Raw genomic sequence first — 72,089 nt, forward strand, 5'->3', positions numbered from 1 at the left:
TAAAACTTAAGCCCTAGGTAAATCTCCTAACAGCAGTATATTCTCAACCCTATGGTCAAGTGCAAGTAATGTAAATCAGTTGTAATATGTACCAGTAATTAAATAGAGCAATCTAATTAGAAACACAAGTACCAGAAAGCAGTAAAGTAAGAGTGACACGCAAAAATGTTATCGAGGTTTGGCCAATTGCCTACATCCCCGCCTTGGCTAACAAGCACAAGGATTACCACTATAATTGCTCACTTAAACGGGTGGAGCGGCACCTAAACAAACTAGGTCAATTAGCACAGGGCTGACCTCAACCTTTACAACTAATCCTTACTGGACTGGATTACCGCCCCCTCAGGCCACGCCTGGAAACACTCAAATTTTACAATCAAAAAATATTGGTACAGTGATTATGTTTTAATGTAAAGTAGATATGTACCCAGTTACTCGCAATCACATACACCACCAAATGATTTAATATGTAAGCTCAACGTGGTTTATTATATCAAATCTCAAATATATTTGCAATCGATGTAATCAGTGCATGAGAGTGCAAGCAATATACTCTTTGTATCACAAGATGTTCAATCAACGTGCTCAAACAAAGATATCAATCAAATCTTAAATATTTCAACAAACAGGTTATCTCAATCGTATAAAGCTCAAGTAATGTATATGCTTGGTTTGCAAAAGAAGTTTGATCTTTGTATTCAACAAATGATATATAGATCAATGAATATTGCAACAAAGATTTTTATCACATAAACAAATATCTTTTCAATCGTATGTCAAGATAAATCACACAAGATTTTTGAAAATGTTTTGAAAAAATTTTACAATCCAAAAATAAATACAAACTTCACAAGATATTGCAATGAATATGCAATACTCAGAAGTTTAATAGAAGTCTTCTTAGGAAAGACTTATTAACAAAGTCCCCTAAGAATACTTAGGTTTGGATCTCAAGAAAATATTTGTATCAATCAATCACAAACCAAATGAGAGCAAACAATCACTCAAAACAAACTTACGAAAGATTTTGGCAATAGTAGAAGGTAAGTATGAGTGAATGGAGCTTAGAAATGAATAGTAGGAATTTTGAAATTTGAGAGAGAATTTTTAATCAAGTTTGCTAATCCAGTTCCTAATCATTCCAAATGAAGGGGTATATATAGACTTCCCTTGAATTATAACCGTTAAGGACATGGTTGGAATAATTAGAAAATATTTAATATTATTTAATTATTTTAACCCTGTTTTAGTGAGTTAACCGCGGTAAAAAAATAGGTCCAACCCGAGACCACCGGTCGACCAGGACAAGTGCAGTCGACCCAAGTTCTTGGGGTTCGATTGACCGGGCGTGAAATGTACTTTCGTCTCAGTCGACCGGACATATAAGTTCGAAGGCAAATTTTCAATTCTTGCGAGGTTTGGTCGACCAGGGTTAATTTGAACTGAGCCTGTTGGTCAACTAGACCGTTGAGCTCCCACACGTGGGAACTCGGTCGACCAGGTTGGTGGTATTCAAAAAGTGCTCGGTCGACCAGGAGGTTAATAAAGTTGACCCCTGAGGTGTTCGGTCGACCGGGGCCAAATAAACTGCAGGAGTTCGGTCGACCGGGCTGTGTTCAACCAGTTAACCCAGTGTTCAGTTGAGTGGGGGAAAAATGAACGTGAGGTGCCGGTTGACCGAGTGTGCACATTTTGTGCATTTCGTTCATGTTTCATCCAACAAACACCCTATTCAAGTGACTAACACATACAAGTGAGTGAGTGAGTGTCCTAAGGTCATTTCGGTCCTATTTCAAGACCGAGTGGTTGTTCTACATATACTTCTTCATTTATATAGCCATTTAGAGAAGTGCTTTTAACATCCATTTGAAATAATTTAAAATTTTTAAAAGCTGCATAAACAAGTAGCATACGAATGGCTTCTAATCTAACAACAAGAGCATATGTTTCATTAAAGTCAATCCCCTCCTCCTGATTATACCCCTGGGCAACTAGTCTAACCTTATTCCTATTTACTACCCCATTCTCATCTTTCTTATTTCTATATACCCATTTAGTTCCAACAATGGTATGATCACTAGGCCTAGGAACTAGCGTCCACACTTTACTTCTTTCAAATCGATTGAGTTCTTTTTGCATGGACATCACCCAAGACACATCTTCTATGGCTTCTTTAATATTTTTAGGTTCTTCTTGAGATAAGAAAGCAGAATGATTCACTAGATTTTTCAAGGAAGATCTTGTGGCTACACCACGGGATGATTCACCTATGATTTGATCTATAGGATGATTTCTAATGAATTTCCAATCTCTAGGCAACTCCTGATTTTCATTATCTTTAGATGATTTTTCATTTACTTATGGGTTTTCATTTGCATTGTTTTCAATAAATAATTTATCTAAGCATTTTCTAATATCAATGTCATCTTCATCCTTTTTCTTAGAAAATGGATTAGATTCATCAAACACAACATGAATAGATTCAATGACAGTCAATGTTCTTTGGTTAAAAACCCTATATGCTTTACTATTAAGTGCATAACCTAGGAAAATACCTTCGTCAGATTTAGAGTCAAATTTTCCTAAGTGTTCATTATCCCTAAGCACAAAGCATTTACAGCCAAACACATGAAAATAGGACATATTAGGTTTATGGTTGTTCCACAATTCATAAGATGTTTTATTAATTAATAGTCTAATCAACACCATATTCATAATATAGCATGCAGTATTTATGGCCTCAGCCTAAAAGTATTTAGATAAGTTATGTTCATTCAGCATAGTTCTACCCATCTCTTGTAGTGACCTATTCTTTCTTTCTACCACACCGTTTTGTTGAGGTGTCCTAGGTGCAGAGAACTTATGTGATATGCCCTCTAAGTCACAATAATTTTCTATGCCCTCATTTTTTTTAATTTCGTGCCTCTGTCACTTCTTATTTGAGTTATCTTATATCCCTTTTCATTCTGAATTCTTCTACTAAGTTTGGTAAACTGTTCACATGATTCATTTTTATGTGCAAGAAACAACACTCATGTGAATTTAGAAAAGTCATCTACAATTACAAAAGCATATGATTTACCACCAAGACTTTGCCCAGAATTAGGACCAAATAAATCTAAATGTAGCATCTCAAGTGGCCTAGTAGTAGATATGAATTTCCTTTTCTTAAAACATTTGACATGCATCACAGATTTTATTTTTTACAAATGACATTTTAGGCAAGCCTTTCACTAATTCTTTTCTAACAAGTTTTGACAGTAAATCCATGCTAGCGTGTCCTAAGCGCCTATGTCATAACCAACTAGTTTCATTTATTGCAGAAAAGCATGTTACTTGTTGTGAAGCTAAGTCATCAAGAGAAGTAGTATAAACATTTTCATGGCGATCGGCAGTAAAAAGCACTTTGCGATCTGATTTATTTTCTACTATGCATTTATCATTTTCTAAAGATACTTTATATCCTATGTCACACATTTGACTTATACTTAATAAATTATGTTTCAGTCTATCAACCAATAAAACATTGTCAATAGTAAGAGAGGAATCCTTACCAATCTTACCTACCCTGATGATGCGTCCTTTTACATTGTCACATAACCTCCATCCTTGGGAATGATTGTAGTGAATTTTCCCTTGTCGCTGGTCATGTGTTGTGAGCACCAGCTATCCAAGTACCACCTATCCTTGGAGGAGGATAATCTTAGGCATACCTACAAGATAAACTAAGTAACTGATGCTTGTCCCCAAATTTTGTTGGGTCCACGGGGGTTAGTAGTAGGATCACCTTTAACTACCCATACTTTCCCAATTCTAGCACGCTTATTCCTAAGTGGACAATCAAATTGAATATGACCAATTTGTTTACATTTAAAACATTTTATTCTACACATAGGATCTTTAGGAGGAACATGAGACTTTGACACATGTAAAATGTCCTAAGTAAATATTAGGTCGTCTAACATTTTCAAACCATTAAAACCAAGACCCTCTTTACTTAAGGAGTTTCTTTGGGTACCAAGTAGTTTTTCAAAATTGAGTTTGCCCTTAGTAAATTTAAAAATGATTTTGGAGCTATCTTCCAATTTCCTCTCAAGCTCAACAATAGTAACATTTTTTTTCTTTTAAAATGGAAGCATAAGAGGTTTTTGCAATATCAAACAATTTTGACCAATTTTCTCATTTCTTTTTCAAATCATTATTTTCTTTGGTCATCTTACTCAACAATTTAGATACACGAATATATTCAAATTGTAACCTCTAAACGTACGCACGCAATTAGAATCACAATCATTGGATGAATAGTAAGAAGATAATGAGCTAGAAGACGATACCTCATCATCGTGTGCCATCAAGCACAGATTAGCGACCTCTGAGTCGCTGTGGTCTGATTCTGAGTCACTGCTGCTTAGTTTATCCCACGATGTCCTAGCTTTCATGGCTTTCTTCTTTTTCTTAGCCTCCTTTTTCAGCAGTGGGCAGTTTGGTTTGATGTGCTCGATCTTGTTGCAGTTATAACACGTGGGAACATTTTATTTTTCTTTTCTTTTACTAGACTCTCTCTTCTCGATTGTAGACTCCCTGTACCTTTTATATGGCTTTCTGTTTTTCCTGAAGAAACTGCTAAATTTTCTGGTTAGCAAAGTCATATCATCATCAGTGTGAGATTCACTGCATTCACTAGATGAGTTAGTAGAGGTTTTTAATGCAGTCACTTTCTTAGCCCTATTATGCTCATTAAGTCTCTCATTTATGGTTAATTCATATGTGATTAGAGAGCCTATCAATTCATCTAGAGTCATGAACTTAAGGTCTCTACCCTCAACAATGGTCGTAGCCGTGGCTTCCCAAATAAGAGGTAAGCTTCTAAGGATTTTCCTAATCATCTCATATGTGGGATAGGTCTTTCCTAATGCATGCGGTGAGTTTATGATGTGTGTGAATCTAGTGTTCATGCTCTGAATAGACTCACCTACATTCATCCTAAGGGCCTCATACTCACTGGTCAACATATCTATCCTACTATCTTTCACATCTTTAGTACCCTCATATGTGACCTCTAACTTATCCTATATTTCTTTTGCAGTTGAACAAGTCGTAATTCTATTAAATTCATTTACATCAAGACTACAGTACAAAATATTCATAGCAGTGGCATTTAGACTAACAGCTTTCATATCATCATCATCATATTCATCCTCAGTATTAGGAACCCTAGTTGCACCTCAGTTTTCATAGGGACATAATTTTCCTTTGAATTATAACCGTTAAGGACATGGTTGGAATAATTAGAAAATATTTAATATTATTTAATTATTTTAAGCCTATTTTAGTGAGTTAACCGCGGTAAAAAATAGGTCCAACCCAAGAGCACCGGTCAACCAGGACAAGTTCGTTCGACCCAAGTTCTTGTGGTTTGGTTTACCGGGCGTGAAATGTACTGTGGTCTTAATCGATCAGACATATAAGTCCGAAAGCAATTTTTCAATTCTTGCGAGGTTCGGTCGACCAAGGTTAATTTGAACTGAGCCTGTTGGTCGACCAGACCGTTGAGTTCCCACACGTGAGAACTCAGTCGACCAAGTTGGTGGTATTCAAAAAGTGTTCGTTCGACCAAGAGGTCAATAAAGTTGACCCCTGGGGTGTTTGGTCGACCGGACCAAATGAACTACAGGAGTTCAGTCGATCGGGTTATGGTCAACCAGTTGACCCAGTCCAGGTTCGGTCGACCAGGGGCAAAATGAACGTGAGGTGCCTATCAACCAAGTGTGTACATTTTGTGCATTTCGGTCATATTTCATCCAACAAACACCCTATTCAAGTGACTAACACATACAAGTGAGTGAATGAGTGTCCTAAGGTCATTTCTAGGTCCTGTTTCAGTTATGTTTGGTTTGAGCTTACGTATTAGATCATGCATGTGATGTGTGTGTGATTATTATAAACCACAGAACCTAAAGTATTCTTAGAAGCTTTGAGCATATTTTTCACTCACATTTATACATCAAAGCTATCTTACTTTTGATATTTCAACAGTCCTTCTAAGAAAATCATTTCCATACTCTATTGAGGTTCATCTTCAAATCATTTGAGAGTGCATTAGAAAATATTTTTCATTGTACTAATAAGCTCTTGAAGGATCATTCATGTACACAAACATTTATTTCCATTCATTTCTTTGTGGTTCGGGTTTTGAACCGTACCAAGCGAGAGTATATCACTTGAAGAGGTATCTCCGCCTACAAGGAGGGATTACGGGTTTAAACCGTACCAAGCGATGGTATATCACTTGGAGAGATGTCTCCGCCTATAAGGAGGGATTGTGGTCATAGCTTCACCCTAGTTTAAGGGAGCAAGATAGTGGAAATCCTCAAGTGGTTGTCTTGAGGTAAGGATGTAAGCGGGTATAGTTGAACCTTGTAAATCACAGTGTCATTCTCTCTATCCCTACACTCCTTATATTTTCGCACGTGCATGTTTATATTTATATCATTGTGATTATTGTACATGCTTTAAATTTTTGCTTTGATATTGATTGGGAATGAGCTAAATAGTCGTTAAATTTTTAAATTTCCAATTCATCCCCCCCCCCCCCTCCTTCTCAGGATGACACCAATCCTAACATATGATTCCTCTTTTACTTACATTTCGATTCTTGACTATTACTGTAGGATTAAATCCTAATTCTAAAAATTATAGCATTTATTATAATATGATAATTATTATAATACAATATAATATATATTACATAAATTTAAAAAATAATACTAATATTATGATATCATTATTGATATTTAAAATATATTATTATATATTTTAATATAAATATTAAACCATCATTATTAATATTTTTTATCATATATAAAAATTAATAGAACAATATTAGTTGTTAAAATATTACAATATATTTATAATATGAACATTGATTTATTATATTATTTTTATAATATTAAAAACAAAATAAAATGAAATAAAATATTTATTATTATCATCAATTTTAAATATATAATAATAAAATTCGCACATATTATATATATATATATATATGTATTTATATTATAATGTAATCATAAAATATATATTATATAAATATAAAAAATAATATTAATAGAATATAATATGTGTTGTGTAAATTTAAAAAATAATATTAATCTTATGACATCATTAAATATAAATATGTAATATATAAAACATTTTAATCATTATTTTTAATATTTACATTATATATAATAATATTATAATACATAAAAAGTAATAAAGTAGTATTTAAATTATTAAGGACTATGATGTAATTGTGGTATGATTATTTATTTATTATATTATTACGTAGAACCTTGTAATAAGAAAAAATTAATATTATTAATATATAAAAGAATAAAATACTATTATATAATAAAATATAATGTTATGGTGGTTGTTTTATTAAATAATAAAACATATTATACTGTTATAATATATGAGATTTTTATTTACATTTAACAAATTATATATTAAAATATAATACTTATAAAATATAATATTAATAACATATTTAAAATAAAATAATAATAATAATAATAATAATAATAATAATAATAATATGATAAAATATAATATGCAGATTAAGTACATGATTATCAAAATTACTTTGCTGTAAAAAATTATTTATCATATAGCTTAATAAAATAATATTATATAATAATTATATTTATAATATTATTATTTTATATTATATTAATTAACCAAACTCATTTCCGATTCCTATACTATATATGCCAAACACTATAATACAATTTTGATTTCAATTGTATGTAGAACCAAAAAGAATCTGACATACCATTTCTAATTTCAGTAAATTTTGATTTCAATAGTGAATCAAAAGTTATCCAAGTGATAAGTGCAATAAGCACTTACTGTAAGTGGTCCATTTGACTATGTTAACAAAGAATAAAGATAAGGCTCAAGAGTAAGAACAAAGGTCGCAACTAAAGAACGATGGTTTTGGGCAGCAATATTTTATTTTATTTTATTTTATTCGATTTAGGCTCTAAAGATTTGTTGAACATTAGATGCTCAACAAGAGAACTCATTTCACATCACAAATCGTAACTGCTTTTATTTTAACTTAAAATTTTAGTTCAAAGCTTTTCAGACGGGGAGCTCCTTGGTGAAGTAGGAGTGAGTATCTTTGATGCCGCAACTGAGCGTAAAATTTTAGACTGAAATTTAAAATTTTGCAGATTTGTGCATAGACACAATTTGAAAATTGTTTATTTGAAATTGATTTTGTTCTGATGTCAGGAGAATATAAAATCATTTTTCCCCAAAATATTAATATTATTTTTATACCAGAACAAATAGAATAATAAAAAGAATGATATTTACAATGAATGGAAAATGAGAAAACCTCTCCCTAGGTTCCAATATATATTATTCTAACTCAAATTTGTAGTCGAGCATATAAAATCACATTCTGGATCCCTACCCTTTCTTGTTTTATTCATTCTCTTTTACTAACAGTTGGGGACTGTTTTCCCCTTCAAACCATTGTTACTATGCCAAAAGAGGTAGGCCAATTAGAACAAGTGGGCTGGTGGGTAAGGCGTTTTAATACTTGGAAATGATAATAAAGGACTTCAGGAATACCATTAGCATAGCATCTTTAAAGATGATCCTCAAAAGTACTTAAGAGGGGTGCTTCCAGTCAGTTGCACAAATACTGCTACAAATCATGCTTGACCACTGGAACAGGAAAAAAGACAGCCAATGACAAAACTGGGATTCGCTCTGTTGAATTCCACAACAAAAAGAGAGGATGTAACATGGCTACACCAGCGGAAAACTTGCGATATTCTCTCCTTCCGGGATTTGGATGAAGAGTTAAGGTGCAGTATTACAAAGCCTACTTCTTCCTCTTGACCCGCCTTGCTGCTTGACTGGTTTCCACATTTTTCCTGGATGTTTTTTCCATCTTACTCTCTTTCATTTTAGCCACCTTCCTTGTTGTCTCCTTTTGATCATCACTGTTGCCATCATCATCGCCATCATCCTCATCATTGTCTCTACCTTTAGATTTCTTTGGAGGAGGTTTCCTACCTCCACCTCTAGTTGCATTTTTCACCTTGCTTATCTTCTTTTGATCATTGTCATTGTCATCAACATCGTCATCCTCATCACCAGCGTCGCCATCCTTGGCCTTTCTTTTTGCAGGAGGTTTCTTTCCCTTGCCTCTAGTTGTATTTTGCCTTTTCTTCGATTTGGCTCCTGCTGTAATTTCTTCTTCCTCATCTCCAGGTTCATCAACAGCATCCTCCCCTTCCACATCTTTGTCTTTCTTAGAAGCCTGTTTTCTCGATTTACCAGATGATTTTGCAGCTTGTGTTCCACTTAGCTTTTGTAACTCTGGTACATACGCTGTGGTCTACAAACAAAGAAAACGCCATAATAGAAGCAAGCAGATCAATGAGGAAAATATAGAAGCCATTTTTAGAGAGCTACCCTGCCACGAGCACTGATAAATTCAATCTTCTTTCCTGCAAATAACATTAAAGTTTGTCATTGTTTTTATGCGGAGCAACTGGCAGCACATTCAAAAAAAAAAATTCACACACAAAAACGCTTGCAAGCATGTGTGAAATACATGGTCTAAGTGTGCACAAAGTCTGGCAATAGAAAGTGGAACATATGAAAGACAAATGCATGAGTGAGTTTATACAGGTATGAGGGGGTGTGCATGTGCACATGCGCACACGAGAGAGAGAGAGAGAGAGAGAGAGAGAGACTTAAGGAATGCAATTGCTGGTAAAAGTAGGAAGGGAAAACAAGTTGCTCTCTTTTTGACAAATGTTAGGGCATAAATTTGCAGCCTTTCCAGTTTGTTTATTTATTTATTTTTTTGGCTGTTTTCCCCAGCAGAAAGGGGGAGTCGGAGGGGGATGGCGAGGGACAGGGGGAGGGGGACGCGGCTTGGAAGCTGATATTAAGTGTTCATAACAAAGAAGAGATGGCTAATAGTATTGACAAGCTTTGCATGCCTCCAGTTCACATTAGTTACAGGACATCATCAAACTGGCACACAGGGATCCACTGCAGGACCATTCAAAACAATAGAACATATACAAGGGAAAAAAAATAATAATAACTAAAAAAGTTATGTTGGCAAAGAGTAGATGAAAAGGCTTCCAAATACATGGAAAAGGCTAAAAGAAATATTACTGAATGGATGCCTAGTTAAATGGCCTCAAAAATGAAAGCATCACAACAGTGAGAAGATTTTTCCTAGTTTGAAAAAGGAAACATCTAGGCGTAAGCAACAATCTGCTAGACACCATGCAACTTTCCTAGGTTCATTGTCATCAAAGAGGAGTCATTGGTATCTAATTAAACATTAAAATGATAGAATATCACATTGATGGGCATGAAAAAATGCACGATGCTGCCATGCCTAATGCAGTAGTCTCAAATTTTGGAAGTTGACAGGTAATATTAATTTGAAAGAGATAAAACCCAAAACTGTTATCACATAAAGGAAGGAGCCAGACCATCGACAAAAGCCTTGCCAGGCTTCTTTTCCCGGGAATGGAAAATCCAATTACTAGGATACTGACTACTATCGGCCCCAACTTCAATTGATTTTTCAATAACCTGTAAAACCAATTTCTCTTGTCAAAAATGATCACACAAATTAATAATGTCTTACCATTAACTTGTCCAGGCTTTTTTCCCCACCGGAAATGAAACAACCATTCAAGAGGAAAGTAGCTACAGTCAGCATCAACTTCAACCGCATAGCAAATAACCTACAAATATCTTACAAACTAACTATAAAGAATGTGCCTCACAAAATAAATTTCTAAACTTGCAAGTAGACAGGCCTGACAGAAACACAATTGCCTACCTCTTTGATGCTCTTGTGTAACGCTATGCAGTTTTCCTGGGACAGGCTGGCAGCAATTTGCAGTGGATGAATTTTCGCCTAAAAGCAAGTAACTTGAAAAAATAAACAATTATCCAAATATAGAAACAAAAACCCTTAAATGTTTAAATGGGTGGTTTGGCATATACTTGGCGATGTTTACATTTGACCCATTTCTTTAGACATGAAAAAGATTTCCCCTACCAAATACTATGGTAAGGACATTAGGTATAGGTAATTTTTTGAATTACAAATCATAATCAACAATTAAGTTGAGTGACTACTGATTGCCATCCACCCTACTATCTCAGTCAACAAAAATTAAAATATCAATGAAATCCCCTCTTCAAACCCTTCCTACCATAGTTCACCGAACACTTCAAATTATCTAATTCTCTCTGACCCTTCTTCTCCTGGGATTTGTCACCATCAAGCCTGACTTCATTACCTCCTTGATTTAATAACCACAGGCCCAAGTTATCCACAGCCTCTGAGTATCTATGTCCTTCCCAAGAACTTCATCTTGAACAGTGGTAGGCAGAATACCATCCACCTTTTTATCAACTCTTTGAACCTCATCTTCAAACAGATTAATACCTTCTAAACCATATAAAGGAGGAGGTGGCACGTAAGATAGATCCCTGAGACAATCAACAGAAGAATCAGAGAAATATTCACATTGATCCCGAATATGGTCCAAAGTAGACCTTTTTCACATTCAAACTCACTACACCCTTTGATATCATCATCCGACACAGCTCCCTATCTCTTACTTTCTTTCCTCAACTTAGCCCTTACAATTATTGGCTCTTCCACTATGCTTAAAACACCTTTGGAGTCCCTATTTATAATTTTATGTATTTTCTCACTAGATAATTCTCGCTTTTCTTCATTAAACTTCCTCCCTTCAAGACCCATCTGTATATTCGTTCGACGAGCATACACCTTATCACTCCTTGTATTTTCTGAATAGACTCCCTTTCCAGCTTGATTTCCCACCAAATCAGAGATGAAATCCTAATTGTCGAACTCACAAGAAATAATATTTCTTTGAGCCAGACTCCCCCCAACATTCCTTAAGGTCCCCCATAATGCCATTTTCATCCAGCCAAGGAGAAACATCAAACTTCTCAGGTCTTTCTCCTCCTTCTGGCTTCAGCATTTTACTGGTATCAAAACTTCCCTCACATGACCATCTAAGCTCTTATTTGAAGAAGAGCACAAAGCCGGAACACCTTGTATTTCATTCGAGGAAGGACGCCGTTTGACATGTTGCTGCTCAGAAGGACGATGAGCCCCCGCATCATCCCAAATTGTAGGCAAAGAAATTCCTTTATCTTCAGGGGCCTGTAGAGACTCTCAGACTTTCCCAGACAAATGCCCCATCTGCTCTTCTTGGGCTTTTCCAGATGAGTGGCCCGTCTGCTTCTCACTGCCCAAGCCTATTTTTAAATCAAAAGCCTGCTTTTGGACCTTCTTGACCAAAAAGCCCATCAAAAGAGTTTCATAGACTCTTATTATTTTCAGAAAGCCGGCCCAAATCAATTGCAATAGACAATAGGCCAGGCTCAGCCCTGCCCCTGCCATTGTCTTCCTGTTGTCCACATGAGAAACCCTGACTGCTCAGCCAACACCATCGCCCTCAACTCCATCGATTGTGCTTGAGACTCTACCTCAAGTGACCTTCCCCCACAGCGAGCACAAACCCTTTCCTGCAAATTCGTAGAGATCGAATGACCTTCACCATCACCTACACTTCCAGTAATGACCTGATATCAAGAGCTGCTTCCTTAGGACTTCTTACTATCTGCTCTGTTCAAGCCTGACTGACATGAACTCTCCAAAGTATTGAAGGCTTCCTCAATCGAGACCACCCTTTCCCCTTCAGCCCCTCAGGAACAAAAATGGAGTACTTCTTACCCCCCATCCATGTCTTAATTCCATAAAATTCCCTGCCCTAGTTACATGAATCCCCATCCAATAATTGACATGACCAACCCTAAGCCTTTGAAATCCCTTGCCCACCTTACCAGCAAGAGCCGAGAATCCCTGTGAAAACCACAAGGCAGCTCCCAACAAGAGACAAACCCACCAATTGCACTTTCGGTTCTTCTCAAGAATGAACAAAGCTCTGACCTTCCCTACCTTATCCAGCCTCAAATCAAAGGATTTCCTGAACCTTATCCCCAAACCTAATATAACCAAATTCTGTAGCAGCTAAGAATCTGAAAATTAAGTTATCTTCCCAATATTTCCATAGTTCATCCCCAAACACCCCCACTCTCCTGATCCAAGCACGCCAACTTAGCCAAATAATCAACTTTGTTTCCAGTGCTTGTACTATTTGGCATAACAGATTAACAGGCTTTAGAATCTGGTGGACATTAACATAACCAGACACATGCATACATCTAAAAAATCATGCACTTGCAACCAAATGGTAAGATTAGTGTTTTATTCCCCTTTCACCAAAGAGCCCATAACCTGAAAGCCTTCAATTCAATCAGTTTTTTATATATAATTTATATTGCTGTATTTTGATTCTAAATAAGCTCTTGAGCTCATTACCATCTCATTTTTTAGCAAAACCTTTTTCCTTCCCCTAGAGCATGTCTTCCTGTTTGTTGAACCCTTCCCTTAATGGTTGGGGGTACTCCAAAGAGAACAACAAAATTCACAGAATGATTACTAGAAACATAGGTTTTTTTACAACTTAAATAATATATGACTGCAAGTTGGTTGTTGGATGAAACTATATACCCACAAATTAGTGTTCCCCCAAACTGAACTGACACAACGTTGTTTTTTATGGTACTATGGATAATGATGAGAAATCATTCCTCTTCAACTGTTACTTTGATACATGTAATGCCTCCATCTCATAAGTTTCAATGCCCTCACATGATGGAGAGAAAATATATATACATCAATAACTAAATACATCAAAAGCACATTGAATTTTTATTATTAAACTTTCCATTCAATTGAGTGTCAAATCACCAAAACTCCAAATTCAAAAAAATTTCCCTTAAACCTTCAACTCAATTTTCTTATGAGAAAAACTTAAAAATTACCAAAGGGCATACTGAAACTAACAGAGCATCACTCATCTTTCTCCAAGTTACACAAATGAAGGAGAATAGAAAAGAAATATGCATAGAGATCTTGATGAGCATCTACCAAAGATCATCTGAATGTTTTCCAAAATCAAATTAGAGGGAAAATGCAAGGAAAATCATTGTTGAACTCCTGAATGAATTTTTTAAGAATTTTCTGACGAGCTCTAAACAAACATCAATTTCAACCCTTAAATAAGATATGGAAGTCAGAAAAGATAAAATATACTGACTTGGTATAGTACTTCATCTGCAATCCAATTTCCAATGCCCGCAACACAATGCTGCAAAATGAAAACCACTTAATGCTGAAAATATTAACAGAGAAAGTTTAACATGTGACAAAAAATTGCATCGTAAACTGAACACTTATTTCCAATCAATATAACTGCCACACAGAGGTCAGGGTATGGTGTCCAGAAAACACTACTACCAAGAAAAGTACAAATTCTTATAAACATTCCAATACACATTACACCTTCATCCCAAAACCTTAAATCTAAAGATTCAAAATTTCAACTAAATACTTTTCATATGACATACACTATTATCAGTTAAAATGGAGTATTGTCATGTTATAACTGTCTTTGAATCCTTGCTTCTTACCAAGGAAAATATCTTTAAGTTTAGAAACATAACATCTTCTCTTAAATATACAAATGCCATTACATCTTTTTCAATTCTGCATGCATACAAGCATCATAGCATAGCGAATTGTAGAGCATGCAGCATCACAATGCCTATTCCTGTTCATTTCACTTTGTAGGCAACATTATATCGTACTCACAAGGAAATACTTTATCATTAACATAACACTTATTAGTTTTGCATATATGAATGCACACAGCCATTTCAAATTATTACCTATGCTTTTAACAAGGAGAAGACATTTGAAGAAGAAATAAATTAAAATCACCAAATTAGCCCATTAGGAATACATCCATCATGATTTCAATGATAAAGTAGGACACAGTTTCATGTTAGAGATCATCACAAAAATAAAATTAACCAAACAATATAATCCTCACTCCACAAATGACCTATAACAATAATGATGATGATGATGATGATGATGATAATTTATCTTTACTCACACTTATACACTCATTATCCTCTTCAAACCCTAATTATGCAAGCATTTTGCTTCGTTCAAGTAGGGTAAGTTTATCTTATTCACAATCTCTCTTTCCTGATCACGTCTTTAGTTTTCATAAGATGTACTCCTCAATGAAGTAAGTTGTAAATTTATTTAAGGTTACGTTTGGTTCGCAGAATGCCTATTCCTGGGAATAGATTAGTTTTAGTAGGTTAGTTCCTATTAGTTATACAAGAATTTATGTTATTACTATCAAGCAAATAATAATGTAAAATATTTTATGAGTCCATAATAAGGAATAGACAAGGAATAACTATTCCCAAATTTCGTCATGGGGATGTCTATTCCTTTCTTATTACATGCTAAATGAAATAATTAGAAATATGCAAGAAATTACTATTCCTTTGATTCCCAAAATTTAAACTATGTCCAGTCTTATTCTAATGAATAGCTATTCTGCCGAACTCAATGAGCCATAAATTTCCAAGAACTAGTTCAGGGTTTGGTATGTGATTGTTTGTGGCAGCTTTGAACTAAAAGCAATTTAAAAATATATGTATGTAACATGACTTCTAGGATAGAACTAATAATTATAAAGGTATCTTTGTTATAACTTTGGAGAAAATTTTGACTACCAATTTTTTTTCATGATGTAATTTAGATTGAAAAAAAATTCTCATCTTGTGATTTACTAACCAAATTTAATTTTGTAAAAACTATACTAAACAGCTGATATATAGCTGAGCGTAGCCGATAAAGGTATTATTTGGTGTATAATTTATTTTTTTCTTTATTTAAAAAATCGAAGGTGGGATTCAGGCTTGGAAATGCGGTTTCTAAGAACATCCCTTCAACAGGTAAACGGTTAGGGGAGTTCCCCTTAGAATCTTAACTCCTTACAGCATCGGGTCATTAAGAGCAAGTATGGAACTCATAGGGATTGGTGAGACATCTCATACCAGGGTAATGGCAATGTTACCCATGCGGACCTTTGGGTGATGGGCCCTAGGTAGCTTGTCATTTCTTTCCTCTCATTCCTCTTAAAGTGTGTAATAGTGCCAAAGTTCGTTTCTAGGAGGATATTTTGGTGGGTGAGATTTTGTTGGAAACGTTGGAGCCTCATTTGTTCAAACTTTCTCCCATTCACAATGCACCAATTTCAGCTTTCTATTTTTCAAAGAGGAGCTCTAATCTTGGAACCTTTATTTAGGAGTCTCAATGAAAGAGAGTTGACGAGCTCACTAGCTTGCTAGGAAATTTGGATTCTTATATTCCTACTACGAGGGGGGATGCTAGACTTTGGATTAGGGATTATTCATGGTCCCTCTCTTTAAATCCATTTCTCACTCATCTCACAAAATCCCCAAATTCTAGCCTTTTCCATTTGGATAGAGCAGTGTGGGAAGCAAAAGTCCCTTTTAAGATCCAGGCTTTCATTTGAACTTTGGTTCTCAATAACTACTTAAGCATCCAAAAGGACTTGAAGGAAAATGGAGTATCCCCAGCACTTGCAGTGAAAGAAGCTCCCAACCTTTTTCGATGTACCCCAGAACTTTCTGTTTTTTTCTGTTACGCTACAAGTAGTCAAAAAATAAAATAAAATAAAATTTGCAGGTTTTGGGATTAGTTCAGTTGTTGGAGGTTAGCTTTTATTCTAAAGCTATTTTTTTTTTCCATCATTAATCTTCTTATGTTTCTACCCCATCTCAAGTTGCTGATAAGTCAAATTGCTGCTTAGCCTTTTCTTGTTTTTGGATCAAATAAGACTATAATCAAAGCCAAGAAACAGAGCGCGTGATAGAGGACAAGGAGTCATCCCCAAAGAACAAAATTACATAAAAACTATAATACACTGAAAGAACAGAAAAAAACAAAATGAATATCAATTACAAGAGTGCTGCTCTCCATGTCATGAGGTCGGATCACAGTAATCCCCAAAAAATAAAAGAGTGCACCCAAAAGGAAGCAAGGAAATTCACTCCATCCCATAATAGTCGTGAGCAGGTTGAGTGACCTTTAAAAGTCTTAGTATTCCTCTCAATCCACAGGGTCAAAAGATGGGGAGAACAGATGCACGCCAACAAGTCTAGCAATTTTATTCTTTCTAAAACCCCTGAAGTTAACCAATAAAAAGTTTTGCACCTTTCCTGGAGCCACCCACTCTTCCCTCAATTTTTTTTTTTAAAAAAAAAAAAAAAAGGCATTCCAAAGATCCAATGCCAAGCTGCAACGCACGAAAAGATGGGCATTCATTTCATTGCTTTCAAAACACATGGAGCACACATCAAGATTGAGAGCTTTATGCAGCCTTATCCTCTGAAGCAAATCATGCATGTTCATCCTTTCTAGAATCACAATCCAAACAAAAGCCCAAATCATCCCAGGCACCTTAGCCCTCCAAAGAATATGGTTCCAAGGGAAAAAGTTAGGGGAGGGGGGTTTTAAAAGTCGAGGGGAGAAAGGATTTAGAAGTGAATATACTCAACGAATCACCCTCCCCCACACTCATGTCCTCATAAATGGAAGGAACACAATGGTCCAACAAAGAAAGAAGGATAATGAGCTCATCATCTTCTCTTACATTTGAGATTCCTAAAGAAAATAAAAACGTCAAGAACCCCCCTCAAAACAAATGAAGGAACTAATGAGAGCGTTATATAGCAACGAAAGAAAGCTTAAATAAACAAGGAACCTCCAACTCCAAGAAGATTCCCCACCCACACATCTTCCTAGAAACAAACTTTTTTCTTGTTACATGCTTTGAACTAGATAAGAGGAAAGAATTGACAAGCAACCTGAGACACATGAGAGATGATGCCATTGCCTCTCACCTCTTACCTGTTCCAGTTGACCTCATGCTTGCTCTTAATCACGTTATGCCATAGGAAGTAAACTTCCAAAGCCACTAGCCTATAAAGGAGATGTCTTTGGGTACCACATTCTTGATGCTTAGACCCCCCTCAGACTTAGGTCTAGTAACCACTTTCCAACTAGCTAGATGATCTCTATTACTCTCTCTACAACCCGACCAAAGAAAATCATGAATCAACCTCTCTAGATTTGGCTACTATCAAGGGAATCCTAAACAAGTAGAGGTTATTAAATAGGGATGTCAAAGAATGAGGCAGTAATGGGAGTGGCTCGACTCCTAAGAGGGAAACATGGCCTTTTCCAACTCTCCAATCTCCTAGCCACCTTTTTTAGCACATGGCCCCCAAAGGCTTCAAATTTTGGGTTCCCTTCCAAAGGAAGGCAAAGATAGGATAGACTCAAGGGAGTCACAAACTGAAGCAATATGAAATCCTGAAGAATCCTCTACCCCATATTGATGCTTGCTACCCCTTTTTGGATAGATTAATTTTATAACACGAAATCTACAAACATTTTGACCAACAAAATGGCTTTTCAAAATTTTGCAAATTTGTTCACAAGGAATAGGGTGTCATGCATCAGCAAACTAGAGGCATGAGATCTCCACTTCCTCCCTCCCCACATGCAAGCCTCCAACTACCCCACTACCATGAACATGGAGAAACACCCTAGTGTCAACAATTAGGGTGATTAAGAATGGGGAGAGTGGGTCCACTTGTCAAAGACCCTTGGAGGCCCAAAACCACTCTCTAGGTTGGCCATTGACAATAATAGACAAATGGGTCGAACTAAGGCACCCCTCAATCCACTTTCTCCACAAGTCTCCAAAGCCTTCTTTACCTAACACCTTATCTAAAAAGCCCTAGTTGACTTGTCATAGGCTTTCTCAAAATCTACTTTAAAGAGACCCCTTTCTGCCCTTCCTCTTCACATCCTCTGCCACCTCATTAGCAACTACTAGCACAGCATCTAGGATTTTTCTACCATGTATAATGCACACCGCACCATGGAAATAATGTCCCTATTGAACAAAAGACCTAACACAACAATAGGTCTCTCCCTATATTTATAATATGTATTTATAATATATATAAAGTACATTCTAATGACCATAATACCCTTCACTAACTCTCGCTTATTAACATAACACAAACACGCTAATAATGCTAAGACTAAAATAACCATTAGCACTCCCCCTTCAAGCTGGAGCATAGATATCATATGCTCCTAGCTTGTCACATATGAATTTGACACAAACACAGACCACACCCCCCCCCCCCAAAAAAAAAAAAAAAAAACAAAAACAAAAACTTTGGTAAACAAATCAGCAAGTTGCACATCGAACTTCACATAAGTGGTTGCAATGAGCTTCCAAACAAGTTTCTCCCAAACAAAGTGGCAATCAACTTCAATGTGTTTTGTCCGGCATGGACGACTGGGTTTGGGACAATGACGAGCAGCTTAATTATCACACATCAACTCTATAGACCAAGGATGTGGAAAACCCAGTTCTTCCACTTGTTTTCCAACCAAATCAGCTCACGTGTAGGTTGAGCCATTCTCCTTTACTCTGACATAACACTTGATTTGGCCACTATAGTTTATGTTGAGATTTTGATTAAAATAAAGGACCTAACTTGAAGATAGGTTTCTCCCTCTATTTATAACACAAATTAAATACATTCTAATGACAATAATACACCTACTAACTCTCACTAATTAACATATTAACACACTTAATAATAATAATACTGAAAGATATAAATAACCTCTAACACTCCCCCTCAAGCTAGAGCATTAATGTCATATGCTCCTAGCTTGTTACAAATAAATTTAACAACATCACTCCCCAGTGCTTTGGCAAACAAATCAGCAAGCTATGTATCAAACTTCACATAAACAGTAGTAATGAGCTTCTACACAAGTTTCTCCCGAACAAAGTGGCAATCAACTTCAACCTGCTTTGTCCACTCATGAAAGATTGGGTTGGAGGCAATATGATGAGCAGCTTGATTGTCACACATCAACTTCTAGGCTAAGAATGCAAAATACCCAATTCTTCCAACATATTCTTCAACCAAACAAGTTCAGAAGTAGAATGAGCCATAACTCTATATTCTGATTCAGCACATGACCTGGCCACCATAGTTTGTTTCTTACTCTTCCAAGAAACCAAATTACCACCAACCAAGATACAATACTCGGTTGTGGATCTCCGATTGGAAGGTGACCTAGTCCAATCTGCATTTGTATATCCATGAATAGAAATGTAACCCTGATCACGATATAAACGATATCACCCGAATGCACCTATGAGATATCTCAAGATGCGAATTACTGCATCCCAATGACTCGTCCTCAGAGAATCTAGAAATTGGCTCACAACACTTGTTGCAAAAGATATATCCGGTCGAGTGACTATGAGATAACAAGTATCTAACATTGTCCAGGATAAGGTAGCAAATCACCCATATCCAACACTAACTTGCTATTAGGATCCATGGGTGTATCAACTGGTTTAGATCCCAACAATCCAATTTCATCCCACAAATCAAGAACATACTTCCTCTGTAACAAAACAGTTCCCATACAGGATCTACATACTTCTATACCCAAGAAGTATTTTAGTGGTCCCAATCTTTGGCTCGAAACCTAGCCTATAGGAAAAAGTTTGAGACTTTGAATACCCAGAATGGGCTAAGGCTTCCAAAATAGATTTAGGAAGGGTAGTAGATGATAGAGCAATAACAAAATAATAAGAGGGTGAAAAGAAGTCATAACATAGTTGAAAATGTGATGTTGAGCACATGTGCGTTCACCTTTCCAAACAGCAATGGGAGGATTATCATCATGGGGAATATGAACATCGGACGAGGAAACCAAAGGCATGGTAGTAGAAGCTAAAGGGGACTCTCTTCCTTGGAGCCATTATCATGAATACACCTGCAAATTAGGATGATCAAGACAAGGAGAAGGACTCAAACTACATGAAGACTCAGATGGTTGGTTAGGCAAGGACAACAAAGGAGAATCTAGAAGATTAGGCAAAGGAAGAGACTCATTGAGCTCAGAAGCACTTAGGGACTGGGTGCAGTAAGGTGTAAACTCAAAGAAGGTAACATTGTCAGAAACAAAGAAGCGATGCAGCACATGACTATAACAACAATATCCCTTTTGAGTATATGAGTAGCCTAGAAAAACACATTTTATAGCACGAAGATCCAACTAATCCACCCTAGGAGTTAGTTGATGAACAAAGGATACACGCCCAAATATATAAGGAGGGAAAGAGAATAAAGATGAATTAGGAAAGAGAATGGAGTAGGGAATTTTACCACTAAAAGTGAGGATGGCATCCTGCTGATCAGATAACAAGCAATAAGTACAACATCACTCCAAAACACTTAAGGTACATCATTTGATAAAGTAAGGTGCGATTGATTTCAAGAATATGTCTATTTTTCCTTTCTACAACCCCATTTTGTTGCGGAGTGTGGGCACAATATGATTGATGGACAATACGAAACTGATTCATATAAGTAGTGAATTGTGCACTGAAATACTCTTTAGCATTATCACTTTGAAGTATTCAAAATGGCAAACCAAATTGAATCTTTATTTCATAATAGAAGGCACAAAATACATGAAATAACTCAAAACAATTTATTAAATATAACCAAGTCATTCTTGAATAATCATCTACAAAGGTTACAAAGTACCGAAAACCCAACTTGGACACAAATCTACTAGGACTTGAAACATCATAATGACCTAACATAAAAGGGCTTGCAGCCCATTTATTGACTAGGGAAGCGAAAGGGACACAATGGTGTTTTCCAAATTGACAAGACTCACAATCAATACTAGACACAAAACTCAAAGTAGGAATAGGAAATTTTAACTTTTCCAATGAAGGATGACCAAGGCAACAATGAATTTGGAAAGGTTTGGCAGCAGCGGTGCAGGTGATAGAAGGAGATAGCAGCTCAAAGTGATAAGAGTCCACAAGCTTCACGCCCTCCACCAATCGTCTTCCTTGACTTCAAATCCAGCATAACCATAGAATCAAGGAAGAAAGTCACTGAACAATTCATGGATTTAGTAATCTTGCTAACAGACATAAGATTGAAAGGAAATTTGGGAATATACAAAACCGAAGGAAGAAAAATAGCAGAAGTGGGATTTACAATCCCAATTTCCTTGATTGTAGTGGTGGATCCATCAGCAAGAGTAACACAAGGTAAATTTGCATTATATTGAAGAGTGGAGAAGAAGCTAGGTATACCTGTGATATGATCAGTGATAATGGAGTCTATGACCCAAGGGCTACGACAAAAAGTACTAGATGACAGGCATACTGTGGGATTACCAATTTGGGCAATAAATGCAATGGATAGAGAAGCTTGTTGTGACGCTTGATACTACTAGAACTTGAAATAATCTTCCCCTGACATGGATACAGTATGTTCTCCCCCCCCCCCCCCCCACTCGGCCCTTAAGCTAAAGAGTCGATGGTGGCTGCATTGGCAAAACACATGAAGGTCTACTATAAAGATCCCAACACTACTCAATAGTATGATTACTTTGTCCACAATGAGTGCACTTGCAAGGAGTACCTCTACCTCGTCCGTTGCTACCACCACGACCACTTGAACCACCTCAATAACTTTTGCAGATATTTGGTAAAGAACTAGAATCACTTTATGTAGCAAATGCTGTCCTCTCAGAGCCAGATGCAAGAGCAGAAGAATGTGTGCTAAAGGAAGCTCAAAGGACACGAGAATAGACATTAGAAAATGATGGCAACTCAACACTGCTAAGTATCTAGGACCAAACTACCTCAAACTCAGGTCTCAAACCAGCTAGAATATGAAGGACTATCATCTGCTCCCTTTACCTCTGCATCTCACGAACATAGGCAGCTATAGGTTGCACAATGTTAAGCTCCTCATGAATACGCTTCATCTCTCCAAAATAATTTGCACTACTCCTACCTCCTTGTTATAACTAAAAGTACTCTTGAAATGAATCATATATAATGTTACTTGAGTATAGAAGCTTGACATAATCCTAAATCTCCTTGCATGTATCTAGATGCATACACATCTGTGCAATCTGTGGCTCCATTGAATTCCATAAGAGGGAAACAATCAAGGCATCTTCTTGAACTCATACTTATTTTCTTTTCTCATCAGAACGATCACATTGGATTAAGTGGTGATTTTCCTAATCCTGCTAAATAAACTTTAACAGCTTTAAACCAATGAACATAGTTCTTTTCATCCAACTTTGGAGTCATTATTTGTGGGAATGATGTAGGAAACAGATTTTTGGGATTCAAAGACTCCATCCCAACACACACAAACCTGCAGCCACACCAACATCAAACAAGAAGAGCAATCAAAACTAGTAAGGACAATCACAAACTATGTGAAACACCGAGACAACCACGAATGAGGTGAACAACTCACCGACGGATATAGCACTACCACAGCCTCACAAATAGACATACGAATACTGTCACTGCTCCAAGAAACTCACAAAGAAGCCTTCACAAACCCCAAACAGAGGTCAACGGAGTATCGCGAGTGTATGGTCAAAAAAAGTTAGATTTTTTAGCAAAAAATAGCGCCAACATCTTGATAATATTGTCTAGAAAAGGAATTGGAACAATGCAGAGAAAGAAAAAAGGAAATAGGTGGCTCTACCGACATTTGGCCGGTGCGTGGCGGCTCATGGGCACTGTTCTAGCGTTGGGGTTTTGTGAGGTTAGGCAGCTTAGGCTTCGAATGATTTTGTGCTTGGGTATATGGTTGGTTTTGTGAAATAATGAGGGGTTTGGGTGGATCTGAGAAGGGCAGCGATGGGAATGGCTTTTCCAGCGACAGCTGAGAAGAATATGATTTATGTTGGATCATGCTCTGATATCATGCTGAGATCTTGATTAAAATGAATGACCTAACTTGAAGATAGATCTCTCCCTCTATTTATAATACAAATAAATACATTCTAATGACAATAATACCCTTACTAACTCTCACTAATTAACATATTAACACAATCATTATAATACTAAAAAACATAAAAATAACCTCTAACAGTTTGTTTCTTACTCTTCCAATAAACCAAATTACCACCAACAAATATACAGTACCAAGTTGTGAATCTTCTATTTGAAGGTGATCCAGCCCAATCTACATCGGTATATCCCTAAATACAATGTTTTCAAAACCAAACCCAACTATCAAGTTCAAATGGTTGAACTAGGAATTGGACCCCTCTCTGGTTTGGTTTGAACATATTTTTTTACAAATATAATACCCAAAAAAAAAATCCCAATTAAAACCAGAGCCAACCCAAATGAACCGAACCGAACCGAACTTGGTTCACTATGTTCTGGGAGATCTGGGACTCAAATCTTTTAATACTCTGTAGATATAGACAAGATTAACTAACAAGAAGCAAGGACAAGCGACGCTCATGGACGAGAGAGACGGAAATGAATACTCAAAACACCAAACAAAAATTTCAAAAACAAATTTTAGAGAGATGAACAGATGTGTGAGAAAACAAAAGAGATGCCATGAATGAACATAACAAATATGCCCATGCTTTAGGAACAAATTTTATATAGTGCCTTCGTCTTGGTAGTTATTTGCAGGTTGTAAAGGAGAATGGGGAGAGTGATGCCTTCTTCTTGGTAGTGTATTGCAAGTTGTAATGGAGAATGTGGAGAGAATCACCAACAAGGTGCAACAACAAAAGAGGATCAAAATCATTTAGTAACCCTACAAAATATCTTGACAAGGTAAATTACCAAATGCCATTGTGTGTGGCAATTATTAAAAAAAAAAAAAAAGTTGAAGGCGTATACAAAAGGGATCGAACCCTCAACCTAAAACAAGGAATGGGAAGGAGTCACCACTGGACCAAAATTTATTTGTGCGTCTAAGTACCTAATATTTCACATGTAACTATAAACATTTCAAATTTCTTAAAATATATATATACACAAACGGTCTGACTGGGCGTTCAACTAAACTAACCAGAAGAACCAAGAATTGGATGGCCTTCCGATTTGCTATCCAGTCCGGTTTTAAAAACATTGCCTAAATATATGCGTGACCCTGATCTTGATATAAGGGACCTCTCCTATGGGGACCTTTGAGATATCACCAAATGCAAATTACTGCAACCAAATGACTTGTCCTTGGAAAATCCAAAAATTCACTCGCAACGCTTGTTGCGAAAGATAAATTCAGTCAACTGACTATAAGATAATTCAACTTTCCAACAAGTCTCTAATATCAACCTGGATCAGGCATCAAATCACCCATACCCGGCACAAACTTGCTGTTAGGATCCATGGGTGAATCAACGGGCTTGGATCCAATAGCACTGTCTCACCCAAAAGATCAAGAACATACTTCCTCAATGACAAAATAGTTTGCATAGGACATCTAGACATTTCTATACCCAAAGTATTTCAATGTCCCAAATCTTTGGTCTGAAACTCAATTTGTAGAAAATGTTTGAAGCCCTAAACATCCTAATCATCATTACCTGTAATTACAATATCATCCGCATACACAATAAGAAGAATCCTACCCAATGAAGTATGAGATAGAACACAAAGTGATCCACTACACGCTGTTGAAGGCCAAACTCAAGTACTACAACACTAAATTGACCAAATCGTGCTCTAGGAGGCTGTTTTAAACCATATAATGCCTTCTTGAGCCAACACATAAAAATTGACTCCTCCTGAGCAACAAACTCAAGTAGTTGCTCCATATAGACTTCCTTCTCAAGATCACCATGCAAGAAGGCATTCTTCACATCAAACTAATGCAGAGGCCAGTGATAAGTGGTGGCTAAGGATATGAACAAACATACTGAGGTAAGTTTCGCAACCGGAAAAAAGTGTCTGAATAATCCAAATCATACACCTAAATAAATCCCTTAGCAACAAGACATGCCTTCAGATGAGCCACAAAACCATTAGGATTGACTTTCACAGTATATACCTAGTGACAACCAACCATAGATTTTTCAAGAGGATGAGATATCAATTCCCAAGTATCATTGTCCTGTAATGCACTCATCTCTTCAAACAATGCATTCCTCCCCCCAAAGTGGGCTAAGGCTTCAAAAACAAATTTACGAAGGTAGTATAGGATAAATTAGTAACAAAACAATAATAGTAGGGTGATTAAAGTCATAGCAAACAAAGTTGCACATAGGATGTTATGTATATGTTTGCTTAACTTTCCAGATAGCAATCGGAGGATCAACATTGTGGGAAATATGATCATCAAATAAGGAATCCAAAGGTGTATAGTAGGGGCTAGAAGGGATTCTCTTCCCTAAAGCCACCATTGTGAATATACTTGCAAATTAAAACAATTGAGACGATGAAAAGACTCAAACTACATGGAGACAAAGGTGGATGACTAGGTCAAGGATAACAAACTAGAATCTGGAAGATTAGGCAGAGGAAAAAACTCATTGAAGTCAGAAGCACTCAAAGGCTAAGAATAGTAAGGTGTAGACTCAATGAAGGTAACATTGGCAGAAACAAAAAACCAATATAGAGTAGGACCATAACAACGACATCCCTTTTGAGTGCACAAGTAGTCCAAAAAGACACATTTTATAGCATAAGGATCCAACTTATCTGCCCCAAGGGTTAGCTGATTAACAAAGAACACACACCCAAATATACAAGGAGGTAAAGAGAACAAAAATGAATTAGGAAGGAGAACACAGTAGGGTATTTTACCACTAAGCAAAAAGGATGGCATCCTTATAAGATGGGAATCAATAAGCATAACATCATTCCAAAACACTTAAAAAAAACATTTGACAAATTAAGGCGGGAGAAACATCAAGGATACGTCTATTTTTCCTCTCTGCAATCCAATTTAGTGGAGGAGTGTGGACTCAAGATGACTAATGAACAATATCAAACTGAGTCATGTAAGTATTGAATTGAGTATTGAAATACTCTTTAGCATTATCATTCTAAAGTACCCGAACTGGCAAACCAAATTGAGTCTTTATCTCAGAGGAAAAGGCACAAAATATATGAAAAAACTCGAAACAAACTTTTATTAAATAAAGTCAAGTCATCCTTGAATAATCATCAACAAAGGTTACAAAATATTGGAAACCCAACTTGGACACAACCCAACTAAGACCCCAAACATCATAATACTAACATGAAAGTGCTTGCTGTCCATTTATTGGTTAGAGAAGCAAAAAGGACACAATGATGCTTTCCCAATGACAAGACACACTCAAGACTAGAGATAAGACTCAAATCAAGAACTAGTAGCTTCAACTTTTCCAACGAAGGATGACCAAGGTGACAATGGATTTGGAGTGGTGTGGTAGCAACACTGCAGGCGGTAGAAGGACATGGCGGCTCAAGGTGATAAAGTCCACTAGCTTCACACCCTCCGTTGATTGTCTTCCTCGTCTTCAAATCCTAAAAAACCACAGAATCAGGGAAGAATGTAATTGAACAATTCATGGATTTGCCAATCTTGCTAGCTGATATAAGATTGAAAGGAAACTAGGGAATACACAAAACCAAAGGAAGAGAAATAGAGGAAGTGGGATTTGCAATCCCAATTCCCTTAATAGTAGTGATGGAGCAAGCTTTCACGATATTGGAGAGTAGAGAAGAAATTAGGAATACTTGTGATATGATCAATGGCAATGGAATCTATAACCCAAGTACTAGGCAAGAAGTACTAGATGACAAGCAAGTTGTAGGGTTATCTATCTGGACAACGGATGCAATGAGAAAAGAAGCTTGTTGGGACACTTGATACTACTAGAATTTGGAAAACTCTTCCTCTAACATAGATATAGTATGTTGGTTCCCACTTGGGACCAAAGGTGTGGAGTTTGCAGTGGTTGCATTGGCGACAAAAGAAAGTTTATTGTGGAGATCCCAACACTGCTCAATAGTATGGCCTCCACGTCCACAATGAGTGCATTTGCGAGGAGTGCCTCTACCTCGTCCATCTCTTCCACCACGGACACTCAAACCATCTCGATAATTTCTAAGACTACTTGGTTGAAAACTGGAATCACCTTACACGACAAAGGCTGTCCTCTCAAAGTCAGAGGTTGATCATAGACTCCATCCCAACACTCACAAATTAGACCGGTGTTAAACAAGAGGAACAACTAGACTAAGCAAAACAATCACGAACAAGGTCAACCACCAAAACAACCATGAATAAGTCACCAACAAACTAATATAACACCACCACAGCCCCACAAAATCAACATATGAATGCTGCCACTGCTCCAAGAGACTCACCAATGGCCTTTACAAATACCAAATATCAGATTGCCACGAGTGCATGGTCGAAAAAGATCGGATTTTTTTATCAAAAAACATGTCCAACAGATTGATATTATGGCCTATGGAAGTAATCAAGATGTTTTGCAGAAAAATGCAGCAAAAACTGGCCAGCAAGTGTCTCACGCACTGACATGTGGGGTTGGCACCACCAACAGTTGGCCTGCACGTGGGGACATGTGGGGGGATTCCCAGCAATGGGATTTTACATAACTACAGATCAGAGGGATCTATTGTTGACTGTATCATTGGTTTTGTATAATATGGAAGGGTTTTCAAAATTCTGAGAAAGGCAGGATGGCCAGGATATTTTTCGGCATCAATTGAGTTTTTTGACAAACCCTGGACTGGTTTCTAGGCATACTCTTATGCTGGCTATTTTGCATAGGATGGCTAGTTTTAGGGTTTGGTTTGGTGGTGGTGGTAGGGCTTAGGTTGGATGTTGTTTTGATACCATGTCGGAATTTGGGAAAACAAAAGACCCAACACAGTGATAGGTCTCTGCCCCTATTTATAATACATAACAAGTACATTATAATGATCATAATAGCCTTACTAACTCTCACTTATTAACGTAATACTAACACAATAATAATGCTAAAAGACTAAAATAACCATTAACATCCCCCAAGACTATTATAGATCTATAGCAAGAACAATTGACAGGATTTTGAATAAGCTAATAACTAGGCTAATCAGTTTAAAGTCCTCAACTCTTTTGGCTCTTTCCTTTCTAGGAATGAGGGTGATAAAAGTGGAATTCACACTAGTATTCACCACACCTTTATGATGGAATTCATCAAATAGGATATCAACTTCCAATGTTCCCCAATTATACTCAAAGAATGCCATCAAGAAACCATCTGGACTGGGGGCTTTGTCTCTACACATGACAAATACCATTTTTCTAATTTCGTCAGCCTCAAAAGATCTTTCTAGCCGCTGAGCAGAACTGTCCTGGATGGGACTCTAGTCCAAGCCTTCCACCATCAACCTGTTTGGAATCTCCTCAAAAAAGGGAATTTTAAAGAAATTAGTGATCTCAATTCCGATCTATAATTGACCCCTCACCACCTGGCCAAAGTCTAATATCAGCTCCTTGATGTAACCTCTTCTTCTTCTCTGATTTGCCACCTAGAGGAAAGAGCCCCCTTCCTTAACCCATTTTGCCCTTTACTTCTAATACCAACACATGTCCTTTCTCAATAAGAGAATTTCTAACTCATTAACGAGATTGGCCCTCATGCTCCTATCTTTCTTCTCGAGAAGGTTGCACCCTTCTAACCTATCCAATCCTACAATTTCAGAAGGATACTGTTTTTTTACAACTGTGACCTCTTTATTCCAATCTTTAAGCTAAGATTTCAAGCATTCAGCTTCTTCATGAATTTAAAACCCTCCCACCCCTTCACCTGATGCTCTCTCCACCAACCTGTGACCCTCGCTCCCTAAAGGAAGGATGAGTTCACCATATGTTGTCGAAATGGAAAGGGGTGGGCCCCCATGTCATAGGGTTAGACTCTAAAAGAAGCAGGCAGTGATTATATTCTAGGGAGGATTTGCTAAACGAGATGTGCAAACACATCCTCCCACTCATTTGTGAACAGAAATTTGTCAATACATGAGCGAGCCTGTCCCAAAGAAGTCAAACTTTCTCATGCTCATGGAGATCCTAAACCAAAAACATCTTTTAATTCCTCAAGGAATTGACTTGTCAAAGAGACTACGTTCAGCCTATGCACAAAAGTAACCCACCATGCCCCTATAGGACCCCACAAGGACTTCCTAAAGGACACTAGTCTAGTATCTAAACAATAATTTGACCCCATGACACCTCCAATGAAGGAAGACGTATCCAATCTTTATGTCTACTGTCTCAGAAACTTCTGATCATGAACAAATCTTACTTGTTAGTCTTACATAATTGTTGTTCTATACTTCTATCAATTTGGTGTCATTTTTCTTCTTAATCCTTTCTAACTTTAGCTACAATGCATTGCCTCCAATAATGAGTCATACTTCTCATTAATTTAATATTAAAATGATGCTAAAATTACATAACAAAACAGTGGATACTTAAACCGAATATTAGATTGTTATATTCACTTGTCTACGTGCACATTGTTTCAGTTTTTTTTTTTTTTTTTTTTTTGGTTGCAGGTTTCATTTATATTTTGCTCAATTAATTTTGACGATTAACTATCTGTACTTTGGACAATGTACACAGAGACCCATGAATAGAATTCTATAATAGATTAATTTTTTTTGACAGCAAAAGTAGAGATTTCATTAGAAGAAGAATAATTTACAAAGAGAAGTAAGACATCTCCCAAAAGAATTCTGGAAAAATCCAGAAAAAGAAAGAACTAGAAATGCAAAAAAACACTTTGAAACATCAAAGCAAAAAATTCCTCCAATCTCACAGAATTTCTAAAAAGCTCACTCGCTTAAAGCAACCAGAAACGCACCATAAAGAAGCCAAATAATGGATCCTCTCCCAAGCCAGTTGGCTGCTCAACTTTACCCCTAAAAAAATCTGAGCATTTCACTTCAACCATAAACCCCACAGCACTGCAAAAACTCCACACTTCCACAGAGAAGTCCTATCCTTTTCCCTTCTGAAGCCCTCAAAAGAGATAGCCAACATTCCATTCAACTGTAACTGGACAAACGCAAGCTTCTCCCAACACACCAAATAAATTATTCTAGATGCTCCAAGCAAAGTCACAATATAAACAAATAAGGGGCCGACTCAGAATTCAAATAACAAAGCACACAAACATCTGGAGATAAGACCTTCAAGGTCTCCTAATTTGCAACAGACTGTTAGTACTGATTCTATTAAGCACAAACAGCCAAATGAAAGCCTTAATCTTTGGGGGAGCTCTAGCCTTCCAGATACGTGAAACTAGAGGCAAACAAGAATTGGAACGGGTCAAAAACTCGAAAATAAGCCCCCCGAAAGATCCAAAGCCTAAGACCAAGTATTTCTCTAAAGAAAGATGTCTATTATTCAATAATGACAACAAGGAGGACAGTTCCATCATCTCCCTATCATTTAGAGATCTTCTAATTAATAACAGATCAATAATAATTACTGACATTCTAATCCAAAAAAACTATTTAATGCTTGCAGCAGAAGCAAAGTCCTTAATCGGGTAGAGGAAACAAATCAAAGTCATGCACAAAATTTTTCAGGTTCAAGCCTTAATCCATCTTCAAAATGTGATTTTATATAGTTCTATACTTCTATTTATACTTAATTTTGTTTAACAATTTTTTTGTTATTTTTAAAAGATACTAATATTTTATCCACAAAATGATTTGCATTTTCATATTATTCATATTTTTATATATATTATAGATATAGATAATAAAAATGCATGTGTGTGCGCCCACACCCACACAAATTGTAATCATGGTATCCAAACTACCTCATCAGTGCTCCCACAGTTTTAATTTTTATTCATATGTAAACACACACACACTGGTGTGGTGGCACCCATGAATCCAGACTGCCTCATTGCTGCCCTTTATTTACAATTTTATAATTTAAATTCCTACTCTTATAATCATATTTCCTAAATGTCGTCATTTCCATCTTCCCCAAGTATGGAAGCTTGTAAACAACATAAAAATAGAAACTCATTTGTTCCTCTTATTTTCAAAATGCATACTCATGCTCCTATATCCATTTCTCTATAATTCCAACTTGTAACATGAGATATGGCTGTTGAGGTTATTTCTAAAAATGACACAAAATAATGTTGATTGCAAATTTACTACGAAATTTAACAATTAAATCCTCATTCTCATTTATTTCTACTTTGTTCATTTACTAATGTTGAATAGATTGTTTGGATTATCTTGTGAGGATTGGGCGTGCCCAAAGACAGTAAAAGATCTATTCGCTATTCGATATTTCTTTTACAGGATTTGGGAGGAGTAAATGAAAGGATTGATTGTGAAAGTGTATGCTGTTTGATGTTATGTGGGGCATTTGATGCACCTATGGTCACAGGAAATTTGGGACAGGATATATGATTTGGCATCTCTTTGGGCTTTTTGTGCATGCTGTTTTAAGGGTACATGCTTTGAGGATTTTGGGCAGGATTGGAATGCTTTGTCTTTTTTGATAGAAAAAGAAATTTATTAAGAAAGAGAGAAGAGAGAATTACATCCTAGAAGAGGACAAGAGATCCTCAAAGCAGGAATTGGAATGCTTTATTAAGTTGATTGCATTTTTTTTTGTTTTCTTCCATTCTGTACAAGGATTTATTGTCCTCCTCATTGTATATTCTTTTTCTCCTAATAATATACTTTCATTTCATATCCACAAAAAAATAAATAAATAAATAAATCCTCATAACTACCTCTTATCTTAAAATAAAATATCAGTTTGTATTCTGTAGTTAAAGGTGCAAACATTTTCCAGTTCATTTTACAAGAATGACATTTCTTTCCTAATGTAAACGACATAGAACTTAGGCAAGCATATGATAAAACTATGAATGCAGAAATCAAGCATCCAATTGCACTGGAGAACAAAGAAAATAAAACAAAGGAAAAATGTGAGGTAAAATTATTGCACTTGTTTAGTAATGTAAAAGTAGTTAGAATATCTGCAAAATTAATCAAGGTCATGTAGCATACATACATAACCTTGGGATTACCAAATTTAAAACAAAAGTTATTTCAACCTGATCAAGCAAAAGAGCCTTAATTGCAATCTCCTTCTTGCTCAGGAAGCTGATGAATTTATCCACTGTCATAGGTTCCAAAAGTGCATCTGGACCAAGCTCAGATATTGGTGGCACAGCAGCTGGCTGTACCAACAAAATCATTAAAATCAGATTCATAGGAGCCATAGGAAAGAAAATACCATAGAAAACTCTGTTTTGATGAATGAATAATTGCGTAAATTATTTACGATACATCTTTGAGCAAGCGGACTTTAGCAAATCGCCTTTTATCAGTGAAAGACAGTTCCAAACCATCCTCCAGCTGTACATTGAGAGTATAAATTTTTGTTATAGTATTTGAAAAGCGACAGATCTATCAAAAATAATAATATGAGAACAATATTAGAGAAAATTAGAGCCACATGAAGATGCTCCTCTCGTCATTACCCAGTTCATGTGCAATATTCAAAAGGATGGCAAGGTAATAAATAAACAAGTCAAAGGCATCAATGAACAACACAGATGGCAAATATTTATTTCTTTTCAGGGAAGGAGGAGCGGGGTTGTACCTATTGACTAACATGCAAACGAAAAAAAATATATCCAATAAAAACTGTTACAACAATTTCATTTGTGGGTAGGTTGAGTAACTAGTGTGTACAATTTATTGCCAAGGTTCTTGCACAGCTTGAGTCTTGTGTCAGAAAGCAGAGTCCTCCACTTTTTACCAAATGATACAGCCATCGTGATTTATTAACGAAGCCAGTACATTAACTAGACAAAAAACAAACAACCTAGACTAGAACTAACCTGCAGTCCCCGTAAACCAGACAGCACATTGTCATTCATCATGAGAGGATCTTATACATGATTCTACCAAAAGGATTAACCTTGTATACACAACAAGTGAAAGCAAAAGCATTAACTCTATTTTTATCACTTTGGTGCTTAACAAGAACCAGTCTCTAAGGTTGCCAATTTTCGACCTATTAGTTTAGCAACTAGTGCGTATAATATAACTGCTAAGGTTCTTGTGCATAGGTTTTGTCTTGTGTTAGAAAGCAAAGTCCTCCATTTTTTAGCAAATAGTAATGAAGGCAGTACATTAACTAGATAAAAAGCAAACAACCTAGACTAGAACTAACCTGAAGCCCCCCCATCCTAGTTGAGCGAACCATGAATCAATCCTACCAACCCAGAAAAAAAAACTACCATGAAATCAAGATCTATACACACACACACACACACATATAAAACCAACCTGTCTTTATTACAAATTATTCCAAACTTCTACTCTGAAATAGCAAAAGAAGATGACTTTATTAGAAAAAGAACATACAAGGAGAACAGGAAATCCTCCAAACAGAAGGGGAAAAAAAAGGAAAATAAAAAATAAAACAAAAACAATAAAGAAAACTTCAAACAAAATAAAAAATAAACAAAAACAGTAAAGCAAACTTCAAACAATCAGGCTAACAAAGCCAACCAATCCCGTCAAATATCAGAAAACCTCACTCCTTTTACACAACCAGCAGAAGCACACCAAAGCGAGGCCAAATAATGAATCTTCTCCCATAACAACTTCCAATCCATAAACCCCACAGAACTGAAAAAACCATACACATCCACAAAGCATGAGCATCCTTCCTTTTACCAAAACCAGCAACAGAAGTGGCCAACAATTCCTCCACTGATTTCCAGCAAACTCAATATTCTCCTAAAAAGATCAAAAAGCTTATTCCATATATTCCAAGAAAACAAGCACTGCAAAAACAAATAAGACACTATTTCAGAACTATCATGACAAAGAAAACATATATCAAGAGAAAGTGCTATGTAGGACAAGAAGTGAGTATTTGGATGGAACTTTTCAACCCAATTTGGAGCCCTACGTCGAAGAATAGGGTCAATTGTTTACTGGGTCCAAAACCCAAATGTGATTAGTTAATTAGTTGTTTAAATATGTGTGCGCGGTTTGTTGTATTAGGATTATGTATGTTGGGGGCTTGTTTGTAGCATTTGTGTATTCTAGGGGTATGTTTGTATTGCAATGTAGTTTTAGGGGCATCTATGCAATTTCATGTGTTTAGAGGCTTTCTTATAAATAGTGCGTGAAAGCCATGTTGTAGGCAGTTGATGTTGAATTTGAATTTAGCTGTGACCGTGAATTCCCCCTGTTATCTCCTCTCCTCCCTTCCTCTTCCTTCCACTCTTCTATTTCTTCTAATCTCTCCCATGGCTCCAGAACCATGATGCTGGCCCTGCATCAAAGTGCCTTTGAAGGTCTCCTACTCCGCAACAGATTGCTGGGGTTAACTCTATTAAAAACAACCAACCAAATAAAAGTCTAGATTTTTTAGAGAACTTTGGTCTTCCAAATAATTCTATGGAGTGGAAAGGAAATGTTAGAATTAATCAAGTATTCAAAAAAGATTTGCAAGAATAAGCCCCCAAAGATTCTACAGACCAAGAACGCCTATCCACCTTATATGTCAATAATCAATAGAGCAGGGCATACAAGTTTTCAAAACCACATGCACATAATTTCACTATAATATTTAGCAATTATCATCAACAAAATATTCAGGTAAATATGTCATAATCCTAGACTTGACCAACAGGGAAGAACCACTATTTATCCTTAGTTCCCAAACTAAAGCACCAACAGAAAACCCATCAAATGCATCAGACCTATACTTAGTGCAACACAAACAATACCGCACCAAATATCTAGAACTAGCTTGCCTGGCATACAGCCTAAACTATAGTGTCCTAATCAAGTGGTGAAGATCCAGATGCCAACAGTAGGGCAGATATGTAGGACCTGTATTACAGAAATAAACCCCACGGGAGATGAGAAGACAGAGAAAAAGATAAAGAGAGAAGTTTTATAATCTACTAATATTTTCAAACATTATGTCATGACTTCAGGAAGAACTCATTGAATGTGCAGAGAAAACGAATAGCAAATCTTAAGCATTTTAACATAATCATGAGCTCTCCTATCTAAGGAACAAGCAGAAATTAGAAGTTCTTATTTTTGCAACACCAACAGTAAGTATTCTTTTTTATAGAAATATCGACCAAGTATTAATGCATTGGTACTCACATAAATGTTTCAGGTATTGTAAAAGAATTAGAGAACAAAATATTTTGTTGTGTATTTCAATTTTTCCAGAATAAGCTTCAGTCGCAAAAATTTTGAAAAAATAGCAGACTACCAACTAGTGCCTAAAAAGCATTTTATCAAGATAACAAGATTAAACTGAACATCGTTTGTCTAGTGCCGCAGAACCTCATCTGATTCACAATCATAGTGAAACTAAAAGGTACATTCACATATATTCATAAAAGAGTCATTACCTCAATAAAAAACTTGGAATATTTGGAAGGCCACTCGTCAGTATCATTTACAGCAGACCTATCAGCAAATTTTATGCCATTAAAATTGAAAATCACATACCGTCCATATGTGCAGAAAATAGTGATCATACAAGAATCAGGCATAACAAATCTTGGCCATTTGACACAAAATCATTTTAACGACAAAGTAGAAGAAGAATATATGTCATAACCATGCAGAGAAATGAAAGTTATTCATTACATGCCACAAGGAAGAAAAACATTCACAACATGGCATGACAAGTTGTGGAGGATGGAAACCTGGGCTGAAAACTTGAATTTAGGAATTAGGTGGAATATTCAATATTTGGCATTTTATGGGGAATTATTGTAATTTATATTTTTGTTGCTTAGGAATCAAATAATGCAAGCACTAGGAATTTGTGTTAGACTGATTTGGTTTCCTATTTTGTATTTTTATTTAGAAATAGATTCCTAACTGATGTTTTAGGAGTCCATGAAGGAGCACTCATGCCACGGTTTTAATTAGAGTTGAATATTTTTTGAAGTGCTTGTGTGCTCTTGATACGATGTCCTATTCTGTTGAATTTTTTTTTTTTCTTTTTAGTGGTGCAGAGAATCAAAATATAAATAGCCTAAAAGATCACTCTTGATCTCATCAAATGTAAAGGAATAAATTTAAACAGACATGTGAATGCATAAGAAACCTACTAGCAAACGAAATCTACATATAGCTAACTCAAATATAAATATTTTCATATGCAATTACGCAATAATTACTAGAAAAAGGAAACAAAAAATCTTATATTGGTTGCAGGATTTTGCTTCATTTGACATTGCTATTAAATGAAGATTATCATTAAACACATGTACTTTTCCAGACAAATACAGCGTCTTATTTGTCAATACAAGAAACATGCAAGAATCTTAAAGAATGTGCAAATTATAGCACCATAACTATATAAGTAAGAAGGTTAATTCAGCTGCATATTCCATATGACAAAGGCATAAAAATCACCTAGTACACAAGGCTGCCACACAATATTGAGGCTTTTTGGGTAGCATAATAATGTATGCAACCTTACCTCCTTATTTTGGAGAGGCACTTTCCATGATTTGAAAATACGGCCTCCAGGTTTGGGTGTAGCAACCTTACTATTAGGCAATAATTAGTTCATATGAAAAGACTTAGTTCATATGAAAAGGATTCATATGATGTTTCATAATAATCATAGTTCTAATTATTATACAAAATCTTTGCTTGATGTTGCAAAGTTATTTACCAGAAAACACTAACACCCCAGCAAACCACAAATTGGTACCAACATTTATAAACATGGGTACATTTTCGTTCTAGAACAAACCTAACTATCCAAAACATAACATAAATTTTTTTAGTCAATGTGGAGAATCAACACATTATAGTTCTATTTCAGTCACTAATATTTTATTTCAAAAGAGAAAATCTCTACTGGATTTAGAAATAACTCAACATCCTCCCCAAAATATACAAGTGCCATTACATAGTTTTCACCAATATATCTGTGTACGTGTATCCCTAGCATTTCACATTTTAGAGTGTGTACTGTACCACAATCCTGTCCCCATTCCCGTTCCCTTTGCATGAATTGGCATTCTGCCTTCTAGGTTAACAGTAGCACTTAGCGCCATCAATCACAATTAGTCCTACTGACAGGTATAGACTCAATTCAACAATTTCTTTCTCTCTTTAGGTTTTTTTTGGGGGGGTTTTTTTAAGAGTCAAAAGAAAATCAATAAGGGAAAACAAGGGGTACAACCCAAGGAACAGACAGAATTTACAACTAATATCTACAAAATAAATGGTAGCCTTGACATTAACAAAATCTTGCCCATCAAACCCAAAAAACAAAGTTTTAAGCCATCTATAGCCCTTCAAATGCTCTGCAATTTCTTTCCTTCCAACTCATCCAAAATGGTTTGGAAGAATCACCCCAACAATATTCTTCCTTGCTTTATACGTTTGAGTGCCCCTCCAAGCTAATATTCTCTTCCAAGCTAATATTCTCCCAAAGAGAACCTGCTGCTACACTACTAGCACCTGTCATAGACAATGCGCTTTCCCACAATTCTCTCCACCACTTACAAGAAACAAGCAGATGATACACTTTCTCAGCTTCTCTTCTCACACAGGTAGCACCTATTTTCTCACCGCAGTAACCTCCTGTGAATTATCAAGCCTCAAAATCCTTTCCATAGCGAAAAAGGACACTATAGTGGGAGTGTCTTGCAAATGGAGTTCCAGTGAACACCACTTCTCCATCCGTCTTGGTTGCTTCTATTAATTACCTGGAAGGAAGATTTGACATCAAAGCAGCCATTTTTCGTACCTCTCACCTCATTACATACTCCCTTTGCGCATTTATGTTATGTCACTCCCATACAAGTTAGTAAAAAGCTCAGCAAAAACTTGAACAAAAATTTTCAGGAGCTTAAATGTGTTTCAATGTATATTCCGAAAGTTGACATTCACACTACTCTTCTAAAATATTTTTGGTTATTGGTATGCATTACCCTTCTAAATATGTACATTTTTAGCGACTTTTATCCATTTTGATCCCCCAGTAAAATGCACCCTAAAGAGAGTCTCCGAAGTAAAGGCATGACAAGCAAACTCAGATCTACTTCGAACTTAAAACATTTATGTGAAAATTCCATTTCATTTAATTTATATCATTCCAAGAGGATCAATAAGTTAATCTAATCACTCAGTTTTCTTGAAGATGCTAAATGAGGCAACTCTCCCACCCATCAAAATATCATAAGAAAATCATTGCAATAATGATTATGACGAACAAATAAGTAAAAGCTAATTTATCTCCGCACAGTTAACTAGAAGATGCAATAAGATATTTGCTTAAATTTTTTAATCAGAAATCCTTCAATAGAATATGTTGTGTTAACTTATTTGATATCAACTGCAGTAGACAATCTACCCAAATTTTGAATTAGATGTACTTTGTAAGTCATTGGTTCAAAAAATCAATGAAAATCATCTACAAATAACAAATATTGATAAACTCAATCTTCCAAAAAACATTAGAGCACATTAAACAAAGCAATCCCAGCCAACCTCAATTATCCTTTTCCCTTATCTTGATACAACAACAGATGGTCCTGCTGCTATTCACTTAGCTTTCCTTAGTCCTTCCTTCTTTTTAGTTGGTCCAGCAGCAAAAAGTCATCCAGCATTAACCTCACATTTTCTAATATTTTTTACTCTATGACAACCATTCACCATATTTGTTTTTCTCTTCTTTATTTTCCCTTTTTGGGTAAAAAGTTACCATCTACCTTCAATACTAGGATCTATATGCTTTTTTTTTTATTTTAAATATATATTAAGAAAGTGAATGTAAAATCAAAGCAAGGATAATAAATCCTCAAAAAGAAAAACAACAAACAAAAGCAGAAATAAAAAATAAAAACTAAAAAACATATCACAAAATAAAAAAAACAGAAATCAGCCAAGAAAACCCCTCTTTTATCCCTTCCCATCATAGTTCACCAAACACTTCAAATTAGCTAATTCCCTCTAACCCTTCTTCCTCTTAGATTTACCACCATCAAGCCTAACTTCATTTCCTCCAAGATCAAACATGAGGCAAAAGTTATCAAACAAACCTGAGAGTTTGAATGTCTTTCTTCGAAATTTGTTGAACTAGAGTGGGCAGAATTCCATCTTATACCTTCAAGCTCTTTTTCAGAAACAGCATCCTTAAAAATATTAATGCCATCTAAACCTTCTGTAAGAAGAGACGGTAGAATCCCAAAGGCAATAAGAAGAAAATTCAGAAGAAAAATCCTTGCTAAGCCCGAATTTGATCCAAAAGTAAACCCATATCACATTCAAAATCACTACCACCTACGCTATCATCTCTGGAACATACCCCCATCTCTCACTATCCTTACTGATATTAGCCCTCTCACAGATTGGCTCCTCCACTATAATTGAAACACCCTTAAAATATCTCTTAAGAATTTTTTTTTCTCACCAGATGAATCTCATTCATCTTCAAAATATTTCCTCCTTTCAAAACCCATTTGCACTTCCTTACAGTGGACGTAAACCTTTAGACTCCTCAAATTATTTGAGTCAACTTCAATACCAGTTGAATACCCTTCGAACCAACAATAAAGTCCTTATTTTCAACCTCACAAGAATTACAACTCTTAGAAGAAGATCCCCCAAACTCAATCCTGCAACCCCACCTACTATCATTCTTCTCTTGAACAGGAGAAGCATCATCCTCCTAGAAAATTAGAGAATTTTTAATAACAACCTTTCAGATTTCACCGCCACCTCTTTTTTGTTTTTGGAGCAGCTACTTCTCTCCTCTTGACCACCATAGATCTTGATAGAAAACAATGGAAGCGCAAAGCAAACACAATTTGCTTATGTTCCAAAGAGAGATTAATACCCTTAGCCTCACAGGTTTGCAAAAGAAGGCCTTCATTTTGATTGGGAACCTAACTAGGCTTTGGGTCTGCCCATTCGATTGGCCCAATAGTGATTTACCATGCTGATTTTTTTCCTCTCTAACCAAGCCCAACATAGAATCAAAAGTCCACTCTTGGGCCACCTTAACCAATAAGCACATCAGAAGTTTTAAAGGCCTTTATTGCTCTCAAACACTTCTTACCAGTTGATAAACTTAAAAGAAGAGTATGGAGAATGGCCAACGATTTTTTTTTTTTTTTTAATGAGTAAGGCAATAGGAGAGCTGTTGCGAGCAACTATTGCACATTTGCACTGCAATTACCGTAGTCTTCTGGAAGCTTGGAAAAAGAAAAACAGAAGAGCTTTCTCCAATGAAGCCTTGTCTGCTAGCGGAGTGTAAGACAGAATCCTGAAACATCTCTTGAGTGTGTGTATAGACGAATTATTTTGCATTCCATATAGAGACTTCTTTTAGCTATTAATTGTTTATAAAGTTGTATCTGCAAATTCCATTTTCCTGCTGCTGCCGTAGGCTTACAACCTATGTCCCTACAGCTAGTACATTCTTCTTCCATTGATAATTTAATGTATTCTACTTCCAAAACAGAAATTATCAAAATAAAATAGCAATAGTTCCCAAGCATGAAGCATAGATAGTTAGAGACATAAAAGAAAACCTCACCTCTTATATTTTGTAACTGCCACTCCCTTAATGTATATAGCACCAGCCATGCCTGAACACATTAAAGACAAAACATTCAAGCAAAAAAGCAATAAATTAGTAATACAATTAAAACCACATTGGGGCTAGGGAATTAAAGGAAAGGGAAAGAAACAAATAATTTGAATACAATCAATCCCGTTTGTAACAAATCCAATTTTGGAAGACTAACCGAACCAGCCAAGTGACCGGTTTGGGTTGAACCTGGTTAGACTGACTAGTCTAGTCTAGGTCTCAAAACCATGGTCCAAACAAACTACTAGTCTAAGATTCACATTCTAGTTTCCCAACTGGTTCAATCTAAAATTAAGGCAATGCTTTCACTTTAAAATAGGAGAAAAGCACCCAAAACCAATCAACACTGTCATGTCCCACCATTAACTAGAAAAGGTAAAGAGATACAAATCTAGTGTGTGGACTACTAAGCCACTCCATATATTGCCACTTGGCTCCAGATAAGATGTCTACCAAACTTGTTACAAATATCTTAATTTCACTTGGGTTTAATTGCATTTTCCCAGTGGCAACATCCCCACTTAAACTTTCCACCCAAGTTGTTAATAATTTAACTTGAGCTTATGGTGCACTTCTACCCACCTATCATCTACATTAAGATTAAAGATGACATCGCAAAACGGCAAAAAATAAGCAGCTCAATGGGTCAATAGAATAATGTGCACTGCACTACATTTTACTATAAAGCATAAAGTAATGCACATTAGTTTTATAGTGCACATTTGTGTATGCCTTGGTACTAAACCCTTGTTATAAATAAGTAGTGCACATTAGTTTGTGCATTTTAAGACAATAAACTCATGCACACTATGACCCCTTGCCCTTCATGCATAGTTGCATGACAAGTATTTTAACTTGGTCAAAGATACTAAGATACAAACCCCACATGCTTCTCAATGCATCTCAACACGTAAATACTAGTGGACTTCACATAAAAATCACCATACTTCTCAAAATGCTACTAACATGCATAAGGGACGAAACATATGTATAGGTACTACTTAATCTTACAAATAAAAGACATAATAATGTAGTACAAAATACAAACAAAATTCTTTGCCAAATCAAATGCTTATTAAGTTGTGTAAATGCATAAAATTACCATTATGGCCTAGATTATGAAATTGATGACCAACATCAACTTTGGATGTGCATATAGTTAAATTAACTATTAATTATATTACATTTTCTTTCTTGTACGAGGTCAAGATTGGCAGTGCACCCTAGGAGTGGGCATATAGACACGTGGTAGGGTCTCTACAAATCCTGGTCTTGGGATGTTCTAAAAAATTTTGGCTTGGTCAACTCAAATCAGGGTTCACTAAAGGGGATCCCTACCCCTCCTAAGCTGCTTAAGCATCCGCATGCTATTTGTGACATCCTTTCATCCTAGCCATGCGTCATAATTGGATTAGCTCAAAAATCTATCTTTTTCATTAATTAAGACATGACATGTCAATTTATTATTGAAGGATCACATATTGCACCATTTTGCCTCTCTCCTATAAATACTCCCAATTATTCTTAAGGGGGACTTTTGGCACACTTGAAAACTCAAGCCCTCTCCCTCTCTCTCTCTCTCTCTCTCTCACACACACACACATCTTGGATTCCCATTAGTTCAGGGAATCCCTTTAGCCACCAAAACGCCTTCACCCACCACAAATCACACTTGAGTTTCCTAGGAATTGTTTGGTTCTCCTCTCTGAGCCCTCTCCAAAGCATCCATTACCCATGTACAACAAAGCCCTCCTCCCTTCTCAGTTCTCAAGAAGCCCTTCCACAAGTTGCTTTGCTTATTTTATTAGTTAAAATAATAGCATAAAATTTTGCATTTCAAGCATGTGATATGTTCAGCATTACTTAAATTTGTTTTACTCTCTTGCTTACTTCTTTCCAAGTCAAATACAATGTCCCCAGACAAGGTTTGAAAAGAAATCAATTGCAACCTGGTGGTTTTGTTCTACCTGCACATGATTTGCAATATGTTCCTGCAGCAGACTCATTTAAGTGGAAGCAAATAATATCTTAAACACAGAGAATTATCCACGCCTCAAAGCCACAGAATTTTGTGAATTTGTACTCATAAAATCATATTTCGTGCTAACATTGTGCACATTGATGTATAGACAGGGAGCAGTTTGATCTATTGAGCAAGTAGGATAACCATGCGCAGCCGCATTTTCCTTTTTAACACGAAACTGAGGCAACAGGCGGTTAACTGGACAATGAACTCAAGTTAGGTGGTTAATTGTTCAATTGAAAAGTTAAGGGGATATTGTCACCAGTGGCATAATTTGAAGTAAAAATAGGTGAGTAAACCTTCATGTTTTAAAAAATTTCCTAATACCTTGTTTTTTAACATTTTTCACCAACATGATCTCAGAAACCAAACGGCACTCGACAACACTAGCAGCCGCAACCCACGCAAAAATCACCATTTCCCAAGGCTTAAAACGTACCGAACTGGAAAGAAGGGAAAGGAGGCGAATCGAGCTCGAGCCACATGTTCTTGCCCTTGCGGCGAGCGGAAACGATAGTTTTGCCGAGAAGGGAGGCCTGGAAGTCTTCGGGGGAGACGCCATCGATGACCTTGGAGTCGTCCGCGACAACCGCTCTCTTGATACTCTTCCCCACGCAGTGCTCCTCCACCGCTCGCCTCGCCGCCTCCACCTCCGGAAGCTCCGGCATGGCGTTCTGCTCTCTTCCTCTGCCAAATGCGTCAGTGGGTAAGTGCCAGTAAGTATGAAAATGCAGGGCCGTCCGAGCGAACTCTGCATTGGGCGTGGTTTTAAAAGAGATTTTTACAGAATTATTAAGGAAAAAAAAAAATACAAGTATGTTTGGATGGGGGATAAATTTACAAAAATATACCCAATGGACTCGGTTGACTATTTAAAAAAAAAAAAAAATACAGAATTGACTTTTGAAAAGTCGATTCTAAGCGAAAGAGATAGGAGACTGGCGCGCTGCCAGTCAGTACATGAAAAACCAAAAAAAAAAATTAAAAGTGAGAGAACTGACTTTTAGAAAGTCGGTTCTCTCGCCGATAAGTGAACATATTCACAGTAAGTTTGGTGTAGTTTTTATAGATAATAAGATAAGGAAAAGATGACTCAGATGGTATGGACACTTGTAACATAGGTCACATAGTGCGCAGTGAGGAAGGGTGAGTTAGTTATTGTCGTGGACAGTAGAAATGATAAGAATAAACATAAAATAACTTAAGAGAAGATAGTGAGTAAGAATTTAATATTCCTAAATCTATCAAAGAAAATGGTTCATAATCGCATAAATTGGCGGAAAATGATTCATATAATTGACCTCACCTAATGGGACTTAAGGCTTGGTTTTGTTGTTGTTGTTGTTGGTTTTCTCGCTAATTAGATCCATCTATAGTCTACGCACACATTAAAAATAAATAAATAAAATGGTAAAATTAACTTTCCAAAAGTTGATTATGTGCCACGTGCCCTTACCCCATCTTCCTCCTATGCATGTATAATTAATTTAAGTCAAAATTGACTCTTCAAAAGTCAGTTTTGACATGCATGTACCAAACCATACACGTTTTTTTTACCCGCTCATGTTTGTTTTCCCCCTCCCCCTTAGCTACCCATCTAGCCCCACACCATCTCTTATTTATTCCCCTTCATCACCCCACTTTCCACTCATCCTTTCTCCTTCTTTCATTTCATTCTTCTTCCTTTCTCCTTATTTCATTTCATATTTTTTTTCCTTTCTCCTCCAACCTTGTTCGCCACCTTCAAGTGTTGTGTGAACTTGTTGGAGATTTACTCTTAGAACTACTCTATTTCAAGGGTTAATAACAATGATGTCAGTGACGGTTTAACTAAATTTCAGTTTTACTTTTATTTTGTACATTAATTTCATTTAATATTGAGGTATGTTTATGTGTGTGTGTGTGTGTGTATATATATTTCTGGGATAAGTGCTTATGTATATGAAAAAACTTGTTCTATGTTATCATGATTTACTCAAAATATTTTTTATTGTGATAAAAAAAAAAAATTATGTTGCAGATAAACTTTGTTTTTGAAAATTCAGGATAGCGTCAAGCTTGTTAGCTAACAAAGTTACGATCTTATTTTATGTTGACAATGAGATTATACATGGATCGACCGACATTGAATACAGCACCAGGCCAACGAAGGTGGTTCGAGTTAAAAGGAGGATTAAGTTAGAAAGTTTGAAATGGAAAATATATTAAGGATTATATTAATCTAAATGAGTACATGTTAGAATTGACATCGAGATATCCGCAACGAGGGGGTGGTGGAAATTTTTTACATATCGACTTCCCAATAAAAGACGATACAGATGTCATAATTGTGTTGGACCCGCAAAGTTCTTGCCCTAACATGTATATAGTTGAAATTTTTTTTAAACACATTCTTCAAAGCAGGAGTATGGGTGGAACTCCAACTATGCTGGGGGAAGTATTTCTCCATCATTAATTATATAACGAATATGATACTGCTAAGACGAGCATATTATTTGATCACCTTTCACAAGTAACAACAACTTTAGATTTGAATGAAGTTCCCAGTACATCATTTCATCCAGAATTTTTGTCACCATAGCTTGGACATGAGGAGGCTAATTTGCAAGTATTCAATGTGAGAAGCAATTTTTATCATGAACCACAACCATCAACTAAGTATAGGTATGACCAAAGTTTAGTTGGAGTTGCGTCTATACCATACTTTCAAATGGTTCCATCTATTGTCATGAATAAGAGGGGGGCATACATAGTCCAACCAATGCAACCTGATATGGACTGTAACCGTGAATAGAGGAAGAAGATGATTTACAAAAGGACTTTGAAAGGCAAACGTAGTGGTAGATGAGGTCGGTAGATGGAATGATTATGGGGTTCAACATGAAGAAGCTGTCATGCCTCCTCAAAACACAGTTATGGGTCAGAGACGAGTATGTGACGTGCCACCATTAGCGTATATGATCGATGTCAAAGCCAGTCATATCATAACTGAATTTGAAAGTTCCCTTGATGGCACTTGATGGGATGGTGTCTCGAAATTTGGTAAGGGTATGATTTTTGACACAAAGGATGATCTTATCCACTTTGTGGACGTCCACCATGCGCAAACATACCACAACTTCAATATAGTGCAATCCAACCCAACAACATGGGTGGCTAGGTGCAATGCATACGAGAGTTGTGCTTGGAGGTTGTGTGCTTGTCAACATAGAAAGCATGAGCTCTTTGAAATTACACAATACAGAAGGTCACATATATTCATAAATGAGACTCTCTTGCAAGACCACCCGCAATTGAAGTTGAGCTTAGTTGTAAATGAAATCATTGAAATTATCAAGAGTGATGTTGGTGTTTCAATTGTAGCTTTGCAAGCACACTTGAGGTCAAAGTACTAATACCATGTATCGTATAAAAAGGTATGGCTCGGGAAGCAAATGACAGTTGCAATGGTTTTTTAAGACTGAGATATTTCATATCAAATGCTTCCAAAGTGGAAGCATGCTATGTATGAATCAAATCCTAGTACAAAGGTGAAGTGGGTATGGATAGAAATTCATGATGCTAACAACACTGCTATTTTGACATATGCATTTTGGTCATTTGCAACATCAATAGAGGGATTTTGCATTGTTCCCCAGTTCTTTGTGTGGATGAAATGTACTTATACGAGAAGTATAAAGGTAAATTGCTAATTGTAATGGTCCCTAATCCAAACCAACAAATATTTTGTGTAGTGTTCATAATTGTTGAGGAGAAGAGTCTGTGAACATAGACCTGGTTTGTTCAATACATTTGGGATGAAGTGACTAATTGCGATAATTTATGTCTTATATTATACAAACATCCCAATATTATTGGTGTTGTTTGTTAGAATGTTGACTAGCAACCGCAGCGTGCACATCATAGATTTTGCTTACGTCATGTTTTTCGTAACTTCAACAAGAGGGTGCACAATACCTTGCTAAAGTGTATGGTTGAAATAGCTAATAGGGAACACCAAGTTAGGAAATTCAATAGTATGGTGGAAAGAATCCTAACAAAAGGATGGCTAACTACGAAATATTTTTTTGAAGAAATCCCTCTTCACATGTAAATGCAATGCCATAGGTGGTCGAAGGTAGGGAAACATGACCACAAATATGGTTGAATATTTTAATGTCGTCTTGAAAGGAACTCACAGTTTAACAATAACGGCCATTTTCCAAATGAAATTTTATAACGTTGCCCAGTACTTTAGTGCCCAACTAGAGGCATTTCTCCAAGCAGTGGAATCAGGGAATGATTACACCCCACATTTGTTATTGCAAATGCAGAGGAGGGAAATGACATATGCAGGACATGAGGTTATTAACTTCAATATTGAAAAGGGATTGTTTAGTATTCAAACTACACCATGCCAGCCAAATCAAGGTCCAAATATTCAAATCGTTGAGATAAAAGTGATGTCAGTGTACATGAGGGAAGTGGCAGAATCTACACTACCCTTGTTCACACTTGTTAGCTGTCTGCGGCTCAAGGAGATTCGGGTGCAGTCGCTACGTTGACCCTTGTTTCATGACAACTAATCATTATTCTACTTATGTGATGGACTTCATCTCTGTCCTCTATGAAGAATATTGAACATATCCAGTTACACCAACACTATACAAAAATCGACATTTGCTTAGGCAAAAAAAAACCAAATTGTTCTAGACTCCATAACAAAATGGATGTACTAGAGGGGAGTAGGAGGATGCAGTTCGGTTTTTTCCACAAAGAATGTGTCGACCACAATCAGTGTCCAATGCGAACTAGAAGTCGTGACAGAGCTAGACCATCATATATTTGTGCTTAATGTGTATAGTATGTTTGATTTTGCATGTCCATGTTAGTAACATGTTGTTTGTATATGATTTCCGATGCATTGATCTGCGTGATGTACTATTTGTCTTCTTTTGATTTCTAAATTCATTGTAGTTAAATAAATGAGGCAAGCATAAATTCTAAAACAAAGAACAAAAACTAGTTTTATTTACTTTACTTTACGTTTATTTTGTAAAAAAATGGAAAAAAATCATAAATGGTCAAATTTTATTTTTATCTAAAAATGCGCGCGCGCGACACACACACACACACACACACACACATATATATATACATATCCATAAAACAAAAATTTTGACTTTTAAATTTGAATTATTGTAAATTTAGAAAAATCAGAATCTAATTTTATATACATTTTGTTCATATATTATGCTAGACATCCTAAATACCTTAGACATGTAAGATGCTCATGGGTTATTCAATACTCACCTCCACATAGATAATGTTGATTCCCATGAAATAATTTTTTAAAAATCTAAATTAAGAAAATGTACATGTCCAAAAGTGTTAAGTGTTCAATATTCATGTCCACTTAGATAAGATAATGTTGGATTCTCATGGAATGACTTGGAAATCTAAGTTGAGAATATAGGAAAGTCTTTATAATTCGTTGCTTTTATACGAAATTGTTTTTCATTTTGACTCTAATAATAAAATATTATTTAAAATATGTTATTATTAGCAACATGAAGTAATTGTTAATGATGTTTTTTATTATAATTACTATCATTAAAGCATAATAAATAGTATTAAAAATATTATTTAGGTACAAATGCACATCACTTGTATTTACCCATAATGGTATCATCATCAATAGGGATTCCAATAATATTGCGTTTCTCATTACAACTTGTTAGAATTGGTGTATTCCCAAGAGGGGGTTGAATTGGATATTTAAAATTTCTTCCTAGGTATGTTCAAATAAGCAACAGTACTATTAAACCTAGGGTCTGTCTATATTCTCACAAACCCAAATGCGCAGATAAATGAAATATGCGGAAATTAAATCATGCGCAGCATTCACACAATAACATACACGTGTAGGAATATAAATTGCAGAAATATAAACAGACACACGATATGTTATCGGGGTTCGGCCAACTGTGCCTACATCCCCCGCCTTAGCTCACCAGCACAAGGATTACACTATAGGCTCACTTAATGAGTGGAGCAACACCTAATACAACCAGGTCAATTAGAACAGGACTGACATCAACCTTGACAACTAGGTCAATTAACACAGGACTGACCTCAACCTTTACAACCAATCCTTATCGGACTGGATTACCGCGCTCTCAGGCCACGCTTGGAATATAACAGATTTCACAATAAAACAGGTACAGTGATTATGCTTCTTACTAAAGCAGATTTGTACCAAATGTAATAAATCACATGCACATCAACTATATAGGAAAATGTAAGCTCGGTGATGTGAATATTTGTGCAAACAACACTCAACAAGATGCAATCACTATAATGTTCAAAAGTATTCTAAACAAGCTATATCTTTGAAACAAGTTATATCAAATCTCAATAACAAACCAGGGTTTCAAGGATGCTAATCAAATTATCAAACTATCTTCAAAAGATTTCCTTCAAAGAAATGAGCACCAGAATAGTTTGAAAAATATTATAGCTTGTAGGAAATATTTTTGCACAACAAAAACAAAGCTATAGGAATCTTGCAATGACAATGCAAAGATCCATAAGCTTGCTAGTTTATCCCAACACAAGATTTATAAAGTTCAAATCTATGAGATAAAACTTAGCCAAACTCTCCAAAATCAATATCAAATAATCAATCAATACTATAGGAGTATTAGCAATATCTAGCAATCACAAACACAATTAATAAGCTCTCACCCTACTAAAATGTATTAAGGGAATGAGAATATAAGAGTATTTAAGTAAAGTAGGATTTCAAAAATGAAGAGAATTTTTTGCTAACGATTTTCTTAATTGGTTTCTAATCCACACAAATGAACCCATATATATAGATCAAAGTCAAATTATGACCGTTTAGGATATGTATGGTGTTATTAGGAAAGTTTTAAAACATATTAGGACTTTTAACCTCGGTAAATAATTAAGTAACCCAAGAAGATTCAGGAGGCAGAACTTCAGTTCGATCACCCGAATAGACTTAGTTGAAAAAGGCTTTTTAAATGCTTCGGGTGCTCGAAATTAAACTCGATTGGCTGAACAAAAGTTAAAAAGTTTTGGCGCGCAATTTTGGTGCCCGACCATACGTTCGATTAACCGAACAGAGGGATTCAGTTGACCAAGGCCTATTTTGAACTGAAAAGATCGACAGCCCAAGTTAGTGAAAAGTCACTTTCTAAGGGTTCAGTCACCCGAGGGAGATAAAGTCATTTTAGGTTCGGTCGCCCGAAGCCTGGTCAAACCGTTGAAACCCAACGGTTCGGGCACCTGAGGTGATTTGAACACCTAAGGTTCAGTCACCTCTTTCATTTTATGCCTATTATGTTCAATCCATTTCAATTTGATCCCTTGATTAAACAAGTTATTATGGGGAGTGATTGTGCATTTGTGTTGGGACCTAAGGTCTCACTAGGGTTTTACTAAACTTACAGTATATCCTATATGCATGACATGCAAGTAATTATTACAAATCTTATATCCTAATTACTATTACAAACCTATATTACATAAAATGAATTACAACATGACACTAATCTTCAGGGTCTTCATGTTTTGCTTTCATGTGCCATTACTTGATCTGCTAAAATAAACCTGCACATACACTTGAAAGCCATCAAATACCTGAGTATTTCTCATTATCAAAATCGGGTGTAACCTATAAGGTCAACATTCTCCCCTTTTTTTGATGACAAATACATCGTGCAAAAAATGGGTACAACCTTAAAAGACCCCTCCTAACAATGTGCATAATGTAAAAAATTATCAATGCAAATAATTTTTCATTTAAGTTCAATCCAACCAATTAAGTTCAATTTCAATTCAATCCAATTTTTGCCCTCTCTTATGCATCTCCCCCTTTTGGCAATAGTAAAAAGGGTTATGAAATTAATAGCCTTAGGCAATGGGTATAAATCATTAGTATACAAGATAAGTTTGAGAATTTTAAAAATTTCGGTAGCATGTCATTTGAAAATATGACATTTCCCAAAAAAATCTGTATAAAAATGGCCTGATTGAGTTTAAATTTATAGTTATCCACAATAGCTAACTCAAACAGTCTAATATGGATCAAAATGGGAAGCTTAATCATATCTTGTTGAAAACAGAAACCTTAAAGATCATGCAAGCCATAATTTTCTGCTTTAGCATTTTAAGCATATCCATAATTTAACCAGATAAAAACAACCGTATAAGACCTAGGGATCTCATAAATATAGATTCAAGGATCATATGCCAAACAGATGATAGTGGCAAGATAGTCATATATTAATTTAAGATGTTCAGGAAAACATTTCATTTAAGCACATGCCACAGTGACGTTTAACATACATCTAAGCTGAGAATATTGGAAAGTATAGCATGATAGGAATTTTACGTTTACATACTCCCCCTTTCAATTTGAATTATAGTTTAGATGAAATAAGCCACTTATACTCATCAAAATTGATTTCACAAGGTAAGTCAAGAGTATAAGCCATTCATTCTAAATCCTTTAACCCAACCATACTAATGATTTATCAACTATATTATGATTAGTATGGTCACCCCTATAGGCCACAAATGCATTTTAGAAAATATATTAAGGCATGAACTAATCATAACCTAGAACAATCCATATCTATTCGTAGACCTTTAAGCACTCAATATGATGTTTAGGGTTTTATGAAGAGCCTCAATATTCAAGAGTGTGAATTGATGCATATGAGTTCTTTGAGCCTTTTCTATAGGAATAGAGCTTAGTTCCCCTAATTAGTTCGATGATTATATTAGGATGAAATTTAATTAATCAATTTATTTTCACTCATCCTTTCAAAAATATTTTAACATTTATTTCATCATAATCATCTTTGTACAAGGTTTTATTTTGGGAAAAATCTACCAAAGTTTTGGCAGCATGTCATTTGTAAATTGGACATTTTCCCACAAAACTTGTACCTGATAGATTCAATCAAGCAATTTATAATTCAGTTCAATGCACACGAGAACCTATATCCACTACCAGTATGCAATACACATCACTGCATCCGTCATGCAGGAGGCTTTCAACATAAGCATGCATTCCAGCAATATAAACAACAATCCATATAAAATGTAAACCATTTAACTAGATACCATGAACAATACCATGGATAGTTAGGAATTCAGTGTAGTACTCATATGGACATTTAGGCATGAAATAAAAATATGAGAGTGTTTTAATTTATATAATCATGAAAGAATATATGCTCCCACTAAGTTATGCGCTCAACTCATTTTGTGTCGTTTTCTGATTATTCAAGCTCTTTAGCCAAGTGTTTTAAGTTTTTATGATTATATCTTGGCTTTAAACACTTTTAGCTTAGAGGACCAAAAGGTCACAATAGATATTTTTGTAAGTGAACTAAGCCAAAATTTTGCCTCTTTTCTTATGATTTGTAGTACGTGAGAGGCCTAAGTTCAAATGGCTTGTCTTTCTTATCGTTCATGCATAGGTTTCTCAGTTATTGCATTTTCATATATGTTGAAACCAATAGCAATCATATTAGCCATTCAACTTAATTGACAAAGTTGAAGCTCTAATGGATTTCATTTTAAAACTTGAGAGCTTTATTTGAACTATAGAGAATAAATACTCTTGGATAATAAGATTATCATTAAGCTTAGAAGAGTATTTAGGTGAAGCAGGACATTGTATAGCATAAGCAGGCTGGAAAGTAAGTCCTAGCTATTTAGATAAAGAGCATTTAGGAGTATATAGATATTTGAAGAATGATGCTCTTTGGAGAATAAAAAGTATCCTCTAGATATGATCACAATCAAGAGCAAGGATACGCATCAAGTGATAGGAAGAGTCCGAAAATGATCATGAAAGGGCAAAGAATTCCAATGGAGGAGCTAGTGAACCAAGATTAGAGGATTTTTATATTTTAAGCTCAAGGGGAATATTTTTGAGTTTGATTCCCTTAGTGGACACCTCTAATTTTGATTACAAGGAGGATGTTTTTTAATTTGCACTTGTATAATGGGCATTTATGATCATTAGTTCTTAAACCTAGAGTGATGACTTGATTTTGATTTAGGCTTTTCATATTCAAAAATGAGTTTAGGGTATAATGAAATATGATATAAGATGGATCCCTAAACTCAATATTGTGCAATGGATAATGTTGACTCTATGAGTCCAATTTGGTTTTGATAATGACAAATCACTTGGTATTTGATTTGTGCATTAAGATTGTGAACAAGATCTATATTAAGTATACACGGAAGGATAACAAGTCATGGAAGCCATGAAAATCAAAGCATACATAACTTGGCACAATCCAAGGAACTAAATGAGTACAAGAATAAAAATGCAAGCAATAAGTTCAAGAATGTCATGGGAATGGGTACTTAGAACTAATGTATTTGCATTTCATATGATTTAATTTGAGGCTCAAATCATAATTTAGAATGACCTTAGGACTCATGCATTTCATGAACATCATTAGGGGACATTCATGGACTTAGAAATATTTTCAAAACCCCATAAAATACTTTTATAAAAGAGTCAAGAAAGAGAGCAAAGCAGATTTTTAAACTAGAAAAAAAAAAATTCAGGAAAAGGGCACTTTAGTAGACCGAACTCAAAGTTCAGTCGCCTGAAGTTGCAACTTCAGAAGACCGAAGTTAACCTCAGTCATCAGAAGAATTTCTTTAGAAGACTGAGATTAAGTTTAGTCGCCTGAAGAATTTATGGTGAAACACAGAACCCAACATAAGCACCTCAGAAGACTAAACTCAGACTTCAGTCGTATGAACCCCAACTTCAGTCGTTTGACCCTATGTCCAGGTTATTTTTTTTTCAAAGCTCTAAGGAATTTTAGTAGTCCAGGTGTTTATCCTCAGTCGCCTAAACCTGCGATAAAGTTTAAAAATTTAATTTTTAATGAAAGAACACGCGAGCTAATCGTTGATCCAACGGTTGAGATTTATCCTAAGGGAAAATATTTATATATCATCTAAACCCTAGTGCAAAAGAAGAAAAACTTTTGGAAGAGAAGAGAACATCTTTTTGAAAGAGAATTGAGAAACTTGAACATATTACTTTACGATTGCCTGCACTCCAGCTCACACTCATCAAGCTTGGGCAAATCAACTCAGAAAAACAAAGGGATTTCATATACACATCTTGATTTCATTTTGGTATTGAGGTTTGGTAAATCAATATTCTCATTAAGAGTTATTCTTATAGAGTTTCTTCATCTAAACTGATTTTTTGATTGATATCTATTTTTTCAAAGAGCTCGTCATTGCAAAATCTTTTTTTTTGAATATTGGTTTAGAGTTTGATCTTGAGTGTGCATATATTAAATCATTTTGATAAGATTACCACTTAAGAAAAGATTTGTTATTGTTTAGATATTTTTTATTCAAGTGAGTTTTCATTCAAAGACTTGATATTTTTAATATTCCAAAATCTACTTGATTGAAAAGTCTAAAGGTAATCTATATACACTTGAGAGAAATATTGTTGTGACAAATTGTGTTTCAAATCTTTGCAATGTTCAAAGCTTTTTATGTATTCAAAGATTTAACCTAAGTTCTCTAAAGCATTGACTTATATAAATATTTTTGAGATTTGATAAAAGGGAAAGTTAGAGAATCATACTCTTGTATATAACGATTATATCGTTACATACATTCTGATCTTCTAGTTTCATCATATGATTATGTATTAGGAATTTCAATTGTACTCGCTAGCTTTGTTAAAAGCAACATTGAGTGTTCTGGAGATTTGATATTTGATTGTAATCATGGTTCGGGTTATGAATTGGGTTTGAGGAGAGAGTTGTATCTCTTGTAAGCAGAGGATTAGGAGGAAGTTGTACCTCTTGTAAGCAGCGAATGTGAGGGAAGCTCCATCCCAATTTAAGGAGTAGGGATTTTAGTGGAATCCTTGAGTGGGTTACTCAAGGCGAGGACGTAGGCCGAGTTGGCTGAACCTCGTAAAAACTATGTTTGCATTCTCATGTATTATATGTTATCAAAACCCGGATGATAGTTCAGATCAGATATCACAAGCATGGTACTATAGCTATACAGTTCAGTTTAGTTCAGACTTATGCTAACTGACCCTGATAGTAGAGAGTTTAGGAGATGGATAGACGATGTAACTTTCAATATAGAGTTGTAAACGTCCACTTGACAGTCCAGACCAGGGTATGGCGATCCTATCGTACTTACAAACATTTTTCACTCGACAGTGGTCGACCAGCCATTGTCAGGTCCCGTCTTCGGGCTGTACAACCCGTCATGGGGGGTAATACATGACATAAACTAGCTATTCATCTTGGGTAAACTTTAGAATTACTAGTTATATCAGATTATTTTATGAACAGTTAGATACACAATGATTTAGTAAAATTATGAAATTATATGCTTACTCAGTTATGATATAATCAGTGTTTTCAAGCATGTGACATGTATTGTATATTTATTATAGCACGCAAATATTCATGTTGCCACACAACTGTATTTAGTTTATTTCCCTTACTGAGAGGTGTCTTACCGCAACTTTAACCATTTTAGGGAACCCAGGAAGACAGGCGGACCGAGCCCGTTGTTGAGACAGCCTATACTACCCCACTAGGTGGGTGAGTTTTTGTGAGCTAGGATCAGTAGGTTTTTGTTGTAAGATCCTAGATGTATCTTTTGATGTTTTGGGGATTGTACACATACAGTATTATGGTGGAATGTAGGTAACTCTGGTATAATGTACTTTATGGTTTGGTGAATGAAATTTATTATTGGCCTAACAAGGCTTACAATTCTTATTTTGATGATAACAAATCACGATAAGTTTGATATGGTTTGTTTCAAGTGAAATTCTTTCACGAAGAAGGCAAAGCTTAAAGAAATTCCAAGTTCAAAAGGATGATAAAGCTCATGATGAACATATTATACAAAAGGTTCAAGAAAGAAAAATGATCAAAAGCTCAAAGATGATATATGATCATGGAAGAACAAGGACTTACTTGAAGATCAAAAGAATAGAGTATTAAGGATGTTTTTATGTAAGTACTTCATGTAAACTTCAATATAAACTGAATTGAAACTCTTATGAATCAAAAGAAACTAAGAAATACATTTTTAGAAAAACCTTAAAATATGTTTTGAAATCAAAGCAACCAAGGTCTCAAAGGAAGAAAAGTTTTTCAAATGAATATAAGGGAAAAACTGAGAGCCAAGTGACTGCCTATATAGGCAATAAACTGCGAGATTTTAGAAGAAATAAACTTAGAGGCAGTAGGGTGCCAGGCAACTGCCTGAGCACTGACAGGCGCTTGGATGGTCAAGCCATGCGACTGCTTGAGTTATGGCAGGCAACTGCCAGCCTTCTGGGTTGTTCAGTTTTCTCTATGGCAGACGACTGCTAGGTCGTGGCAGGCGACTGCCACTCGAAACATATTTTAAAGAACTTAATGGGAAGATTTTTTAAATAGATTTCTTGGGCACTACTCTTTTGGAAAACTTGATGTTTACTCCAAGTAATCTTGGGGGGCAAGGAATTATCTTTTAAAACATCTATAAATAGCCCCAAACTTCAAAGATTTTAATACCTAAGAAATTTTCCAACAATCAAAGTTCTCTAAAAGCTCTCAATCTCTCTTGTGTTCATCCTACTTCCACTACTGAATTGGTGCTGATACGAATTCCGAAGTAGAGCCTTCAAAGTCTGAATCTTTCAATACTTGGAAGATATATTTTGTGATCTAAATTCAATTGAACTTCAATCTCTTTATATTGATTTACTTTGAAGTATGTTTGTGTTGAATATTATACTAATCAGCTCTTTATGTGAGCTATTCTTTGTACACAAATATTTGATTTATATCTTGTAGATTGACGAATCCAAGGATTGTTTAGATCGTTGGCTAAGCAAGGGCATATTGCTTAAAGAGGTAGTTTCTAGCCTATTTGAAGGAGTGACTGAATGAGAGTACATTGTTTGGAGAGGCGGACTCTAGCCTACTAAAGGAGTGAGTAAAGGTTTGTTCAGCCCGGTAAAGGAACGGGTTTAGTGAATCCTTTGGTGGTTTGCCAAAGGTGAGGACGTAGTCTAGGTATAAGCCGAACCTCAGAAAAATCTTGATCTCACTCTCTCTTTCCCTTACTCTTTATTTTCAGCAAAGTTAAATTGCATGGATGGTTTAATTGGTAATCATACAAGCTACGTAATTTGGAAGTTAAATAAAATTAAGGTTTAATTTTTGATTTGGGATTGCGGAAACCGAAAGGGAGTACGTTGGTTAAACCATTCTTTGCGGAAACCATATGGAAGTACATTACTTGGTTAAACACCCAAAGACAAATTAACTAAAGAGTTTATTTAAATTCTATGTTGTTTGGAAATTAAGTTAAGGTTTGCATTGAAGGAACAATTCACATTCACTATAAGGATTGGTTCAAATTCATATCCACGGGACTTATATAAACAAAAAAACCATCTCAAGTTCTTATATTACCAAAGTGCTGTATATTTGAATCTTGGTTGTTTGCTTTCAAATTGTGGATGATTGGTTTGGTTACTTGGATGTTTACATAGTTGTATTGTTGATTGTATAAAAGAAACTAAGTTCTTGTGTGATTGACAAATTAAACAAACAAGTCAAGAATTGGTTAAAAGAAATAAAAGAAGTTCAAAGATTCTTAAAAGGAATTAAAAGAAAATTTTAAAATTCAATTCACCCCCCCCTCTTGGGACTACACCTTACTTTTCATTTATGTTTACTGCTGCCTAGGTTTCCGCTGCGTATGACAGATGTGTCCTCGTCACCCACGGGTTCGTGTTGACGTTGTTATCTCATTAGTTAATGGTATTAGGGTATTTAATGATGATTAATGTGATTAATTATGTAGTAAGTTCAGCAGGTCGTTACACTTCCAATAAGAACTCCATGGCTTAGCTTGGAGTAATCTTGGGATGGGTGACCTTCTGGGAAGTTTTCTGAAGCAAAGTGTTTGAGTGAAGAAAAAACACACTGAAAAGGACACGTGTTGGTCTGTGGGGCCATTCATTAGTTCGATAACGCCCACCCCTTGTTGTCTACTCTAGGTTAAGGAGGAGAGACACAGTGCTCCTTGGCAGACCTAGGCTAGGGCGTTACATTTATTGGTTGGTTTGACCCAGTTAGCAGGTTGTTAACTAGGTTCATGGATTGCTTGACTTGGGTAGTTGGGCCAAGTGGACTAGGGTATTTGGGTAACGGTTCACCCAAGTTTGTGTCAAGTTGACCTAGGTTGTTGGGTTGGTTTCGTTAACCGTATTTTGGGTATCAGTTGACTTGGGTGGACAAAATCATATCCTTAAGTGGATTCGAATGTATATGGCATTTGAGGCAAGATATGCGGGTACACTCGAATAGCTTGATTCAAACAAATCTATTACTTCATTAATGGTCTAAAGTAACATTGTAACCAATTAATCCACACACTCAAGATATTACAATTCATAAATTAACCATGATCCAAATAGCATAGTTTTGAACTTAGTCCACCCCAGTTTCCAAAATTTTGCAATTTAAAATCAAAATCTCATTTGTACATATTCAACACTATCCAATCATGCCCATAACACTAAAATTGACACTACAGTTTATAATTTTACCGTTAAGCCTGATTTTAATTCCATCTACCTAGTATAACACCCATCATATTACAAAACTGGTTGTTTGCTCGTACCATAGACCTTGCACATCCAACCAAAACCCAAGTCAGAACCAAAGAATCTATAAGACACACTGAACATTCCACAAAGATGTAGAAGATACTACAAACCTATTATAAACTTTAAACCTTCTCTTTTTCTTCCTCTACTTGATTACGTCTCTCCGCTCTCACTCTCTTTGTCTTATATGTGTTTTGTAGGTGCTTCTCAGTGCTTTTCTTCTCTACTCTTAGTCAACTCCTTCGAGCTTTCTCAACCTTTTGAGATGCTTTCCTCTCTGACTCTCTCTCTCTAACTCTCTCTACCATCCTTTACTTTCTGAGAATTGAATTCTCTCTCTAAAAGATGGCCTCCTCCTCTTAGATTGCTCCTTCATCACTCTCTCTCTCTCTCACTTTCTCTCTCTCTCTCTCTCTCTCTCTCTCTCTCTCTCTATATATATATATATATATATATATATATCCTCTGAATATTGAATGCTCTCTAAAAAATGGCACCCCCTCAATTTTCTCCACTCAACCTCCTATTTATAGCCTAAAAAGGAATGATATATATAACATCTGCCAAACAGTTAGGAGAGAATCTCCTATTTCCCCCTTTTTTTTTTTTAATTTTCCTTTAATTTCTTGAACCAATAAAAGGCTGCTAGTTGTCTAGAGCCATTAGAATCAGCTAAAAGGAGGGAGCAATCTTTCCTGCACAAGAGAGAAGGGATTTGGAAGTTAGGAATTGATTTTGAACTAAGGGGACCAATTTTGTCCTAGCGTGGGGCTTTAGGTTGTAATTAAGCATGATCCCTTGTGGGCCTTAAATCACAAATTAGCCCAAATTGGGATGCAATTAAGCAAAGTCCCACAATGGGCCCTAACAAATTGAAATGCCTTAGTTGCATGATTGACACAAACTCTCCTTATAATGACCTTGAATAAAGCTATGTATCCAGGTGAATGCATTCGAAAAGGATTATTGCAAAGTGCCTGAGGATGGAGCTCAAGGCTTTTTTTTTTTTTTTTTTTTTTGTGGTTGTGGATTATGTTTTTTCAGTAAAACAGTGCATATTGATGATTGTAAACAAAATTATGTGATATAAATATAGTGGATGAATTCTTATTTCATGGTAATGGAGTGGGAGGATCTAAACATTGATAATGAGAGTTCCTACTAGGCAAAGACCTTAAAAGGCACTCCCTTTGTTTTAAAAACATTTTTCTCAAAAACTTAATTCAATGATTTTTCTTTTTTTTTTTTTTAAAAAAAATGAATTAAACTTATTTCAAAAGGAACAAAGTCAATCATGCTTATTTGAAAAATCTCTGAAAATTGCACGAAACCAAACATGTAAATAAGTTTTCTATAATATGGTCAGACAAAATAAGGTCTATATAGCTACCCCTTTTTATAGGTTTATTACTTAGGATTATGGGAAGACATTGTTTTTGATATCATAAGGTAAGAAACATGTAATAGCTAAGACACAAGTTTTAGAATGGACATTATATAGCAAGACATCAAAAGGAATATGTGTGCTTGCAAAGGTGTGTCATTTATTTTTTGTGTGCTCACTTTGTTTGTTGTTTCTATTTTTTTTCTTTGTTTGGGGTCAAAGGATGTGATACTTTTTATCAAAATAAATGAAAATAATTCTTATTGATAGTTAAGTGAACTTCAAAAACTATCAATTAAAGGAGGAAGTCATTTAGATAACGATATGGAAAAGTAACCTCTAATGGGTGCTTAGCTGCATCGTTTGGGGTCTAGGACCAAGATTGAACTCGTAGTGGGAGCATAGTTGAACCGCATTAAGTAAAATAGACAACTTAAGATATGAGTCTAACTGTACCACCTAAAGGTAGGAAAAAAAAAAGACATTGTTAGGAGCATAGTTGCACCAACTTAGTGAAGAAAGATAACCTTAGATAGGAGTTTAACTGCACCGTTTAAGCTTCGATGGGAGCCTAGTTGCACTAGATTAGTGAGGATAAGTTACCTAATATGGGAGTCTAGCTGCACCACCAAAAGGTAGGAAAAAGAATTTTTGTTAGGAGTATAGTTGCACCAAATTAGCAAGTAAAGATAACCTTAGACAAGAGTTTAATTGCACCGTCAAGAGGTAGGGAAGGAGAAACTTTACTTGGAGCTTAGCTACACCAGCTCAATGATGAAAGGTTACCTAATACCTAAAGGCTAGGAAACAGCTTTACTGGAAGCTTGGCTGCACCAACTCAATAGAGAAAGGTTACCTAAGATAAGATTCCAACTGCACCACTTAAAAGTAGGAAAAAGAAGCTTCATTGGGAGCTTGGCTACACCAAATAATGAATGAAATATAACCTTAGATAGTATTTTAATTGCACTATATAAAGGTTAGGAAAGAGCTTTACTAGGAATCTAGCTACACTAGCTCAACAAGGAAAGGTTACCTAAGATGGGAGTCTAACTACACCACCTAAAGATAGGGAAAAAAAAAAAAAAAGCTTCATTGGTAGAATAGTTGCACCAACTTGGCAAGGAAAGATAACCTTGGACAAGAGTTTGACTGCACCATCTAAATATTCGGAAAGAGCTTCATTGGGAGCCTAGCTACACTAGCTGAGTGAGGAAAGGTTACCTAAGATGGGAGTATAACTACACCACCTAAATTTTAAGAAAAAAGAATCTCCATTGAGAGCAGTGTTGCACCAATTTGGTGAGGAAAGATAGCCTGAGACGAAAATTTAACTACACCATCAAACAACTAAGAAAGAAGAACCTCCGTTGAGAGCGGTGCTGCACTGACTTGGCGAGGAAAGGTAACTTGAGATGAGCATTTAGATCCCCCATAAAATGGTTAAAGAAGAAGAACCTCCATCAAAAGTGACGTTGCACTACTTGGCAAGGAAAGATAACCTCACATGGGAATTTAATTGCACCATCAAACGGTTAAGGAAGAAGAATCTCTATTAGGAGAGGAGCTGCACTAACTTGGCGAGGATAGATAACCTCAAATGGGAGTTTAACTGAACCATCAAATGGTTAAGGAAGAAAAATCTCCATCTGGAGCGGATTTGCACCAACTTGGCGAGGAAAAATAACCTAAAACAAGAGTTTAATTACACCATCAAACGGTGAAAGAAGAAGAACCTCTATCAGTAGTGGAGCTGCACCGACTTGATGAGGACAGATAACCTTAGACAAGAGTTTAACTATGTCGTCTAAAGGTTACGAAAGAAAAAAAGATTTTTCAAAAGTGTAGTTGCACCATCTTGGGTAGAAGAAGTAAATAACAAATTATCTTCTTGAAAAGGTGTTTTTGAATCAATAAGAGGCCAAAGATATACTAAGATTATTACAAGAAAACTAAAAAATGCAAATGAAATGCTATTTGAAAATGTAACTCCATATGCCAATGTCATGCAAAATGCAAACGTAATGCAAAATGCGAATCTAACATCATTTTGAGAATGAAACGCTAGATGCAAATGATAAACTAGTTTTTCTTTTGTGTTTTTCTTACCCTTGACGAATGATGTGACACTCCTAGACCAAACTTGATGAGAAGGAAAATGCTAAATGTATATTTTTGCTTTTTATTTGAATTTGACGCCTTGCTTACGCTACACCTAATTCAAATGAAATGTTCATTCAAAGTAGGTTAAATGAGACTCTATTAGAAATTAGATATTGATGCTCCAATTTTTTGATTATGTTAAGAACATATATGTAAATGATGATGTAAATGAAGCATTTTGAGTAAATCTAGATGCAAAGTGAATGTTTATTTGATGGAAATGTCATGTAAATGCTTTTAATGCAAATGAAAATGCAAATGTACAGCATGATGCAAATGCAAATGTCAAACAAAATGCAAATGATCTACTAAATGCTAATAAGGTAAGTACGAACTAAAAATGCAATGTCAATTTTTGAATGGGCTTTTCTAAGGCCTCATAAGAAGACCCTACTTATTCAAGTGTCATGCCTCATACTGAAATATGGAGACACAGTGGTCTCAAATTTTGGATTTGGATTATTTTATTTTCTTGAAAATTAGAGTTTTGGTTTGAAAGCTAGGATCCCACTTAATGCAATGCATGCATGCTAACAATTTAATGAAGACACGAGTCTTCTTACTTAAAGGACAAAGTAAGTGATCAAATAGAATAATTTGAACTTGATTAAATATTCCTATATATTGATCCAACATTCTTCTAGTAGAAGGTATGCTATCGACTGATCTTCAAGTCTTTGTCACTCTGCTTTCACCCATCTTCTTCGTGACTTTAGGAGCATCATTGTCTTTTGAATATTAGATTGATCACATATGTCAATAATGAGTTCCTACCAATATGCACTTTGTTAGCCTAAGTGGCTACATGGTCCTAATTGTCGTATTTTGATGATAACAACCCATTAGTGGTTCTTAGTTAAACTAATTTTGCATACTAAGTTGTGGCTGGTATAAGTGGCAAAATCACACAGATACAAGTTTTGTGCAAAGATTAAGTGATCATTCTTATAGGCAAAGATCGAGTGGACTCAAATAGGAAAAAATGAAGAGGACACTCATCGGAAGAGCTTAAGCACATACCAACAGAAGCTAAGGTAGAAACATATGTAATGGGGAGTGTTTGAGGTGGTATTTGTGGTAACTCTTGTAGTTTTTTTTTCACACATGTTTATTGACTAAGAGTTAAGCAAATTGCATGTGCATTCTAGGACATAAAGAGTATATAGGATTTCACAAAGTCATAAGTTTTATACTCATAGTTTTCAAAGACAAAATAAAGAGTTTAAGAAGAATATCCTATACTCAAATGTATTTTTTATATGGGACAAGTTTTAAATCATATTTATCACGCCCCGAACCCATGAATGGGCCCTAGGTGTGAATTTAGTAACCTAACATGTCTCTGTATCAATTAAAATATACATGATACTACACTGAATGAGGGTTCAACCCCGTGGGGTACACGTATACCCTATACACTTTCACATACACATACAAACACATCACATACGCAATGAAAATATTTTTTCTATACATACATCATACCATACCAGAGTCTATACATAACTAGAGTCTACACTCTAAAATACAGTATGTATCTCGAGCGTCTACAAAACCCAACAATGAAAACCCGGTTACTAAATCTGTACTTACACAAGTACTATACGCAACTAACCAACAACCATGCTCCCGTTATGCTAGGATGCTAGTGACGGCTACTTGAAGGACCTGAAAAATATTTGTATAATCGGGCTGAGACACCTCTCAGTAAGGAAGAAACAGGTTATATCAGTTTGTGGCACACAAGTGTTATTTCGACATAAAACATTGTTGGCCTTACAAGACTTAATATCCCTTAATATCCTGTTTTGATGCTAACAAACAAGTAGAACTTAAAATGCTTTGTTTAGTGATGTATTTTCAGGACTTAATGATGAATGCAAGATTAAAGAATTCATGAAAGTTTGAACTTCAAATAAGGATGATTATATCAAGCTTGAGGCATGGATTAAAACTTGGAGATCATGAAAGCATTGATATTAAAGAAAAAAAGCTTCCAGAATAAAAGCTCAAGTGATCAACATGGAAAGCTCAAAGATCATTGAAGCTCGGAAATAAAGAGAACTCAAAGTAAAGAAGAATCAAATGAGTCTTTAGGACAAACTTTGTAAGTACTTCAAATATGATTTTTCATTTTGAAGCTCATTGGGCAAAGAGACTTAGAGACCTGATTTTTAAAGTCTTAGAACATATTTTTCAAAGTTAAACAAGTTAATATTCTAAGATAAAATAAGAAATGAAGAGAAGATAAAAAAATGTTTTAAACTCAGAAAAACTAGTTGACAGACGACTGACTGCCATTGGACAGTCATCTGCCATATTAAAAAGTTTTAAGGAAGAAGACAGAAGCATGATAGTCAGTTGTTTGATGTTGACAGGCGACAGCCATGGTAAATTAAGACAACTGTAAGTGTTTTTCCAGTCGTTTGCCACCTCTCTGTATGTTTTAAAAAATCAAGTTGTTTAGTGACAGACGTCTGACTGGCTGGTGACAGACAACTGCCACCTTACTATTTGTAAAGTTTATACTTGAAATGCATGGACAACTGACTGCCAAAGACCACACAGTCATCAGTATCGTGAAAATTTTAAAATACTCAATGGACATATTTTTAAAATTTCAATTACTTGAGGCTCAAACTAATATAAAACTTGGACCCTACTCCAAGTAAACTTGGTGAACAAGTTAAATACCTTTCTACATCTATAAATACCCTTAAGTTACATTGATTTGATAACCAAGAACCAAGAATTCAATTCAGCAATCAAATTTCTCTCAAGCATTCTGAAATTGAAAAAGCTCTCTATTGCTCACATCTTGCATGAAATATGCTGAAGTCTTGCTGATTCTCTCACTGATATTGTGCTTCAACTATCAATTCTTTCATCCATTGAAAGAATCATATGGTGAAAAATTCCTAGAGTTTCAATCTGAATTTCATATTGTGAATTTTATTGAAGTATATAGTTTTGAACTGTACTAATCAGCTCTTTGAGAAGCAATTCTTTGTACATCTATTTGATTTGTATCTTGTAGATTGACGATTCCAAGGATTGTTTGGATTGTTGGCTAAGCAAGGGGATATTGTTTAGAGAGGTGGGCTTTAGCCTATTTGAAGGAGTGACCGAACGAGGGTACATCGTTTGGAGAGGCGGGCTCTAGCCTATTTGAAGGAGTGAGTGGTTTGCCAAAGGAGAGGACGTAGGCTGGGTATAAGCCAAACCTCGTAAAAATCCCGGTCTCACTCTCTCTTTCCCTTACTCTTTATTTTTAGCACATTTAAATTACGTGGATGGTTTAAATGGTAATCATACAAATTACGTAATTTGGAAGTTAAATAAACTTAAGGTTCAATTTTGATTTGAGATTGCAGAAACCGAAAGGGAGTACGTTGGTTAAACCATATTTTGCGGAAATCATAAGGAAGTACGTTATTTGGTTAAACACCCTAAAATAAATTAACTAAGAGTTTATTTGAATTCTGAATTTGGGGAAAAGTGTGAATGTTGTGTTGATTGAGAAAGCTGTTTCATTATCAAAGGGATTGCATTAACAACAGGGCTGCACACAAGCTGAGAATTTTTATTAAGTTGCAACGTATATCTTGATTGAATGTTTTATGATTGGTTTGGTTGAATAATTGATTACTTGTTTGGTTAAACAATAGTGTTGTGGATAAAAAGAACTAAGTTCTTGTGTGATTGGTAAATTAAACAAACAAGTCAAGAATTGGTTAAGAGAAATAAAAAAAGAAGTCTCCAAAGGAGTTAAAATAAATTTTTAAAATTCAATTCACCCACCTCTTAGGACTACACCTTACTTTTCAATTGGTATCAGAGCGGGGTTATAGCAAATCTCATTTAGTAGCTATAAAAAATCAAAATGGCTCACTTAGGCGTAGCTCACTTTGGAGAGGGGCAATCTTCAACTAGGCCTCCTATCTTTTGTGGTTTGAACTATACTTTTTGGAAACAACGTATGAGAATATATCTTCAAACTATGAATTGGAAAATTTGAGAGGTTGTTATGGATGGTGACCAAATTCCCTTTAAACTAGTCGATGGAAAACAAGTTCCCAAGGAGAAAAATGATATGACAGACTTAGATTATAAGATGTTGCAAGTTAACTCTAGTGTTATGAATGCTTTATATTGTGCTTTAGATACTAATGAATTTAATAGAGTAAAGGCTTGCAAATCAATTAAGGAAATATGGGACAAGTTGGAAGTCACTTACAAAGGCACTATAGATGTTAGGGATAATAGGATCGATATGCTTACAAGTGAATATGAAGCTTTTAAAATGAACTCAGATGAATCTATAACTAGCATGTTCACTAAGTTCACTCACATAATAAATTCTCTAAATGCCTTAGGAAAAACCTACACTACTTTAAGATGATAAGGAAAATTCTTAGAGGGCTACCACCTATATGGGAATCAAAAGCCACTGCGATAACTGAAGGAAGAAACCTTAAAAACACTTCTTTAGATGAGCTAATAGGTTCTCTCCTCACATACAAAATGACAATGAATGAAATGAGTGGAAAAACCAAAGCCCAAGAAATAATAGCCTTCAAAGCCTCAAAAGAGAACTCTAGTAGTGAAAAAGAGATGGATGAAGATGAAGTAGCCTTTATATCTAAGAAGCTAGCGAAAAGTCTAAGAAGGAAAAATAAATTCAAAAGAAGAAACCATGACTCCAAATCAGAAGAAGAAGAAATTAGCAAAAAGAAATCAAAGAATAAAACTCATACATGTTATAATTGTAACAAAACTAGACATATAAAACCGAAATGTCCATTACTAAAGAAAGAGTCTAAGAATAAAGACAAAAAGGCCATGAAAGCCACTACTTGGGATAACATGAGTACAAGTAGTTCGGAAAATGAATCAAGTGACCAAGAGGTTGCCTATATGTGCTTTATGGCTTGGGACAATGAGGAAATCTCCTCATCTAAATCTTTAAATAATTCTTGTAGTGATGAATCCAATGATAAGTGTATGTCATCTTATGATGAATTACAAAATGATTTATTCAAAGTTCATAAGATGCAAATTAAAGTAACTAAACAAAACACATCATTGAAAAATAAGAATAAATGTATAATAAAAGAGTTAGAATCCCTTAGAACTGCTGAAAGAGAAAAGGATTCAAGAATCAAGAAAATAGAAAGTAAGAATGAAACTATGACAAAGGAGTTAGAATATAAAAATCTTGCTAAAAAAGAAAAAGACTTAAAAATTAAATAATTAGAAAGTAAGAATGAAAAGATGATAGAAGACCTTCGATCCCTATCCTCTATAGAATATAACAAAGATATATATATATATATATATATATATATATATATATTTCTGAATTAGAGGATAAAGTAAGAAAATTATCTCAAGAATTATAGAAATCACTAAAGAAGGTTGACAACAAGAAAGAGCTAAAAGATCTCAAAAATCAGATTGAAGATAAAGAAAAAATCATTTATAACTTCACAAAAGAAAAGACAAACTTTGACAAAATGATAGGCTCACAAAGGATGACCTTAAACAAAGAAGGCATTAGATTTAATGGGGTTGAAAATATAAGGAAAAAGAGTCTTTACATGGGATATTTTTCTAAAGCATCCAAAAATTATGCTAGCACATCCTCTAATGCCTACACTAACACTATATGTTACAAATGTAAGAAAAAGGGACACATAAAGTTTGAATGTCCATTTAAAAGAAAGGGTGTGAAGACTAAACAAATTTGGAGAATTAAGGAAACATCATTTATTAAACCAACCGGACCCAAAATGGTATGGGTACCTAGATAAAAAGCCTTGAAAAACTCAAAGTGTTTATTGAAATACATAAAAAAAATTAAATAACATTGTTGGCCAAAATCATAGGATGATTTTTTACAAGGCTTAACTTAAGAAAAATATTAAGAAATATCAAATTGAGCTTATTACATAAGTGCCTTGATTAAGAAAAAGATATTTGATAATGACTTTGGTATCTATAAAGTACTTTGAATTCAGGGGGAGTGTTATGACTTATTGCTTATATTATGTTTGTTTCCCTATTAATCAATTGGTATCATGAATTAATAAAATTTTAAATTGATATAATGAATAAAATTATAAATTGGTATGATAAAATCAACAATTGATATCTTGAATGAAAAGCGAAAAAGTTGTTAGTAAAAATATGACCATTAAAACAAACTACACATACTATATTGAAAAATAATAAATTGAGTGTGTACATATGTTTGATATGCATATTTGATGATATGCTCAAAATGTGATTTTATTTGAACTTAATCAATTTTTTTTCTATTTCTGATTGATGTTAAAAGGGGGAGAAGTTTTAAGCAAAAATTGAGCATGGTATTTCAAAAATTGAGCATGAACATTATATATCAAAAGGAGGAGAAGTACTTAATATTGATTGAAAAACTTAATGACGTGATGAGCATGATTGTAAAAGAGTTTTTGAAATTGATATTAATCTTGCAAATATTGTTAAGATGGTGCTTATTGAAAAGGGGAGTCTTTTTAAAGCTCACTCTAATTTTTACTTCTTATTTGTCATCATAAAAAAGGGGGAGATTGTTGGCTTTACAATACTTAATATCCCTTAATATCCTGTTTTGATACTAACAAACAAGTAGAACTTAACATGCTTTGTTTAGTGATGTATTTCAGGACTCAATGATGAATGCAAGGTTAAAGAATTCATGAAAGCTTGTACTTCAAATAAGGATGATTATATCAAGCTTGAGGCATGGATTAAAACTTGGAGATCATGAGAGCATTGATATTAAAGAAAAAAAGCTTCCGGAATAAACGCTCAAGTGATCAACATGGAAAGCTCAAAGATCATTGAAGCTCAGAAATAAAGAGAACTCAAAGCAAAGAATAATCAAATGAGTCAAATGAGTCTTTAGGACAAACTTTGTAAGTACTTCAAATATGATTCAAATATGATTTTTCATTTTGAAGCTCATTAGGCAAAGAGACATAGAGACCCGATTTTTAAATTCTTGGAACATATTTTTCGAAGTTAAACAAGTTAATATTCCAAGATAAATTAAGAAATGAAGAGAGAGATCAAAAATGTTTTTAAACTAAGAAAAACTGGTTGATAGACGACTGACTGCCATTGGACAGTCATCTGCCATATTAAAGAGTTTTAAGGAAAAAGACATAAGCATGACAGTCAGCTGTCTGATGTTGACAGGTGACTGCCATGGTAAATTGAGACGACTGTAAGTGTTTTGCCAGTCGTCTGCCACCTCTCTGTATGTTTTGAAAAATCAAGTTGTTCAGTGACAGACGCCTGACTGGCTGGTGACAGACGACTGCCACCTTACTGTTTGTAAAGTTTATACTTGAAATGCATGCACAACCGATTGCCAAAGACCACATAGTCATCTGTCTCGCGAAAATTTTAAAATACTCAATGGACATATTTTTAAAATTTCAATTACTTGAGGCTCAAACTAATATAAAACTTGGACCCTACTCCAAGTAGACTTGGTTAACAAGTTAAATACCTTTCTACATCTATAAATACCCTTAAGTTACGTTGATTTGATAACCAAGAACGAAGAATTCAATTCAGCAATCAAATTTCTCTCAAGCATTTTGAAACTGCAAAAGCTCTCTATTGCTCACATCTTGCACGAAATATACTAAAGTCTTGCTGATTCTCTCATAGATATTGTGCTTCAACTATCAATTCTTTCCTCCATTGAAAGAATCATATGGTAAAAAATTCCTAGAGCTTCAATCTAAATTCCATATTGTGAATTTTATTGAAGTGTATAGTTTTGAATTGGACTAATCAGCTCTTTGAGGAGCAATTCTTTGTACATCTATTTGATTTGTATCTTGTAGATTGACGATTCTAAGGATTGTTTGGATCGTTGGCTAAGCAAGGGAATATTGCTTAGAGAGGCAAGCTTTAGCCTATTTGAAGGAGTGAGTGGTTTGCCAAAGGCGAGAACGTAGGCTAGATATAAGTCGAACCTCGTAAAAATCCTAGTCTCACTCTCTCTTTCCTTTACTCTTTATTTTCAGCACATTTAAATTGCGTGGATAGTTTAAATGGTAATTATACAAACTACGTAATTTGGAAGTTAAATAAACTTAAGGTTCAATTTTGATTTGGGATTGCGGAAACCGAAAGGGAGTACGTTAGTTAAACCATATTTTTCGGAAACCATAAGAGAGTACGTTATTTGATTAAACAGCCTAAAATAAATTAACTAAGAGTTTATTTGAATTCTAAATTTGGGGAAGAGTGTGAATGTTGTGTTGATTGAGAAAGTTAATTCATTATCAAAGGGATTGCATTATAAACAGGGCTGCACACAAGCTGAGAATTTTTATTAAGTTGCAACGTATATCTTGATTGAATGTTTTATGATTGGTTTGGTTGAATAATTGATTACTTGTTTGGTTAAGCAATAGTGTTGTGGATAAAAAGAACTAAGTTCTTGTGTGATTGGTAAATTAAACAAACAAGTCAAGAATTGGTTAAGAGAAATAAAAAAAGAAGTCTCCAAAGGAGTTAAAAGAAAATTTTAAAATCCAATTCACACCCCCCCTCTTGGGACTAAACCTTGCTTTTCAAACATAATGCGATGCAGTTCCAATATTTTCACAATCCAGTTTCAGTACATACGATACAAAACATACGGTCAGTGTCGTCACACTCTTCGGCCAAAACCAGCCGCATTGCACGGAGCACCCGGTAACTTGGCATTAGTTGAAGCCCCATAGAGATATCGTTGCTAATACGGTGTCCACTCATACCCATCGGTGACCAACCGGAACAAACAGGTGATATTTCACACCCTCAAATATAGAGCCGGACACTCTCGCCCACGGTATTTAGTCGAGACATGGTGCTTGCCCACGGTAATTAGCTGAGACGTGTTAAATTTCACAAAACCTGGATCAATTTTGGAACTCATGTTCTTATACCTCTCATCTTACGATAATTAGCCGTCATGTCTGTTTTCACACACATGGAACATTTTACATACAATGGTTCATTCCACCCTTATTTGGTATACAACTATTAGCTTTGTTGTATTCCCAAGAGGGGAGATGAATTCGATATTTAAAAATTTCCTCTTAAGTTCAACTAATCTAGCAATAGTTTTACTCAACCTAGGGTCTGTCTATGCAATTATA

The 72,089-nt window shown here is 35.4% G+C and overlaps 1 protein-coding gene across 4 annotated transcripts; it reads right to left on the reverse strand.

Moving 5' to 3' along the window:
• Positions 1–8,600: 8,600 nt before the first annotated feature.
• LOC131157557 (formamidopyrimidine-DNA glycosylase) lies at positions 8,601–44,418 on the reverse strand. Of its 4 annotated transcripts, XM_058111802.1 has the most exons (11): positions 44,079–44,418; positions 41,563–41,614; positions 36,401–36,458; positions 33,291–33,359; positions 33,056–33,181; positions 14,244–14,294; positions 10,877–10,954; positions 10,686–10,778; positions 10,521–10,623; positions 9,478–9,512; positions 8,601–9,400 (listed from the first exon to the last, which is right to left on the reverse strand). In XM_058111802.1, exons 1-11 carry the CDS (start codon positions 44,305–44,307, stop codon positions 8,882–8,884), a joined length of 1,413 nt encoding a protein of 470 aa, XP_057967785.1. In that variant the 5' UTR covers positions 44,308–44,418; the 3' UTR covers positions 8,601–8,881. The 4 variants fall into 4 exon arrangements, with proteins under 4 accessions (XP_057967785.1, XP_057967781.1, XP_057967782.1 ...); XM_058111798.1 differs by lacking the exon at positions 10,686–10,778; XM_058111799.1 differs by lacking the exon at positions 10,521–10,623 and having other exon boundaries at positions 10,679–10,778; positions 44,079–44,415.
• Positions 44,419–72,089: the final 27,671 nt, after the last annotated feature.

This window comes from Malania oleifera, chromosome 6, assembly GCF_029873635.1.
Source record: "Malania oleifera isolate guangnan ecotype guangnan chromosome 6, ASM2987363v1, whole genome shotgun sequence".
NCBI lineage: Eukaryota > Viridiplantae > Streptophyta > Magnoliopsida > Santalales > Ximeniaceae > Malania > Malania oleifera.

Bases quoted from the DNA above. Each gene is read 5' to 3' on its own strand.
- LOC131157557 (XM_058111802.1), bottom strand. From the start codon at position 44,307: ATGCCGGAGCTTCCGGAGGTGGAGGCGGCGAGGCGAGCGGTGGAGGAG. The intron at 14,295-33,055 runs GTTGAAATAACT...TTCATTTTGCAG, and splicing joins AGGCTCTTTTGCTTGATCAG to CATTGTGTTGCGGGCATTGG. The intron at 10,955-14,243 runs GTCAGTATATTT...ACTTGCTTTTAG, and splicing joins CAGATGAAGTACTATACCAA to GCGAAAATTCATCCACTGCA.